Source organism: Salvia hispanica, chromosome 5 (assembly GCF_023119035.1).
Source record: "Salvia hispanica cultivar TCC Black 2014 chromosome 5, UniMelb_Shisp_WGS_1.0, whole genome shotgun sequence".
NCBI lineage: Eukaryota > Viridiplantae > Streptophyta > Magnoliopsida > Lamiales > Lamiaceae > Salvia > Salvia hispanica.
In genome coordinates, this window is record NC_062969.1 from 26,636,708 (window position 1) to 26,708,796 (window position 72,089).

The 72,089-nt window shown below is 34.5% G+C and overlaps 6 protein-coding genes and 1 long non-coding RNA gene across 10 annotated transcripts in view; 1 reads left to right on the forward strand and 6 right to left on the reverse strand.

Annotated features, from left to right (window-relative positions):
- Positions 1-6,568: 6,568 nt before the first annotated feature.
- On the reverse strand, positions 6,569-7,573 carry LOC125187607 (transcription factor TCP24-like). Its single transcript, XM_048084231.1, has 2 exons — positions 6,728-7,573; positions 6,569-6,620 (listed from the first exon to the last, which is right to left on the reverse strand). Exon 1 carries the CDS (start codon positions 7,399-7,401, stop codon positions 6,751-6,753), a length of 651 nt encoding a protein of 216 aa, XP_047940188.1. The 5' UTR covers positions 7,402-7,573; the 3' UTR covers positions 6,569-6,620; positions 6,728-6,750.
- Positions 7,574-17,494: 9,921 nt separating this feature from the next.
- LOC125186775 lies at positions 17,495-19,973 on the reverse strand. Its single transcript, XR_007170500.1, has 5 exons — positions 19,930-19,973; positions 19,173-19,283; positions 18,913-19,027; positions 18,587-18,674; positions 17,495-17,719 (listed from the first exon to the last, which is right to left on the reverse strand). It is a non-coding gene; the product is annotated as an uncharacterized LOC125186775 (long non-coding RNA).
- Positions 19,974-20,484: 511 nt separating this feature from the next.
- LOC125188621 (UDP-glucose 6-dehydrogenase 1) lies at positions 20,485-23,328 on the reverse strand. Its single transcript, XM_048085573.1, has 2 exons — positions 23,221-23,328; positions 20,485-22,232 (listed from the first exon to the last, which is right to left on the reverse strand). The coding sequence occupies exon 2, from the start codon at positions 22,209-22,211 to the stop codon at positions 20,769-20,771; it is 1,443 nt and encodes a 480-aa protein (XP_047941530.1). The 5' UTR covers positions 22,212-22,232; positions 23,221-23,328; the 3' UTR covers positions 20,485-20,768.
- A 10,256-nt stretch (positions 23,329-33,584) lies between these two features.
- LOC125188667 lies at positions 33,585-39,971 on the reverse strand. 3 transcript variants are annotated; one of them, XM_048085661.1, is made up of 11 exons: positions 39,797-39,971; positions 37,475-38,882; positions 37,209-37,291; positions 36,819-36,949; positions 36,622-36,676; positions 35,694-36,495; positions 35,237-35,630; positions 35,020-35,068; positions 34,700-34,929; positions 34,485-34,598; positions 33,585-34,160 (listed from the first exon to the last, which is right to left on the reverse strand). In XM_048085661.1, the coding sequence occupies exons 2-11, from the start codon at positions 38,820-38,822 to the stop codon at positions 33,929-33,931; spliced, it is 3,438 nt and encodes a 1,145-aa protein (XP_047941618.1). In that variant the 5' UTR covers positions 38,823-38,882; positions 39,797-39,971; the 3' UTR covers positions 33,585-33,928. The 3 variants fall into 3 exon arrangements, with proteins under 3 accessions (XP_047941618.1, XP_047941617.1, XP_047941616.1); XM_048085660.1 differs by having other exon boundaries at positions 35,237-36,483; positions 39,797-39,970; XM_048085659.1 differs by having other exon boundaries at positions 35,237-36,495; positions 39,797-39,970.
- A 15,524-nt stretch (positions 39,972-55,495) lies between these two features.
- On the forward strand, positions 55,496-59,213 carry LOC125188761 (LRR receptor-like serine/threonine-protein kinase RPK2). The gene has a single exon (XM_048085809.1). It carries the CDS (start codon positions 55,625-55,627, stop codon positions 59,036-59,038), a length of 3,414 nt encoding a protein of 1,137 aa, XP_047941766.1. The 5' UTR covers positions 55,496-55,624; the 3' UTR covers positions 59,039-59,213.
- Positions 59,214-62,143: 2,930 nt separating this feature from the next.
- On the reverse strand, positions 62,144-67,820 carry LOC125186131 (ninja-family protein MODD-like). 2 transcript variants are annotated; one of them, XM_048082464.1, is made up of 3 exons: positions 67,495-67,816; positions 67,180-67,362; positions 62,144-62,665 (listed from the first exon to the last, which is right to left on the reverse strand). In XM_048082464.1, exons 1-3 carry the CDS (start codon positions 67,589-67,591, stop codon positions 62,352-62,354), a joined length of 594 nt encoding a protein of 197 aa, XP_047938421.1. In that variant the 5' UTR covers positions 67,592-67,816; the 3' UTR covers positions 62,144-62,351. The 2 variants fall into 2 exon arrangements, with proteins under 2 accessions (XP_047938421.1, XP_047938420.1); XM_048082463.1 differs by having other exon boundaries at positions 67,180-67,820.
- Positions 67,821-71,958: 4,138 nt separating this feature from the next.
- LOC125190498 (nuclear transport factor 2-like) overlaps positions 71,959-72,089 on the reverse strand; it is a 2,813-nt gene continuing 2,682 nt past the window's right edge. The window contains exon 6 of the mRNA XM_048087820.1: positions 71,959-72,089. This exon is cut by the window's right edge and continues 293 nt beyond it. The gene's annotated coding sequence lies outside the window, so the exon portion shown is untranslated.

The following is a 72,089-nucleotide window of genomic DNA, read 5'->3' on the forward strand; positions in this document are numbered from 1 at the left end:
GGCTCCCGATCTCCGAGTGTAAACTAGCCTGATAGGGTTTGCAGCCCTACTCAGACCCGAATTCGTTTATATGCCCTATTGCCTAATGGAGCGCACTCGCAAGCTAGGCATCAGACACACACAATATCCAAAATAATCATAGGCATGGCATAACAGTTTAATCCACCCTTATCGCTCAACTTTCATATATTTGCAACATAAGAGAGAGTTTAAGAATAAAGCCCACCTCGATTTCCTTCGATTTCAAGTTCGTACTTCTTCTTGTTATCACACCGAGAACGCGAGCTAGTTCATATATTTCAAATAAGTCTCAATCATGGATCAAAATAATGCATGTTCTCACGTTTCCCTTTTTCCCATCGATTATTTTCAATATTTCATTCAAAATCAAAGTACGATTATCATATCGTTTTTATTCACACAACAACTCTAGATTTATCATCAAATCGTGTCACGCATGAGTGTTTCTCACACACAACACACGCGCACACACAACACATGTGTGCATGCATACCGAGGCGTGCACACACACACACGGTCACACACACACATACACGGTCACACACCCACATGCATCCAAAATCATCAATTAATTTCCCCTTCACTCATTCTAAATGCATGTGGACTCAAGAACACCGATTGATCGGTAGAAGAAGAGAAGATCAAAATAAAAATACCTTTTCAATAGAACAATCGGTAGGAAACAAGTAGGATCTTGATTCTTCAACAAATTCTCGAATTGGAGCTTCAATTCTTCTCCAAAAGATGAAGAATTAATGGAGAAAGTAGAAGAAAAATTTGAGAGAGTGGAAGAGAGGAGAGAACGACGTGAGAGAGTTGGGGGGGAGGCGATTTCTGATGTGCTAGGGTTTATGTCTTCTCTCTTATTTATAGAGTGCAAGATATAATATCTTTAATTAAATAAATTAAAGATTTGGAAGAGATATGGAAGTGCTTGGCGTTATTTCTAGTGAGAAATAAGGGGGAATTCGAAATTTAGGCTATATTAATTAGCCTATGATTTAATTTGAATATTTCACGGAGTAGAATAAAATATCACGGAGCAAGAATAAAAATAATAATTCTCCCCAATTAAAAAAAAGAACTAGGCGTGTATTTTCATTCCTCCACAAAGAATTTAACTAAAATCCTAATTTAAATAGGATATGGCAAAATCTTCTTAGATTTGGCAAGATATGCTAGGATATTTGAATTTATTTATGAAAGAGAATAAACAAGGGATCAAATAATATAATAAAAATAATCCCTTCTCCCATATTTAGGAGATTTTCGAAAATCTCCTTACAGAAATCATAGGGGCCGAAAATTCATGGAACAATTTAGGAGTATACGGCCTTTGGATTTAATTCGGATAATTATCCCAAGCAATACTTAAATCCAAGAAAAATAGGATTTCTTCTCCAATAACTAGGAGGGGTCGAAAATTCCACTTAAATAAATAATGCTGCTATTAAATTCTCACTCATCCCTTAGGAAGTATTTCTCCACAATATTATTGCACCCCACATCAAAATATTCACAAATTCAAATTTCACATCCACTTCACATTTTCCAACGACTTTGACCATTCCACGGCCACGTCATATTTTCCACAATATTAACTATTCAATAGCCACGTCATATATTCAACAAATTTGACTATTCAACTCAAACTCAACTCAATATCGCAATTAGGTCACAAAGAATATTGCAATAAATCACTCATCATTTAATTCTACATGTATCATAGCATTAAAAGCATTTAATGCAAAAATTTTCACGTCATGAAAATTAGGGTTCGAAAAAGTGGGGTGTTACACTCATAGTATTTTTTATAAATATCTTTACTATATATTTTTTGATAAATTTTCTAAGTATAATTTGACCTTCAATAGTGACATGCAAGAAAAGATCCTTATTCAATTTTTTATTATTAAAGAAAAGTTCTTTGTTCAATTTTAAAATTCTTTAATATAAAAAATTAAAAAAGCAATTTTACTTGCATGTCACAAAATTAAGTGATAATATTGAAGGTCAAATTATATTTAGAAAATTAATCAAAAATATATTGTAAAGATATTTATAAAAAATATGAGTATATGATAAGTTTATTAAAAATATATACCCTTTAAGGCATTGAGGGTATTTTCATCCAGAAAAATTTGGAAATAGTAAAAAAGTATTTCAAATGATATTAATTCATAGTTGATGGACCTCAAATGATATTTTCAAAGTTCACGGACCTAAAATGATACTTTGACAAAGTTCATGGACCAAAAAAGATGTTCCCTCTATTGATATTATTTTATTTTGATTTTTAGAATATTTTTATTTTTTTGGCATTTCGGATTAAAAGTTCAATTATAAAAATTTGGAATAATTCAGTTCATATTTTAAAATAATTTTAACAAAAATAATAAATCGATTCGATTTAATTATAGCACAAATTCAACGATAATGTATATGAATGCACACACCTATTTAATTAATAAGAACAAGGTGCTATAAACATGTTGTCGCAATTAGGGCTGACAATTTTTGACACGACACGATAACACGATATGAACCGGCACGAAATTAATGGGTTTGGGTCAGAGCTTATTGGGTTCGTGTCATATTCGTGTCGGGTTCGTGTTATCCGTTAACAATGTGTGTTCGTCGTGTTCGTGTCGTGTTCGTGTTATCCGTTAACAATTAATATTTTAATATTATTAATTCTTATTATTTTCATTTTTCAATACTTATTAAATGACTCTTACAATCTCATTTTTCAATACGTGTTGTTATCGTGTCGTGTTGACCCGAAGTGGTTCGTGTCGTTAATGGGTTCGTGTCGTGTTCATGTCTGAGGGTAGCGGATCGTGTTCGTGTTCGTGTTTGAGGTTTTCTTAACGGGTCGTGTTCGTGTTTGTTGTTATCGTGTTCGTGTTTGTTGTTATCGTGTTCGTGTCGTTATCGTGTCGACACGATAACGACCCGACACACACGATTTTCCAGCCCTAGTCGCAACTGAATAAATAACAAAGTAACTGAATCATAACATAAATTTGAAATCGAATGTAAAATAAATAAAAAAATTTAGTAGCAGAATGTATCCACTGCTATTAACTACTATTGAGTTTATGCTACTAATCCACTACTATTTCATTGATAAACTTGATCAGTTTTTCTATTGTATTCTGATGTCAATTTTTATAATAGCGGAATTAGTCTGTTGGCAATCCATTGCTAAGCTTTGGTAGCGGATTGTGTCCATTACAAATATTTTGGCAGCAAGTAAAAAATAACAACGTCAATCCGTTATTAATCCAGTAGTAATTAGTTTTAGCAATAGAATTAAGGCATTTACTATAGGAAATGTAAGTTAATAATTGACGAGATTTCTGTAGTGATATGTGAATGCACGCCCCTATTTAATTAATAAGAATAAGGGTGTTATAGCTCTTTTATAATATAATTAAATTTTAAATAAAATGAAATTATTCAAGTTTATAAACGGCTAAAAATCAACTGAATAAAGAAAAAAGGACCAATGGGTCGTAGCGCAGTTGGCAACGCGGAGCTGTGGTGATCTTGAGGTCACAGGTTCAAACCCCGCCACCCACTACTTTCGGCCTACTAACCCTTAAGATACTTCTTAGTACTCCCTCCATCAAAAAAAGTTAGACATTTTTGTAAATTACACGAGTTTTAATATGAAATTGGTAAAGTAAGAGAGAGATGAGAAAAAATAAAAGAGAGAGGGGGGAAAGATAGGGGAAGGACTAAAGGAGTGTTAGTAGATTATGGGATCCTCGTTATAAATAATGTATTGAATTATTATTTGTTAATAACTTTTTTATTTAGACTTGGTTCAGACCTATGGAGCATACTACTCTGAAACCTTCTCTCCAGTTGCCAAATGAACATTATTCAAGTATTGTTGTCAATTTCTTCAAATAATGGAGGGCCTCTAGCATGGAGGTATAAAAACATGGAGGCACCCCTTGGGTTCTCTAGCATGAGTTCGGATATGATAGAAGTGTGCTTCCTAAAAAAATACTTTGTATGGTCTAAAGCAGTCTTCCAAGGCTTGGTTCGGGAGATTTACAGATGTGATGATAAAATATGGATTCAAATTTCAAACATAGTAACTTTGATCATACCCTGTTTCTGAATAGTAAAGGAGATAAGGTACTCCATTCGTCCCACCATAAGTGAGACTTATTCCTTTTTGGGTCGTCCCTCTATAAGTGAGACATTTCTTTTTATGATAAAAAAAACATTCTATCTCTCTCTTACTTTATCCTCTCTTCTACTTTTTTTCCTACTTTTTTCTCACTCCTACTTTATTCTCTCTTCATTTAACCACTAAGAGCATCACAATGGTTTCTAGATCGAGCACCCGATCGCACAAGATCGGGCTCGAGCGAGATCAGGCGTCCATTGCAGGCGCCCGATGCATCGGGCTCCCATTGCAACGCGAAGCCCGAGCCTAATCTCGCGGATTTTGTAATTTTTTTTTCTTTATTAAACCAATATAAATACCCTAAACCCTCATTCACTTTTCACACACTTACACACAATACTCTCTACTCTCTTCTCTCTTCTCTTTTCTCACTTTCACACTTTCAAGAATGGATCTGAGAGGATGATCAAGAATATGAGGCAGAAGTTAAATTTAGATGACAATTTATATTTTTATAAATTTAGTAATTTAGTTTAGTAATGTATTTTTTTTAGCTAAGTATGATGTGGTTTTTTTTAATTAAGTAATGTAGTTATTTTTTAAATTTTATGGTGTTTAATATAATATATTTTGGTATATTAGTCTCTAGGGCGAACACTAGGGTGAAACCTTTGCAGAAAGAAGGGGCAGACTAAAAATTGCTGATGTGGCAACCACTAGGGTGCCGACTAGGACATCTATTGTGGATGCTCCAACATCACTACCTATAAACCTGTTCTCAAAAGAAATGTGTTACACATAATGGGACGGAGACATTTATATAGATGACACGATCATTATAGGTGGTGACGTCAGAAATATTGAAGGATTAAAGATTCCTCTCACAGGAATTCAACATGAAGGATCTAGGAGACAAATATTTCCTTGGAATATAGGTCTTGAGATCACTAGTGGTATTTTTATGAGAAAGAAAAAACATATTCTCAATCTCCTTGCTTAAATAGGATTATTAGATTGTCAGTCCACATAAACTCTACGATTGGCAAATAAGAGAGGTATGAACGACTTGTAGAGAAATTAATTTATCTTTGTCATACGAAACCTGATATTGCTTATGACGTTGGAGTCGTGAGCCAATCTATGTGTTGACCTCAAAACGACCACTTGGAAGTTGTGATGAGAATTGTGAGACACTTAAAATGTAATGTCAGACATGGGATTTTGCTAAAGAAAAGATGAGCATTTGGAGATACATGGATACACAAACACTAATGCATAGTGGCTGGTTTAACCCAATTGATAGAACATCACCAACGTGCTAGTCACTTTTCTTGAAGCTAGTCACGAGGAGAAGTAAAAAAGCAAAAAGTGGTTTCTCTTTCTAGTGTAGAGGTTGAGTTCTAGAGAGCCAATAGTGGCTTAACATAGATTTTGTGGCCGAGGAAGCTGATGAGTGAGACAGATCATCTACTGCATAATAAAGAAAATCCTGTACAAACACGGCAATACTAAACATGTAGAGGTAGACTCGATATTCATCAAAAACAAGATTTAGTGTGGTATAGTAGAGTGACCCTACATGATCAATTGTTAGAGTTTTCAACAAAGGTTATGACACTAAAAAGCTTTTATTGAAGTACACTGCTTAGCATTTAGCAAGTTGAACTTCGGAGATCCCACCACAGTTTAATTTTACGGGAAGTGAGAAAAGGATAGTGATATTAGAGGATACAGGTCATGGAAAAGCAATTTGGATCCGTTAACTAATGCACATTAAATCCATAAGTCCTTCCTTACATTGATTTAGGTTCAATGAAGTAAATATAAAGAGGAACATATGGAACTACTAGAAGAGAAAAACAAAAAACAAAAGAAGTTAAAATAGCTCAATGAATGTGTTGATGATAAATACTACCCTCACCCAATGGGGAGCCAAACTTGAGTAATGTGGTCCTTGCATATGATTAATAGAATAATACCCACACACACAAACATTGAAATACTCCCTCCATCCCAAGATAAGTGACTCATATTCTTTTTTGGGACGTCCCAAGATAAGTGACTCATTTCTTTTTTTGGTATTCTCTCTCCTTTTTCTCTCTACTTTATTAACTTTCTTACTTTATCCACTTTACTAACAAAACCCCATTTCCTTAAATCCCGTGCCGAAAAGTTTGTGGTCTCTTATTTTGGACGGAGGGAGTAATAAACATACAACCCTAATTTACTAACTCTTACCCTATCTCTGTGTATCTTTTTTTCTGAATTTGGACCACACACACAATAGGCACAGATCCTTTTCATCTCTCTGTGATTCCGAGCTGCCATATCTGTTCCTGTCTTATTCATCTCCTAATAAACCCTTTTAATTATTCTTTTGCAGCTTACTTTTTACAGCAATAAAGAAAATTAATTGAAATTCAACCGGGACCATTCTAGGGTTTTGTCATCCCTGCCAATGGCAATGCAACAAGTGAGAGGCGATTCAGGCCTAGTTTATCTATATAGGTTTGCATACATATAAATCAAAATTCTCGAGAAAAACATATAGAGTGTGACCTTATTAACTCCAGCCACAAAAATCACACTAAGCGCTTGTTTTGAGAAGGCAGAAGATCCACATTCATGTTGAAATCAGATGGCCTAACATGCGAAGAACTCGACAACTCCAGGCTATGGAAGCTCGGGTGTTTCATGTCGATCTGAGGCACGAAATAGGGGCCCGTTTGATACACGAAATCTTGGTGTTGAGGAGCAGATAAGCCGAGGCTAATTGGGGTTTGGGAAAGGCTCAAATTGGAAGTCATTAAAGTTGCAAATGAGGGATTTTGGAGGTTGAATTCATGGCCTTGTTCACTTGCCTCGTTGTGTTTTTCACCGAAGCAGACGCCTTGAGGGATCTGGAGCGGAGGCAAGCCATCGATCTCGTTTTTGGCGACATTGAGGAGCCAATCGACGACTTTGCTGGGCTGGTTGAGGCCTAGTCTCTCTTGGAGATCGTAGAGCTGGATGGCGGTAGGGACCGAGAGCCTCACGCGCCGGTCCCTCAAGCCCCGGGCCGTGCACACCTTGCTGTGCCTGTCCTTGCCTCCCGTGGCTCTCGACACTCGGACTATCCGAGGATCCTTCAGCCTCGACCATGTTGATGTCGAGGTGAAGTCGCTCCCGGCCTTGCTGCTGCTCTCTTGCACCTTTGGAATCTTGCTGCTACTCTCTTGCACCTTTGGAATCATATTTGTGTGTGTATGAATATCATCCAATCATTGATTTTCTTGAAGATTTGATCAGCTAAGAATAAGACAACACTTTGAATTATGATTTTTGTATTGCTAATTTCTTGAGAAGGATGAGTGAGACAAGCAGAGGATATCTTAGAGTTGAATTGAGCTTGTTTGAATTGTGGTGATGATAGTATTAAACACAGAGAGAGAAGATATAGTTGTAGACCAAAGAAAGAAAAGAAAGGCACACAAGCATCCACGTGTGCTCAAAAAATCTTTTCAAACTGTATGTATATATACTAGGGTTTTGGTTATAGTGTTTATCTTGATATGCTTACCATTTCTACATGCTTTTTTTACGAGGATCGGTCACATTTAGTTCACCTTGGTCTTCGATATTTTTACTCTAGTATTTAACAAATCATTGTCAAGACTTCAAAATTTTAAATTATATTCCCTCCCAGTTCCACAATAAGAGTCATATTTTATTATTTTGGTCCATCCCACAATAAGAATCATATTTCACTTTTACTATAAATGGTAAGTAGGTCCTACATTCCACCAACTTATTCCACTCACATTTTATTATAAAGCTAATATATATAGGAGTATATAAGTGAAATTCATACTCCATTAGTTTATTCAACCTAATTTTTTTTACATTTCTTAAAATCTGTGTCATAACCAAATAAGACTTCTATTATACTATGGAGAGAGTAAACTATAAGATGGATCATTCATCTATTTAAACCGAAGAAAAATAAATACATCGAAAATTGGACTAAATATCACTGGTGCAAGAAACAAATTATGACCCCACCGCCAAGAATGAAAGCTGACTTTTCAAAATTTAAGCTTAATAAGTTTCTAAACATATAGCTCTTGTCTCCGATTTATTGTGCATCATGCCCCTATAAAAGAAGTATTATTGCGTGTGTAACAAAACATTAATAAATGTATAAAAGAAGATAAAAATTTATATTGTAACATCTCAATCCATAGTCCATATATACAATAAATGGTCAAGGTTCAATATTTGAAAAGTGCTGATCGATTAGGTTTGAAACTTGAAAGACAGCCTCATGTGAACAATATATAGCCTATAAGGTTGATTAATTAAAGACAAAATTAAACAACTTCTAATAACATTTCTTTAACTAATAGCATTTCTTTATGGTTCAATCGATTCTGCGCAAGCGCTTTTGTACCCTATCGCCAGTAGCCATTATGGGAGCAGTCTCCAATAATTAAATATGTTAAAAATAATTGACTCTATATCATGCTATACCAATATTGATTTAAGGCTTAGACAGCATATGAATCTCACGGAAGAGAATAGAAATAGTTTATTTATTTTACTTCTTTAACAAAATGATTTTAGGCTGGAACTCGTCAGTATTTTTCCAACATTAACAACTGACAAGTTGAGCTGAAATGATATAATATTAGAAATAATTCTTGCAACTGAATGAGGGTTCAAAGAACAATATTAATTTCAATTGGTTTTTTATTTAGAAAGGTATTAATGTAATTTTTTCTTTTCCGTGACTTAATGAATCTTCAAAGAACAATATACTATAGTTTATCAGAATATTTATTAGGCCTAGTTAAAGGTAACATATGAGTTGTCACTATATGTAATTAATGAGGCTACTACTACGAAATATTTCTCCAACTAATATTACCCAACATTTACTTATTATCGACAACACTGACCACTTTTTACATTTTTATTTCATCATTTCTATATCTTCATGTTTTTTGAATATGGTTGATTAATGAGATTTGTATGTATACGGAGTATGTGGTACGTCCACCCTCATGGAGTATAATTGAGTGGAACTGAATACAATGGTTGTGCATATGGTCATTATATTACTATATGTCTATGTCGGAAAACAAGATTTAAGACATGCTATAAAATGAAGGGGCTAGTTTTTTTTATGGTATGTAAAATGGATTTATAAAGGAATTGGCTAGTTAACTACGACATATATACACGCCGCAGAGAAGCATTTTTCAATTGAGATTTTATGGAGTATAACATAAACTTGTTAAAAGAGCGAAATAAAAAGGATGAGTGAAAACAAAGTGATAATCACAAGAGGAATGATACCTTATTTCCGTTAAAGCAAGCCATTTAAATTATAATATTTTGAGATGAGAATAATATTTGTAGGCTCTAAATCTCTCAGTAAATAATACTCTTTCATTCCTATTTAAGATGTCCACTTCTTCTTTTTAATTTATTCTACTAAAGATGTCCGCTTTATATATTTAGAAATAAATATTTCTCCTCTCCTCATTACAACATTCAACATTCAGTCACATTTTTCATTCTAATTTATCACACTCATGACTAAACTATTCCACATAATTTCTTGTGTCATTCAAAAATATGGCTTGAATGTGACGGATGAAATAATAGTTATATTGAACTAATAGTAAGCTTGATAAACTAAAAACAATAATAGTTATATTGAACTAATAGTAAGCTTCATAAACTAAAAACATAGAATGTAGGGGTGGCAAAATGGGTAGCAGGTAATGGGTAATTCCCATCTCGACCCGCTACCCGTCGGGTATTGGGTACGCTACTCGACGATAACGGGAAACGGGGCGGGATCGGGTAGTGTGTTTTAGAGTTTTGCGGGTAGCGGGTATACCCACTACCCGCGCGGGTATACCCGTTAGTCCCGATAATACCCGTTATTATTAGTATTAGCCATATTCTATCTTTTAATACTCCTTCCGTTCCATATTAATAAAGATGTTTAAATAGTTAAAATGGAGAAAAAAAGTAAATAGTTAAATAATACTTACTTAATAGCCATATACGCACTCATTTTGAAAAACTAAAAATAAATAGTTAGAACGGAGAAAAAAATAAAGTTAGAGAGATAATAATGTAGAGAAGAGTATTTCTATTATTATATTTCCAAAATGAGTGAAGAAATTGAAATGTCTCTATTAAGGAGAATAATGGAAGTACTTTATATAATCTAAGAGTTCTTTTTAAACATTTTTATATTCCAACGAACATACAATTGAAAACTCACCGGAATTAGTTATAAAGTGTTCCCTTAGTTTTATTCTCAATCTATTCAACATTACCATCGATATTAATAAAGTAAATGGGGGAATGTTGACGGTTATTATGGTTTTCAAATATTTTATTAGGATTTTGGTCGGGTACGGGATACCCGACACGGGTATCAGGTAATCCCGGTATGCCGCGGGGCGGGTATTGGGACAACAAATTTGGCTAAAATGGTTACGGGTACCCGACTTGTCGGGTGCGGATATCCGTGGGTAACCCGTTTCGCCATCCCTAATAGAATGTCTTAAACTAGATAAATTAAATTCTAAAGAGGCCAAATTCGATAATTAATCTGAATTTGGACATTTTGATTATAGTGATATAGACTTCTATTATTTAAATTAGACTCAAATATAATTAAACCAGAATTCTATTAGAAAAATGATTCTTCAAACGGATCACTAGCTAGCTAAATCCATTAATACTTTAAAAATAGGGAATGGGGATTAGAAATTCCAGATAGTCCATCTACTGCGATTTTTGCTCTCTATAGCAGAGAATTTCGATTATCTCTCTTTATTCATCAGCGGTATTATTTTCTCTTTCTTAGATATAAACACTGCAAAAAAGGACAACTTTTTATGCATTTAAAGAAATTGATTTTTGTTTCTAAATATACTACCATCACTTCAAAAAATATCATTATTCTTAATATCCCAACTAAAATTAGAGAACACAAATGGAAACGTCCTAGCTAAGTAAAAAATCAAGATAATTTTTCCTCAACTTAGAGACGTTTTCTTTTGCGTACTAAATTGTACTCCCTCCGTCCCACAAAAGATGTCACACTTGTGGGACGGCACAGGATTTTATGAGGTTTTGTTTTGTGTGTTAAATGTAGAGAGAAAATATAATTTTTATATTCATGTGAGAGAAAACTTTTTCCAAAAAGGAAAATGTGATATCTTTTATAGAATAAACTAAAAAGGAAAGTGTGAGATCTTTTATAGGACGGAGGGAGTAATTGTTTTATATAAATTTTCTATCCCAAGTAATTGTATCTCTATTTTCGTGTCCTTAAAAGATATTTCAGATTTTTTCAGTGGGGGTTTTGATAGTTTATTGATTATTCTATTTTAAACTTTGAATAAGGATGATTGCGTAGCAGATTTGATGTTCAAATCCAATGAGTGAATGATGAGAGTTGCAAACTCTAGTATACAATAAGAAAAAAAATGTATATCTAACCTTAGGAGCATGCTTTAGAATCTACTCCATTTAATTTAGATCTTTTTTTTTTTCACATTCTAGTGTAGGACCGGGGAACTATACCGAAGTACCAGAATACCGGACTTACCGTACCGAAAAAATACCGAAAATACCATTTTTTTGATATACCGTAGTTTTCGGTACGGTATGATACCGTACCGATAGAGATCGGTACGGTACCGGTATTAGATTTCCCATACCGCGGTATACCGAAGATTCGGTATATACCGATGCTTCGGTATACCGTGGTATACCGGTATACCGATTGATATTATATATAATATATAAATATATATTTATATATGTTATATTTAAACTAAATTTTAAAAAATAAGAACTTTTATTATACAAAAATAAAAGAATCAAAATTGGGAACCCTATTTTTGAAGTAGTCTAAAACTAAATTTTTTTTTAATATTTTGGATATAATAGATTTTTTCACGGTATAATGGTATAACGGTATAATGATATATCGGAATGTCCAGGTGGGCGTATCCAGCTTGGTGCAAGGGGGTGCAACTGTACCCCCAAATTAGCATACTAATACCATGTATTAAGCCATTTTTCCAAGAAAGCGTTTTGGTCTAGTGGTTCTGCTCTGAATTTTTAACACACAGACTCAGAGTTCAATTCCTCTTGCTGCAGATAATTTCAAATTTTTACTTTTTGTTTTGATTTCTTTACCCTCTTTTCCTGCTTTACTCTATTGTAATTAATTGAAAGTTTTACTCCATTATGTTACTTATTTCAATTCTTTTTCTCTTTTGTTTTGTTAAAACAATTTATTTACTTTTCTATTTATGTATTGTTTTATTCAAACAATTAAAAGTTGTATAGCCTTTTAATACTTCTTTTTCAGATCTTGTTTTATTAAAACTATGTTTATCTTTAGTTTTACCCAAACAATTGAAAAAATAAATGTATTACTATCTTCATGTTTGTTAGAGCAATTGAAAGATTAAATTTGTGAGCAATTATATGTTTTCTTCTTTAGTCATTATATTCGCATTTATACAGGATATTTATATTCAAGAGAATGAAAAGGATTGTCTGGATTTGAAAACTCCCATATTATTTATCGTACCCCCAAATCGAAAATCCTTGATACGCCACTGGGAATGTCATATCGCAGTTCGGTATACCGCAAAAGTACGGTATACCGAAATGCGGTACGGTATACCGATAACACGGTATGGTAACGATATGAAAAACTGCCATACCGAATTTCCGGTATACCGAAACTTACGGTACGGTATCGGTATGGTTTTTGTCATACCGTAACTTTCGGTACGGTATACGGTATGGCACTCCCGGTACGGTATACCGTACCGAACCACCCCTATTCTAGTGCAGGTCAACTTCAAGAATCAACATGTGATGAATTTTCAGAAGTCATCCTACGAAATTCTTGAAAATTGAGGATCATCATTCTTCTGTACATGCCCAACATCAGATCATAATACTGGTTTAAATTTTGATAGTATTCTCAATGTCAGATTCATTTTCTTTCTCCACCCAATTTGTATAGATTTAATAGAGTAGAGTCCACACTAGTTTGATAAGAAAGATGTGATATAAGAAGTGCAAAGTAAGATAAGAAAGATGTGGATTTTTCGTTGTTGTTTGGTAAACAAGAAATGAGGCAAAAATGCTATCCGACCAAATTTGTGAGATACATATCCTTGTATTTTGAGGAAAAAAAATTGCGGACTTGGATGGGTCATAGAGGATAACACAGGCTTATATGAGGGTGTGATCAATTGCTAACTTTCTTAAGTTGCTAATTCATCAACGCAGTGTATTAAAAATGTCAACATGATGACATTAATACATCAACACATAATTTTGTTGACATTTTAATATATATTGTGTTGAAATTATAATGTCATCGTATTGACATTTTTAATACATTGCGTTGTTGAGTTAGCAGAGTTAACAACTTAAAAAGTTAATAATATAACGCAACCGACTTACGTGATAAGTTAACTATAATACCAAGCATTTGAAAATAATTTTATAAGTACCGAATTATATTTAGGCATCATCAACTTATCAAATCAGAGCAATACTAGAATATCTAAGCTAGAATACGTTGTGAGAGTAGCAAGCCATCGATCACCACCGTCCACCAGGCAAGAGATCCCTAATGAAAGGTATATTTGATTCCCTAGTAATTATGCTATTATTAAATGAATTCAATGCAAGGCAAGCATGTGCTCTAGTTAGTCTCATCAATTTTTCAACCGGCTCCAAAGTTCCATCATAAATTATAATTAACCCTTATTTATATAAGCACTGGCCGACACTGAAAATATACAAAATATAACAACCTTTAACTTAAAAAAATCATTGAAATAATTTCACAATGCGTGAGTCAAGAATGTGGAATTTTTATTCTGTTCGTTTCAGTTTTATATTTTAGATCACAAAATTGAAGGGAACTGAATTCTAAATTCCAAAATCACAAAAAATTGGACTAGATTTAAAATAATCCCTAAACTGCTAAGCCCTAACAACAATTTGCATAACAAACATAATAACAATATAAGTAATGGTTAATTGAATGTCGTTACTAGCATTTTAGTCTATAATTGTGATTGTATATTGTTGGGATTTAAAGATTTCAGTTAAATTAGTCAATTTAATGATCCAATAATTCTTCTTAATTACTCCCTCCGTCCACGAATATGAGACCTATTTCTATCTGGCACGAGTTTTAAACAATGTTAAGAAAAGTGGGTGGAAAAAAGTTAGTGAAATATGAGTTATATGTGAGTGGAATGAGTTGAATTTAGGATCTCTTTACCATTTATGGTAACCGGGGCTCCTATTCATGGACGGACTAAAATGGAAAAATGAGACTCTTATTCGTGGACGGAGGGAGTAGATGAGAAGCATACTTTTCATATTTGTCCATAAAGTATCATAAAATAGGGTTGGGGGCCACAATGAAAAAAATTGAATCTTGGGTCAACATTCGACAATCTCTGCACACAGTTACCATTTATCAAGTTAGTAGTTCTATCATTTCTTGGGATTCATCCCTGTTGCATGGCAATCAATTAATTACAAACGCATGTTACCCTCGATATATACTTTCCTGATCAACAAGAAAGAAACAAGATATGACAATTATCTTAATATTTCATAGGGTTGGGAAAAAATATAGAAAGATTATTCAAAGAATATAAATGACCACATTATTGATAGTACTATGCTCCCTTTGAGTTTTACTTTGTTGGCAAGGGAGACATGAGATGTAAGCTGATTTGTACTTAAAGCTAACATGTGAAAGTTTAAAGATATGTCGGAGAGTAATTAAAAAATGATGGGTACGTAAAACTTTTTAGGTGAAAGATAGAAGTTTTTCAGTACAATCACATGTTGTTTCGCTTGGACAATCTAGCAATACATGACAATGTTGTCGCACGTTTGTTATTTCTATTTGATGCCATTTTGTTTGGTGTTATAGTAGTAAGTACTCAAGGTTGGTTTATGATTGCTCCTCATTCAATGTTGTTGGTTGGCTACTGTGACTTGATTAGTACATACTCCACTAATCAACACTATCATAAATCACATCTTTGTGCCACCGTCAGTTGTTGGAATCACGTGCCCGATCAAAGGGTTTTGACCAAGAATAAATTTAACAAGACATTTAATTTTGTGAAATTAAATGATACAGCGTCGCTCTATGTTTAGAGTAGATGATCGTGGTGTATTCATTTTCTCAAATCCGATTCCCGGTTCTTGAGAAATAACGGATTAAAGTTGGGCAAATTGCGAGCTAATTAAATGAGCTATGAGAGAAGCTATGAGATTAATTAAGAGAGATAATTATCCCACATTGGAAGTGGTAACCTTATTAAACTATTAATAAGAAGAGTTATTACATGTAATAATTATAGTGGACTAAGATGGGTTATAGAGCCCACACGCGCGCGCGTGCAAGCCGCCGTAGCCTCAAGCCACGAGCCCTTGTCCTTGCATCTTGGCAATTGGTCTTTGGACTGTTCTTTGAGCCTGGTCGTTGGGCTCGGTGCTTGGGCTTGGCCCCAAGCTATTCTAATTCGTTTTGGACCACCAACAGCTTGTAACGCCTGGCAGTTAAAACCTCGCAATGATGACAACCATCAAGGCTGTGTTGACCCTTCCATGCATCTTCTGACTACATTCAACGCATTCTCCGCATTCATAAGCTCTCTCTCTCTTTCTCTTTTATGCATTGTTCTTTTGTCGAAGCTCTGCCCTCGCCTCCATCTAGTTCGTCGGAACTCTGCTGATAGCGGTGCTGCTTCATCAGAGACGAAAGCCGATTTATCTTTGGGGAATACACGTCAATTCGAGAACACAAACAGGGCATATCTCGTCTTGCAGACAGAGACCTCCTCGACTTGGCTCATACTGTTTTAAGGTTTATCGTTTTGAATTCATCATTGTAATTTCGTTTCAGTTTCTTTTTCCTGTATTCCTTCTTTTGGGTTGTATTACGTCCGGGTTATCTCCAGTGGCGGAGCCAGAAATTTTGCGGTGGGGGTCCAAAAAGAAAAAAAAATTTAGCTATGCCACTGTTCATAGTTGTAGGTATCTCTCGATGACTTTTTCATCAAAATTAGTCGTATGAAGACCCTTTTATGTTTTGCCTTTTTTCATCATTTACATTTTAGAAATGAATGCATATCAAGCAAATTTTTTATCTAATGGAGAATAATTGGTGTAAGAACTTTTTTGATGCCCTTAAAAAGAATTTTACCTATAACCATTAAAAGTCATGAATTAGAAATATAGCATTGGGTAAATTTTTTTAAAAAATTATTGGATAAACATAGCACATATATAATGTAGTAGAATGATTTGACATGAAATGAACATTGGGCAAATATTTTAAAAAGAAGGCGTGGGAGAGAAACGAACCACACACTTCGCACAATTATATGATCTTATTGCTGTGATAGGTTGTCATTAAGCTACAACATTTTATAATTATAAATCTGAATATATTTATTATACTATAAAGTCAAATGGCTGGGGGCCCTTGCCCCACCGTAGCTCCGCCAGGGGTTATCTCTTGTATCTAGAAACCAACATCACCTTCAATTTTATGTATTGTTTGGAAACCTTCTCCCGAAAAAATGTGATTCTATGGTTGTTGTTCAGGATCAGATCTTCCTAACAAAGTACTTTTTCCGTCCGCTATTAGCAGTCCTATTTGAGTTCGACACGAATTTTAAGAAATGCAAAGAAAAGTGAATGGAAAAAGATAGTGGAATGTGAGACCTGCTTTTATTTATTAGTCTTATAATGAAATGTGAGGAGAATTAGATAGTGAAAAGTGAGGTCAACTTACCATTTATAGTAAAAGTGAACTGGAACTCCTAATGGCGGACGGAGAGAGTACTTCTTTGCGCTCCGTTCAGTTGAAGGCACCGTCCTCCCCTTTTCTTTAGTCATAGGCTTTGATGGTCATATGTCGGAGACGTTGTAGTATTTGACGTTGACAGTGAACACATGATACAGGCTCTCGTCTAACCATGTCAACAAATTAAGACGTTTATTCGGCTCGATATCCAACTCGTTGGAGTAGCCGGATCCCAATCCATTTCCCGAACATTATTGCCGACATCTTGTTGCGTGGTGGGATCGAAATTGATATCACAATTGTAGGGATCCATTTAAGATAATAACTTGAAAAATTATGAGGTTAAGAATATGCTTTGGAATGAAATGGTAAATGAATTGTGTATGTATATGTATTTATAGATAAAATTTTAGAATTAAAATAAACTAACCCCCTCAACCCATCCCCATCCCACCTTGCGGCTTGCGGTGCGGTCGGGTGTGCCGCAACATGCGGTATGACCGCACTAGACCCCTTCCTGGACGGAGTTCAGGACCCGCCACACTACGAGGCGCTGCATGGGCCATTGGGCCTTTGTCCCATTCAGCGCAACACGTGGGGCCAGACCAAACCCCAACTTTTGCGGTTGGGTCCCATTTCCCCGTCACCAGTGGCTTGATACCCTAAGACAATATTCATGTAAAAATAAAAAATCTCACCAAAACTTAATTTTGATTCCATGAACCAAAGTGAATGAGGGCGTTAATGGGGTCAAATCAAACACATCAATTCTTACCGCAACATATGCATCTACATATCTTTTTTAAGCAATAAAGTAAAATTGATTGCTCGTGCCTACATCAAAGGACTAAACATATGAAGAGGCCGAATTGATGGTGATAGACTGATAGTAAGAAATCGGAATTCTAGAAGTTATGTTTCTTATTTGAGGTTGAACATCTTGGTTTGAATTAACTCCACTGTAACACGACTTTAAAATTTCTTAATTATCTGGGTTTACAGAACATTCGTAGGCTAAAATAAAATAAAATTTAGTGTAAAAAAATGAGGAAGAGTAAATATAGCATGACAGCCAGCTCATATTAGGTACATATATGATGACACAATGGAAATGCCAAGACTACATTAATGTTCCATTATTCACGGACTATAATAGCATCATGCATGTATACCTCCAAAACTTCATTGCTCTCTCTCTCTCTCTCTGTGTGTGTCTTGTTATAAGCATCACATATTATTATGATTAGGCTATGCAGGAAGCCAAAAACACAAGTACTATATATCATGTGCTTACTATATTCACATGACTCTTGCTAACCTATATAATTACTGCATTCATTTATCGATCTTGGAAATATGATTTCGAGGGTTAAATTTTCAAAAGTTCACCACCAAACAACTAAAAGTTAATTTTTGTGATAATCGGTAGCAGGAGTATTAATTTACATAAAATCGAGTTTGAGTGAGTGAGAAATATTTGTATGAAATGATTTAATAAATGTGATATTGATTAATATGATTGTACTTACTCCATATAATATGAGGGGGGTGGGGGAATCAAACTCCACCTGATGCCAAGGCCTTGTCCATATACTTCCAAATAGCAAGAAGATGCCCCTGTTCAAGAACGTGCAAGTTCAAAATAAACTTAACAAATTTATTAGTTCGAGTATAAGAAGCCAATTAAGTTCCATTTATGGGGCTGGTTATTGGCAGATAATATAATTCATAGTACTACCATTTAGCTCAGGCAAATTTCATTAGCTGGAAAAGAAGCAGTATGCAATTTGTATATGTAGACCATTCTAAAGCATTTTCACAAATAAATATAGATATTGACACCACAATTAATTACCTCTGGTTCAGCCTCGAGACGGTGAATCATCTCTGTTATTGGACTTGGGGACTGCACTGGCTCCAAAATGTTTATTCATTACGTACTTCTTATCTCTCTTTCAGACCCTCTCAATCTGTTCAGCCAAAAGAGTTTCAAAATAGGAATAACTTCAGAGACATCCTATCTTGCTAGAATTCAAAAAAAAGAAAATGATGCAAAAATAAGGGTGTGCAACAATTATATATATAAGCAATACATAATGAATGCATGTAACTTACATTTACACTACATTTATTAGCATGTCTTAAAAGAAACATGCATATGCATCCGCATCCACATCCACATCCGTAGGCATGAAGCAAGATTCCGAGAATGCAATGTATCCAACACTGCAGAAAAATACATATTTGAGCCAGAGCCAGAGCCAGAGCCAATGTTTTAGATATTAATGGGGAGACAGCAAATCTAGTAAAATATTTGAGATATGTGTTGATGTAAGCTATATGTAATTCGTTGTTGAATAACAAGTATGATATAATCTCCATTCCATGATATTATCAACCTACAATAAAATAAAGAGTGACAGTAAGGTTGGTGAAATTATGAAGAGATGTACTAACTATTTAAGGAGAGGCAGAATAGAGTCGTTATGGAACACTTATTAAAGCAAACTCATCTACACACTATTCGGTATTATGTCAGATTATCATGGATTTTGTAAGATTTCAGCTGATTAGGCATTTAAACAAAGTTCTTAATGAGCCCCAGTCATAGTAGAAACAATAAAAGATGTTTCAACTTTCCAAGATAGATTAAATCAGTCAATAGCAACACTAGTAGTATATGATCAAGTTTAGAGAAGTGAAGAGTAAACCAGACGTAGAATAGAATCATAAACAAGCTTTGGCCCCGATCGTCTCCCTAATAATCAATTTAAAACCCAGAATAGTAAAATAAAGGGAATAATAAGTATCCACATTCCATATATACAAGGAAGGAACTATAAAGATTGAGATATAGATGGGAAAGAAAGACCTCAAAAAACCACAGGCGGGTACCGCTGATGCAATCCATCCACTTCTATGAATCAACATCCGACAAATAGCTCAAGTGATAATCTAGCATGCTTAGTACATAAGGCATTACAAACACTAATATTACCAAAGACATTACCAACACTAACATTAAGAAACTTAGTACTCTCGGCACCCAAAGATTTGCAGAGATTATTTTCATGGCGAACCAGCAAAACCCTTAGGCCTGGTGGGTTCAAGCCGATCTGATTCACTAGTTAGAGTCCGTAAGCTACAAATTAGATTTTTCTATGAGATTTGCCTTGTTAAAATACAATAATAAGTAAGAATAAGTAATAAAACTAACCTCAATTCTTTGGGTACATTGCAATCCTCCTCTTTCCACCCTTCACTTACCTCTAACAACATTATCTCACTTCTCATCCCTTCATCCCTCTATTTGAAAATACTTCCAATGTTATTTACCCAACACAACAGAACACAACACTTCTCCAAGTCTCTAATACCAAATCAATAGTTAAAATTTATTTAAAACTACTATGGAAGCACCATAAGATACAGAATCCGAATTTCGGCGTTACATAAAAACTTGGAAGCACAGTACGTTACATAAGATAAAAGTGCAACCTAACATCACAAGTGATAGGCCTATCAGGAGAAGATCGGTAGAATACAAAAGTAATACCATCAATGATACAATGTGAGAACCTTCTTACTACAGAGTGCTAGACACAAAAACCAAGACAGATTCAATATATAAACGACAACATAAGAAGCAAAGAATAAATTGTACTTCTCCAGCTCCAACACAAAGCATCTCGTCCAACGCTCTGATGACATTTAGGCAACAGCAGGCATGTCCTTCAGCCATGCATCCAGTGGCTTGCCGATTGAGTAAACAATGAAACCAATCTCCCTGAGCTTTTCGACATCGACAACGTTCCTTCCGTCGAAAACAAATGCGGGTTTCTGCATGTTGTCGTATATCCTCTTGAAGTCAAGCTTCTTGAACTCATCCCATTCAGTCAGGATGCAGACGGCATGTGCATCCTTGGTAGCCTCATAGGCATCCCAGACGGTGTGAACTTTCTTCACTGTGGTCGGGCTCATTGGCTGAAGGTGAAGGGGGTGGTCCCAGTCGAACTTGTTCATTGAGAGGTCCCTCTGGATCTGCTCATCGGTGACCTGAGGATCATAGATGCTGAGTTGGGCCTTGTCCCCCAGGAGTCCTTTGCAGACGTCAATAGCAGGAGTCTCTCTAGTATCACCAGTGTCCTTCTTGAAAGCGAAACCCAAGATGGCAATTTTCTTGTTGGCAACTGTGTTGAACATGGATGAGACAAGTCGGTTGACAAATCGGTTCTTCTGGTAATCGTTGATCTTGATTACTTGCTTCCAGTATTCTGCAACCTCAGGGAGACCATTGCACTCACAAATATAAACCAAGTTCAGAATGTCCTTCTGGAAGCAGGAACCACCAAAACCAACACTGGCATTGAGGAACTTCGGGCCAATTCTGGAGTCTGTTCCAACAGCATATGCCACTTGTGAAACATCTGCTCCGGTGGCTTCACATAGAGCTGACATTGCATTCACTGATGAAATACGTTGGGCCAAGAATGCATTTGCGGCAAGCTTTGACAGTTCTGCTGACCATAAGTTAGTGGTGAGGATGCGATCTTCAGGAACCCAATGTGCATAAACATCCTTAAGTGCTTGAACTGCCTTGTTCCCTTCTGGTGTTTCCCTGCCTCCAATGAGAACCCTGTCTGGGTTGAAAAGATCTTTAATTGCAGTCCCCTCAGCAAGGAATTCTGGGTTAGAAAGGATCTGATAATTAATTCCCTTGCTGTTATGTGTCAAGATTTTTTCGATGGCCTCAGCAGTTTTGACCGGAACCGTAGACTTCTCAACCACGATTTTGTCAGATTTAGATACATCAGCAATCATACGTGCTGCACTTTCCCAATATGTCAAATCTGCAGCCTTGCCAGCTCCAAGACCCCGAGTCTTAGTGGGAGTGTTGACTGACACAAATACTATGTCAGCCTCAAACACATGTTTCTCCACATCTGTGCTGAAGAATAGGTTCTTGCCCCGGCACTGCTTCACTACCTCATCAAGTCCTGGCTCATATATAGGAAGTGTTTCGCTATTCCAGGCAGTGATGCGAGGGACAGAAATATCAACAACAGCCACCTCAATATCAGGGCACTTGAGTGCTATCACGGCCATTGTAGGGCCTCCCACATATCCAGCTCCAATACAGCAGATCTTCACCATTCTTTCCCTTGTTATGGTTCCCTGAAAAAATTGCATGCAGACATTATGCCACCTGATCTATGTAAATGCAAAGAATCACCATAACTGAAGGCTATATTTCAGGCAGAGGCTGTTCATAAGGGAAATTTGAACTAGTTTTTAGAGAACCCTCGTGAAATGGAATATGACCTATCAGATCAACAGAAAATTCCTGACCATTGAAAGTCATAATTATAACAGCACCAAGAAGAAAGTGGAATGCATTAACCTGACAAAATTTAGCTCTAGTACCAAGAGCAACTGAGAATAGTATTGAAAATAAATGACAATGTAGGCAAAGACTTCCCAGATTCTGATTCTAGTAGTTTGAAAAAAGTTATGACCATAAAGCTTATTCTTTTGGTTCATAATCCATGAGAACGAATACAGCATAACATCAAAGTACTTGGCTAATCTGATCTGATTTGGATAACTCAGATCAAGAAGTACCAGTACCACTGACACCTAAAGATCACAATGTTGTCATGAAACAGAGATCTTACAAATGCTCAGTAATTCTACAAGTTAAACTACAACAATTTTGGATAGATCTACGGTCTACCAGACCAACAAAGTGTACTACACGGAATAAGCTATGCAAACCAATACTTTGAATTCACGTTAAACCATAACACAAGGAAAATTAAAACTATATTTCCTACTTGAAGAAAATCACGAGATCTAACAAAATTCAGTGAGTATAGAAGTAAAGACCGAAATAAACAAGAGATCAATTGAGTTAAACCTCAAATCACTATAATCAAGCAAACCGCTAGACATTACCGGATCAGATCAGATACAACCGACATAAATTAAACCATAAAAAAGAATCGATAAAGTTGATCGACACTCATTCATCAACGAATTAAACTTAGACGGAGAGACAAAACCTCCACCGACACAATTGTGGGTGGTGATGTTCACACATAATGAGAGAGATTTACAATCTAAGAAAAAAATGAAGTTGTGAATTCGAAATGATGAGGTTTACCTGTAGATCGCGCGTTGAGATTTCCGAGAGACGAGGGAGTGAGATCTGTGGAATGTGAAATGAATTTTGCTGAATGCAAAGAGAGCGGGTAGCTCCCTAAATAGTCGTTGATCTACCTCTGTGGACTCCCTGAAAAGACGAATACACCCCTGTGCGGAATCAGGTACCTACCCGTGCCAAATATCTGAATATCTTAGATTTTGAGTAAATATCGTATTTCTTTATTAACAATTATTTGATCACTTGAGCATTTCCGGAAATTTAAACAAACTATCACTTGATAACGTAATTTAAAATTTAACTCAAACTCCAATTTATCATCCAGATATCATATATTTCATAGTTTCTCAAGAAAGTAATTTAATGGCCTCGAGGATTTTCCTTATAAAAGGGACCTATTCTTATCATTACTTAAGATAAAAGCCAAATCCTTTGGTACGGTTATGTACCACTTTTTCCAGGCAAATGTATATTTTCTGGAAATGCATTTTGCATATAACTTCTTATTCATTGGAAACTCTATACTCCATATTATATTTAAGTATTCCTCTGTCTTATCTAAATGGAGCATTTTATGTCCCATGTGAAATTTTATATAGTTTTATTTTGTGAGTTAGTGGAGAGAGAATAAAGTATGAGAGCAAATTATGATCTATTTTAAAAAAATGTGTAAATTAGAATGAGATATTAAAAAAAAACAAAATGTGTCACTGAAGGAGCATATTTTTTTTATTGTTGTGTTGGGTTAATGTTTGTGAATGGCTCCTCTATATAGTTACTTAGCCACTTTAAGTGGTTATTAATTAATATTCTCTTTCTCCCACTTATTAATTAAGTGGTTAGCCATTTTGAGTGTGTCAATTTTCTTTTTGAGACGATCTACTCTAATTGATATAAGTATTTTCTTAAATTTAAAATATCATTATCACTACATTATTTTTTTCTCTATTTAACTCATAAAATAAAACTGTATAAAATATCATGTCGAATAGAACATTGGCCAGTGTATATTATATATGTAAATCAGCGACTTCTTAGAACAATGGCTAGTGAGTACTCTCTCCGTTTCATAGTAGTGGAGTCATTTTGTCATTTTGGTACATTCCATATATTAGTAGAGTCATTTTATTTTTTAGTAAAAGTCAACGAATTTCTTCTCACTTACTTTATTATTTCTTCATCTCCCAACCTTTTTCTTTCCTACTTTATTCTTTCTTTACTTAACTCACTTAACATAATTTTTTTTAATCTCTGTGCCGAAAAGAAATGTCTCCACTATTATGCAACATAGGGAGTATTATATATGTTGTCAGATGAAAAGCTGAATTCCTCTTCAGTATATTAATCAGATCACCTTAGATAGAGACTTAGAGTATCCACTATAGTTGGCCGGGCCAAGCCACAAAACGTGGCCAAGCCATAAAATCGTGACCGGGCCACCAACGCCCATGTTTTACACTATAGTGGACATGCCCAAGCCACCAAATAATTTATTTTTTTCATTTTGTGTATATTTTAATTAAAAACGGGTATATTTATAGAATTTGTGCAGGAACGAGGTAAAAAAATGTGTATACTTATAGAATTAAACAAAAAAAAAATCAAAAAATATGGAGAGCCGCGGCTCAGCCACGGCTCGTGGCCAATACAATAGGAGGGCCACGGCTCCCGCCCAAGAGCCGCGGCCGGGCCACGATCGTGGCGCTCCCGTGTCCACCCCCCCTGCCGCGGCTGCCCACCCCAGTCACTATAGGAAGCCGCGGCTCGCGGCTCTCCCGTGGCCCGGCCACGGCTCCCCTATAGTGGACACTCTTATAAACTCATTAATGGGGGCAGACACACTAGGACAGAGGGTAGGGCTTAAGCCCTTACCCAATTTTTTTTTTTTTATATTTCCTTCTTTCAAATTTTTCAAAATTGTAGAGATTCATGTTAAGCCCTTATCAAATAATACTACTAAAGAAGAAATTATCTTGAAATGAGTAACTCTAAGGGACTAAAATTAAAGAAGGAAAAAGTAAAAAAATTACAGAGAAGTATAACCAGTGTTTTAAAAATCGGACCGGACCGGCCGGTTCGACCGGTTCGGCCGCGAACCGGTTGGTGATCCGGTCCGGTTCTCTCTATAAAACCGCCTGCATGTTGAGCCGCCGCGAACCGCCGAAATCGGCCGATCGAACCGGTCTAGCCGGGAACCGAAAACCGGTTTAATTCATTGTTTAAAATTTTTGTAAAATAAGTGCTTTTGGTGGGGGTCAAACTCATGACCTCTTGGTCAAGAGACCAAGTCCATTACCACTCCACCACAAGCATTTCTTGTTAATAACATGAACATTAGTTATTATTATATTAAAATAATTTTTTATATTTACTCAAACTAATCATTTAAGTTTAAATTTATATTATAGTGAGTAGGTATTAATATGATAATATATTTATCATCTAAAATTTACTCTTTTTTACTAAAATTAACTATTATTTGTATAATATAGATACGTATGTAAATATAAGTAGTTATACCTAAGGTTTATAATAAATTATTTACTATATAGTATATATTCGTCAAAACTAATTAATCAATAATATTTATTTATATATTTTATCATATAATTTTTTTGAATTATTATGAATTATCTTTTTTTATATCTAAAATATTAAAAATTTTATCCATACTAACTTGTAATTTGTACATTTAATTATATTTATTGATAAAAAATTTATAAATTATATCATTCATTGAAATTGAATATATTTTATATATTATATATAATTTGTAACAGTAGAACGGTTCGATCAGTGATTGAACCGGTTGAACCGATTGAATCGTGAACCAGTAGCCTCACCGGTTCACTGTCCGGTCCGATTTTTAAAACATTGAGTATAACAATGGCGCAAGATGTGAGGATCCTTCTTTGGCAGAAGATGAGTAATTATAAAAACAGAAAAAGTCAAACTAATACCTATTAATTGATTTGACACGTTTTTACTTTTGAAAGTGGAGTAATAAAAGCGCTCTCAATTTTATAAGCGGGCAACGTTTTTTTTCAAATAATTAAATTATTTTTTAAAATTTTAAGAGAATAGTTGCAAGTTTGTAAAAATGTTATAACAATAGTTATTTTGAAGTTGAATTTTATTTTTTTAATCCTATGGTTTGAATTTTGAAATTTTTGTCAAATCTTGATATATTAGTAGCTAATTTTTATTAAATTCTCCATATGTGATTGTCTATACTGACTTGCAAATTCGATTGAACAGACGAGTGGATGAATGACAGTTTAATTGTGAATATTGACAAGGGCCTGTTTTTAACGATTGATAACGAATAAATCATGCAAAATTTTCAATCGATAAGAACAAGTAGAATTCAGTTGCCACCGCTTCAAATGTCAAACACAGCTACGACATGTTCTTTTTGACTTTTTTACTCCCTCCGTCCCACGTTACTTGAGGCGTTTCTTTTCGGCACGAGATTTAAGAAAGTTGAATTTAGTGAATTAAATAAAGTAGAAGAGAGAATAAAGTATGATAGATGAAAGAGGGTAAAGTAAAAGAAAGAATAAAGTAGGTGTGATTAGATGCTTTGTTTTTAGTCAAAAAGAGAAAATAACTAAAATAACTTGGGACAACCCAAAATGGAATACGACTCAAGTAACTGAGGATGGAGGGAGTATTAGATATATTTTGGACTAGTTCATACTAAATATATATATGCATTTTTTACGGTTGTTGTGATTGCGGTTTTTGCATTATATAATATTTTATATATATGTATATGGAGTATTATATTTGATTATGAAAAATATACTCATTCCTTCCCGTAAAAATAAATTTTTTTAAAACGATACGAGTTTTAATGCGAAATTGGTAAAGTAAGATAGAGATAGAAAGAAAAGTGTGTTAATGGAAAGTGAGTCTCATCTTATTGTAGAAAAGACATTTCCTGAAATAGAAAGTTTCTATTTTTAGAATGGACCAAAAAGTAAAGAGTTTCTACTTTTAGAAGACGAAGAGAATATAGCGGAGTCCAGCCCTTACAGTCATTTTTTCCTGCATCCGCCCATGCTCATTAAGGTTTAGTTTAACTGGAAACTAACAATTTCTTTGTCTACCTAATTTAATTTAATAAGTTTTTAATGTCAAGTTGTCAACTCTTACCTATCACTTGTGATTCCCACATCGTGATTCGTGAAACTCAACATAATATCGTGAATAGGTGGCAGGAATTTTTAGTACTTACACATGTATACTACTCCTAAATTCCTAATTCAAACAGGAATGTCTATATTCACAAAAGAAATTATTATGGTGTATATATATAGTAGAATTTGATTTATTGCTACATTCATGTCAGATTTTAAATTTAGACATAAAGTATTTGCATGGTCTTTTTAAACTCACAACCATCCAATTAGTTTTACCTCTTAAAAACAGGGCAAATTGCATTTTGATTCTTATACTTGCACCGTTGGTAAGGGTACTATATAGGTACTAGCATATAGTATAATATATAAGCAGGATTGTAGGCGTTGATTAAAATTTAGCTTTTGCAAATTCAATTAACATTAATTAGAGGCACATTGTATGACTTTAGAATGAAGAAACCCTCCTTTGCGGAATGTTTAAGCCAAAATAATTTGATGCATCAACAGCCGACTCCATGTGTCGGTTTAAATCCTCTATTGTGCTACTTATATTTTATTATGTTAATCCAATTCCAATTATGTGGATTCCTAACAAAAATGACGTCTCCAATAAAAGGTATAGTTTGTGTCTTTGTGGCAGTAACTATGAGTCATTGTAGATCTCAATCCTATTGAACGAGAGATAGGCAGAGAGTTTTTGTTAGTGTTAAACAATCAAGTGTTTAGTAGTACTGTAGTAGCATGTCCATATGATGAGAGTGAAAATTGTATGAATCCATTTCCATAAAGAAAAATGTCTTGGGGACATAATGACATTGCCATAATAGGGTTAAAAGGGTAATTTAAGATTATATTAGATTTATAATTAAATTTATTTTATACATAAATACTATTTTACCCTTATAATAATGAACGCTCCTCTTGCTTTTAAGTAAGGAATGTATTGTGAGTGTATTAATAACTTTGTTAAATTAAGTGCCTAACATTTAATTACATTTTAATATTTCCTTAGTTGTCTAGCTCTCTCTCTTCTTTTCTATTTATATGTTTATAAAAAATTCTTATTTTCCTTTTCTCCAATTATAATTTTCTATAAACAAATTATCATTTTCTTCCTCTCCCATTATAATTCTCCATAAACAAATTATTTCTTCACCAATTTGCTTAATTCTTTATGTAAATTAAAAAAGCCTATTTGATCCATTCGGATCCCTTTGCAGCTTCTAGAGCAAATTTCACAATGTATTTTTTTGCAAAATTTAAAATTTATTGATTCTTAATTTTTAGAATGTTATAATTGAACCTCAATAAATTTAAAAATGTTATAATTGAACCTCAATAAATAAAATTGCATGTTCTTAACTCATCTATTTAATATTTTATGTTATATAGTTCATAATTTCTCATATTCTTTATAAAATATTAAAGTTCGATCCACTATATTATAAAACAAACTAGAATTTAATATGTGATGTGTTAATACTAGTTGAGTTGAGAGTTTTGATTTAAGAATTTTATAATTATGATTTAATTATTTAAATTTCATAATTTCATTTCCTATCATTTTTAACTTTTGAAATGTTGCAGTCGAACCAAGATAAAAAAAAAAAAAAAAAAAAAACTCACGTGCTCGTAACTCATCTATTTAATATTTTAAAGATACTCCATATAATTAATATTTTTTAATTTTTCTAATAGAATAGTAGACTTTTTAGTTAAATCAGAAAATAATAGTACATGATCTTGACTCGTTTATTTAATATCTTAAAGATATTTAGTTAAAAAATTTCTTTTATTTATAAAATGGAGTTATTGGTTCAATGCGCTATAACATACATCAAATCAAAAACTGATATATGATTTATTAGGGGAGTGATTAATTGCTAACTCATCACTTAATTGCTAACTACAACTAATTTAAGGCCATAGGATTTTAGAAAACGTGTGGTCTACAATTTACCACGTGTAATTTTCGTTTTTATTAATACAATAAAAAAAGATTAAAAAAACGCCAAATTAGGGTTTTAGATGAAAATGTCAATATAGTGTTTCGGAAATATCAACACAATGCTTTGAGAATGTCAACACAATGCTTTAAGAATGTTAACCCATTGCCTATATTGACATTCTACATGTATTATATTGACATACTTATATATAGTATGTTGACATTTCTGCTTTACGAAAAAATTGAAAAAAAATTGTTTTTTTTTTCAAATTTTGACGTCGGAACATATGCATGTATGATATCGTTGGAATCCTTATAAAATTATCTTTAATTTGATATATGTTATATGAATTTAACGTTTTGGGATTTCTTTTAAAAGTTAGTTATAACTAAACATGTAGTTAATTGACATTAATACCCCTATTGATATTTTATGGAATTAATCTTATGGCTTTATTGACGTTTTTTATTGATCGTATTGACATTTCGTGGTTGATGATCTAAACCCTTAATTTGAATATTTAATGGCTATTATTTAATTGTAGTTAGCAATTAGGTATTGAGTTAGCAATATAACATTCCCCTAATTTATTAATACTGACTTTTAAATTAATATCAACTTTTTTATTTTTCAATATTAAATTCTTAATTTTGTAACGTTACGGCGAACCTCTGCCAAAAAAATTACCACATATATTTTTAACTCATTTATTAAATGTTTTAAAGCTTCATAGAATTTACCATGCAATAATTAAAATTTGATTTATAATATTATATTAATAATAATTGAGTTCACATTTTTAATTGTAAACATTTCATAACTTTGATTTAATTTTTTAATTATGAATTTTTTAAATCAAAACATTTTAAAGGAGAAAAATCGTACAACTTGTAGATATACCAAAAATGAAAAAATATATAGTTACATTAATTAAGCGTTATTTTAATTTACCATATTAATTAAAACTTTCTTTACATTAAAATACTCTAAATTAGAACTATCCATAATTGAATTGTTAAGGATATATTAGTCAAGATATAAATTATACTTATGGCAAAAAAACATAAAGATATTATGGCTTGGAGACATTATGTCTCAAATCACTACCCTTCTATAAATTAAAATTGTGAAGAGATCGGATAGGAATTAAGGCCATGTTTGGTTGACGAGAAAGTAAAGTTGGCAAGAAAAATTATTCCTGGGAAAATGAATCCCGAGAATATGATTCCTAGTAACTTTACTTTCCTGTGTTTGGAAAATATCAAGATTTTAAATTTATATTTAATTAAACATCAAACTAAAAATACTTATTATTTTTTATTTATAAAAAAGAATAATAATATAAAATTCTTAATAAACTATTAATTACAAATAATAATAATTATATTATTATATTTATTATTACATAGTTTAAATATGGATTATCTATCATAATATAAAATAATACATATAATTATAGTTTGAAATATTATACTCATTTATAATAATAATAATAATAATAGTTAGTATTATAATTATAATATTTAAGGATGTTATAAGTGAATAAATTTAATAAATGAAAATTACACTATAACTTTATTGATTAATTATTAATTTATAAAAATAATAATTATTATTTATCATACGATTTATATTATATAATTATATTTTAATTATTTTATAAATTATTAATTATTATTATGAATTATTATAAAATAAGTTATAATTATGATAATTTTAATCATAGTTATTTATTTTCTAAAATTAAGTAGTATGATTTATATTTTAAATTATTTTTAAATCATTCTAAATAATAATAATAATAATAATAATAACTATACTATATTGCATTATATATGTAAGAATCTTAAAACTGGGAAAAAGAATAACTAAGAAAAGCTAGGATTCAGAATCCTGGAAAATTGTACTGACTTTCCTTGTTCTCGGATTCTGATTATTTTCACAGTTTGATTAAAAACTGAAACAAACACAGGAATTTAAAATTTAAGAAATCAAATTATTTTTCCTGACAGAATCCCAACAATCAAACATGGCCTAAGAGCTTGGTTGACTGCGCAGTTGGAGTCATGATTTATTAAAAACATTAGTTGACAAACACTAGAAAAAAAGCCTGTTTCTTCTAGTTTTTATTTGGGCTTTGGCCACCACGGGCTTATATTTTATTGGGCCATTTTGTTTGCATTAGATTTTTTGACGTTTTTTTTTTAATTTCTGTTACCTATTTTCACATTTTCCTATATGAAAGTTTTATTAGCAAAGTGAAACATGTTTTCTTCGGAAAATTGTGAAGATGTGACGAACCATTCAAAAAATGTCGCAAACGTTGATGAGGATTAAAAGCAGTAGAGGTGGATGGAACAACTAAAGGGATATATCATCATTGACCTTCTTGTATAAGGATATTGATAGAAATCACGAGTTCCATCCTAAAATCAATCGGTGATAGGAGGAGGGCCCATGAGACTTACATAGTGATTTCAGTTCTCTGTTGGATAACTAGCCCAATTTTTTTTTTATTGGTTGGACCATTGGCTCAAATTTTAAGTCTAAATATACTGCTGGATCAATCATTTTTTTTTTCAATTCAGTCCAAATATACTGTTAGGTTAGTTAAATTTGACTCACAGTCGGCGATCCGCTTGATACCAATACCATGATATAAATCCATGAGTTCCATCCTAAAATCAATTGGTAATAGAAGGAGGGGCCCATGAGACTTATATAATAATTTCAGTTCTCTTTATACACCAACGTGGGATAGTTGTAGTATATTTTCTAGTTTCAATTGCCAACGGATATTGTGTCTTTGTACATCAAAGATGATATTGTCCCATATGGAATGTTTATAAGGTTTTATAGTATAAAATGTAGCCGGTTGGAATTTATTCTATTACAATAAATAATTGTCTTTCAGAATTCTAACACTCTTTCGATAATTAATTATATTAATCTGATTAGCAAACTTAATTAATTAATGATCATCAAATATAACACGAAAAATAAATTAATTAGAAAGAAGTCCAAATCATAGTAATCTAGACCCCTATAGAGAGATTTCGATTATCTTCCCATCTCTCAAGTTGTGATATTTTCTCATTCTTATGTTTCGAGTTTAATGTTTTATTGCTCACACATTAATCAAACTTTTGATTTGAGTAAGAGTAATTGGCAAGAAGGTTTGGGATTCTAAACCATAGGTGGACTAACGATAGTAGCAGACTCTCGTTTACAGAAAAGAATATTTGCAATATTTGTGTATGTGAGTTAATCAAGCGGTAGAGAGACAAGTTGCATTCTAGAATGAGCTTGATAATATTTTTGACCAAAAGATGTTCCAAACAGTGAAAAAATTGTTCAAACGATATTAAATCGAATTTAAAGGACCTCATATGATATTTTTAAACGTTGAGACCTAATATGATTGCAATCCACGGTCTAGAGACTAAAAATGATGTTCCCTCTGTAATATAATATAAAATAGTATTAGAAGTATGCATCAGTACTAAACTTTGTCAAGAGTTTGTTAGGCTCAATACTTTTTAAATGTTCAAATCTAGTTAAAACAACAAGCCTAAGACAATCAGGTGCTTCAAAACATATATGGTTACGGGCTATGTTCAATGAACCATATTTTCACAATTACAGCAATTAAGTGGTAGGAAAACAAAAGCACATAAGAGGACAAATTAATGAAAGACAAAGATTGAATGTTGACGTTAAACTGTCTACTGTAAGACGCCAAAAGCAAAGAAAAGACAGGATTACTTTAGAAGCCTGTGCCCAATCACAAAACATTATTTTCATGCACAAAATTGACCACAATTTGTTTTCTTGCTTTATTCCGCAGCTTCCAATGCTACTATATGGCACGAGGTGCCAAAAGCTCTGTGGCTTTCTTTCTCTCACATTAATTTCTTTCACATACCACTCAATCTGATACTACTCCTGTGATGCTGACAATAGTCAATAGTGACGAGAATCTTTGTGTCATTCAGTTATTATCATCAGATGGATCTTTGGGCTTGCTGATGTGGTGCCAACCTTGTGTATCTTTAGATAGAGAATCGGAATCTAGTACAGAGAAATCCTACTAAAGAGGAATTCTTTTTTTTTGTGATCTCAGCCATCTTTATGCTGACAATAACATTTGAATTGAGGTTCTGGGCCCACAAAATCTATGTCGGAATTAAACAAACATCATGAATTCAATTTCCATCTGTCAAAAACATACATATATACTAAATGCAAATGGAAAGAGTGACGTGCGAAATGGAGAAAGAGCTTATTATAGATAGGTCTAAAACTTGCACAGTATATCAAAAGTGAATTAATAAAAATTCACTACTAAATCCGTACATTTACCTGCTCCTACATCCACCTAACTTTTTCATGCGGATATACAAACATCAATATATTATACTATAGATATACCCTTTCTCAAAAATTGAGAACGGATCCACCTTAGATTAGAGAAGGTCACCTGGTCTAAACTTGCATTCACCTTCGCGGCATTTTGTCACCTCTTTTCGACTTTTATATGTCAGAAAACTGCAGATCTTAATATAAGGAGACGGGGAATCATGGCCGTAGCATAAGTTTCTATTTCGTTCCATATTACAAACAAAGACAATCAACACTTTCTGGTAATTTATTAGGCATTGGATGCCCTGCTACGTATCTTTGAGGGTGAGCTTTGTGCAAAGTTGATGTGCTGGAGGAGGTTTCCGAACCTACTGAACTCGGCTGTGCCCTGATGTGGAACTTCGCAAAGCGGTTGATGGTAGAGAATTTCTCCAATTCCTGGGCTTCCACTTTGATGTCTACAATTGATAGGCTTTTTTCCAGTCTGCATCATCGAATTCACATTTTCAATGCTTGTACCAATGTGAAAATATGCATTGAATCGAGGGGGGATGTTATGCGAAAGCAAAGTCAGCCAAACCTATAGAATTAAGCTCTTCACATACACAGCTTATAATGATCCCAAGGAAAATGTAAGGCAGATGTAATCACATTTACTACATGAGGGCAGTCACTAGGGTTACAGATCAACAAATACCAATTTCATTTGTCATCATCAGGCATTTTCAGTATTAGGTCAGTTAAAATATTACTCACATGATCTACATTCATGTAACATCGTGCAAAGAACAGTAGATTAGGTCCCTACCTCATTAAATCACCTTCAAGCTTCTTTATTCGACAAACAATATCTTCTACAACTTTTGAGAACTTGAAAGCACCGATTTTCCCTGAAGTTTGTGGTTTGTCATGTGAATCCGACCTGAATATTAGCCAATATGAGAACAAATTTGAGGTTAGAAAATGAAAGTAATTCTCAGCGAGAAAGAAAGGAGCAAGCATAAAAACAAATGCAGCTCTTACTCATCCATGGAGTCAGGAGGGAATTGGCCAGTCAAGCTACATGCATCTCCTAATGTTAATCTAGCCGCATAATATGCTAGATAATCACAATTTGAACTGGAATCCATACAAATAATAACTGATGGTGCAGGTCGAAAGACTTGTTGCATAAGTTGCGTACAACAAACCAACCGTCTTTTTGCTTGAATCATTGGGTGCGACTCTTCTACAATTTCAGCCTCAGAAATCACCTAAGATATTGGAGGGTAATGGAATTATTAACAGATGATGATCCATAGACATATCAAGTATTTTGGAATTTATGAGCAGGAGGACCTCACCTCTTCTTCTCTTCTGTTTGCAGCTTGTGCCCATGATAACTCAGCGGTGCTGCCATATAAAAGGAAAGTGCTGAGATTATATGTTGATAGTTATTCATAGAAATAAATCTACTTCAGACATTTATTGGAATGATAGTGGAAAAAGGAAAAGAAATCAAAGGTGGCAATTATAAAAAACTGATGCTTCAGTGATATAGCAGTTAGTAGGCCTAAATACCTGATATCTTGGGGCCACAACTGGTCATTATCTATTTCCTTGTGCCAGGGTACCATATTAAATGCAACAAGTTTCCGTTTCTTCTGCAATGTAACAGCTAAGTTTTGGTGACTGGCATCTGAAGGCAACATAGAAGGGGGGTTTAATTGTTTATGCAGTACAGGGTTCCTAGATGTAGGTGAAAGTAACCCATTTCCTTGACTAGCATTAGCCAAATTTAATTGCATATTCAAACTGTTATCCTGCAAGGTTCCATGAGTAATTTCAGAGGATAGTTGTGTGGCCTGAATTGCAGCTCGTGAATCATATATCGGCAACCTCTGTCCATTCTTCAAGGTCTCAGACTGTTTAAACCAGGATTGGACCATCGGCAAACTGATTCGTGATGGATGTACTGCATTAGAAGGTCTGTTACTGCCAACTGAATATGGCGGTATATCATTTTGAGAAAGCATACTCTGCTGGAAATTCGGTTGGTACGATGTCAACAAAGTTTTGTCAGACTTATAATCTTGGCCCCCTTGAGCAGGTTTCCACCCTTTACTATCCCCAGATGAATATGTGTCAAGGAATGATACTCCACTCAGGTCAGTTTTTGCTACACCTTTGTTTCCAGAATCCTGTCCACTCAAGAACAGCTCCTCGAGATTGGCATCTGGATGCTGAATATTCACACTGTCATGTTTAGGAGGAAAGCTCTTACCATCATCAGTCATCATAGAACCAGAGCCAATAGAACCTGCATCCAAGCCATGATCTCTAAGATTTTCTTGCTTTTGAATATTACTGCTGAGGGATGTAGAGCTATTTATATCAGTTGACCCTTCATGAATAGAACTTCCTTTCTCTAATCTCTGATCAAGCCCAGCTAAATTCCCTGAATATTGTTTTGCATTGTATATTTGTTGAGAATAATTCTGGTAGTGCTGCTCATTTGTAGCTGCTGAGCTAGTCCTTGTAGTGTTAGATGCTGAATCAGGGGAGCCAAACAAACTAGAGGAAACTATGTAAGATCCCAGGGAAGATGTATCTTGCTGCAAGGCCATACCCTGCCATTGAGTATGTTGCCCCATCTGAAACCCCACATGCTGCAGCCTATCTGATGTCAAAGAGGGTTGTGCAACAACCACGTTCCCAGAAAGTGGGACTTCAGCATTTATGCGACTAGGAACAGGTGAAGGTGGATGCTGGTTTTCAACATGATCATTCACAATATGACTTGATAGAGTCGTTGCACTAGAGGCTGCCTGCAAAGAGAGCTAAGAGTTTATATTTAGGGAATGTAGGAGTTAGTTTCATCTATCAGTGAGCAATCTGAAAAATGTCATCTCCATCCTGGAGGATGTGGAGTCAAGATTAACATGAGAAATATTTGCTTTACCAACCATGGATAAGGATGGGAGAACTGAGTGTGTCTGAGAAGTTTGAGGATCCGAAGGCCTGCATGATTTAGCAAAAGTTGCACCAGAAGTATCACTTAAACCAAATGTCACTCAAACAGAAAAACAAATGGAATAAACAAAAAATTATTGAGAATGTACTAGATTTTTCCACATAATGTAGTATTTTTTAGATTAATTACCTCAGAGCAGTCATGTTTTCACCAGGACGTTCTAAATGAACATTTAACACTGATGATGCGGCTTCCATATTAACTCCAGAGGTCATAATATCTGGATGAACTGAGTACCCATGAGTGTTTACCTGGTTCACCTGTAAGAACAACATAATCGCTGAACTTTCAGAGGAAAAGGAAACTGAGCTGATAAAGATCTTCGATGAACTTAATATTCCAGTGAATATGGTCAGGTAATCTAGGTCTATGCCATTAAGAACATCTTGACCTGATTAAGGCCATCCAGGCATTCTTTTGCTTTGCCAATCAAATACAAAGACATCAAAATACATTTGGTTGATAGAGTAGAGAAGAAATTCAATTAACAGGACACAGAAAAAGGAAAGTCAGGTTAACCTGATCGTGTTTCTTTTGGATGCCACCAGGCACATGATGCGATGTACTCCCTTGAAGCCAAAAAGCACCTTTGAAGTCTTGACCTGGACAGAGTCGAGTTTCAATGCAATTTTCCTGTGGGACCAACTTATGTGTCTTAACTTCAATAAGGAATTTAGATGTACGCCTCTCAATCACAATTACCAGTCAAGTTCTGTACATTCTAACTACTCATGAATTACAGTATGAAAACAGCAAATCCAAATGGGAGAGTAGCATATTATTACCTGAAAAATCATGTTGTGGCTGGTTGCCACTAGTGCATGACAATAGGCTAGCCTCGCGTGCATCATTGTTTGGGTTCTCCTTATGTTGACCAGGCCACATGTTTGGCAATGGCAAAGATGTTTGAATAACAGGGGTCCTTCCACTGGGAAGCTTCTGTTGAGAGTTATAGTCAGCTAACATGCTCGTACTTCTCGGAGAGTTCTGAGTAGTGGCATGAGAAGACTCAGAATAATATTCTCCTTTCTGTTTCTGATACTCGTAACCCAATTGCTGAAAATTAGCAAAGCTGGAGTTCATATTGAAATTCTGGGCCATTTGCTGTGGCTTTGACCTTGGAGAGACAGCATTTGGGGAGTTTCTGTTAACCCAATTATTTTGCAGCCTTTTGCTATCATTGGATTCAGGATTCTGGGAGCTCAATCCACTCCATTCTTCTTGTACCCGAGGATCATTTCCAGAAGCTTCTTCGAGAGCAGACTGCATTAGAGCGCTCCAGGTACCACTTTGTATAGAAGGCGATCCATCCAAGTCAGACATGTTTTCCATCGTACCTGCAAAGCCTCCTGTGCTCACTTTGCTGCTTCTTCTGAACGATCCCCAGCTGTCATCATCTGTGTTATACAAGATTTTCTGTTCCAATGGGTCTAGAGAATCATCCACCGCTGACATGCCAAAGTTTGATGTTGTTCCAGCAGGAAGCCCACCCCAACCTGGATCTTCATGCCTCCCATCAAATTCTAGAGCTGATGCATGTCCCTGCATTCTAGTTCCTTGCTCGGAGTAGCTTCCAGATAAACCTGCACTATGTAAACCTTCAGTGGGAGCTTGACCAAACAAGTCCTTCTCTTGATTAGAATGATGAACGGACACATCTGTCATGTTGATTTGATCAGCAGGCAAATTGAAATGTTGACTCATGAATGAGTTGCTGAAGCCTGAAGGCTGCATGGAGACCATTCCTAAAGGACTACTATTGGTCGAAAGATTAGACGGGCCCTGAAGGTGGGCATACTGATTCAAATTCTTTTCGGCGTTCGGAGTATGATTCCCATATAAAGATAGGTCCAACTGAGGCTGAGACAGGCCAGCAGGACTTTGTCCAAGTACTAATCCATTGGATCCACTGTGTTGCATCATGTTACCCGTCATAAACATTCCTGACGGATCCGGCATTGGTGTTTCATTGACAGTAGGAGAAAATTGACCACTTGATGACTGTTTCAGTGATGATAGTTGATTTACATAGTTCTGGTTTCTAGCATTGGTCAACTCCTGGAGTTGTTGTCTTCGCTGCATTTCCTGCAACTGCTTAAACATGATCTGACGCTGCAACATCCTTTCATTCATAAACTTAGGTATCCTCACTCAAGTCAAGCGAGCCAGGGGTAATGTATTTGGAATAGCCAACTGCATCCAAATACAATTATATTGAGACAAATGGCGACTACAAACTTGGCAAAGTGCCTAAGAAACATGGCTAGGAAGGGCACAACCAAGATACGACCAAAAAGTCATTCAGAGTTCAATAACAGCTAAAAAGGTGTTGATCAATTGGACCTATTAATAACAAAAAACTAAAGCGTGGTTACTCTAATCGACTGGATATGTCACTCTCGTGATTGTATTAGTTCCATAGGGCATGATTTGCTGTTATGATGAGCACCATTCTGACTTAATGAACTTCAAATGCCAACAGCATAACCCAAGACAAATGTAATAAGTTGAGAATCCATCAAAAGGGAATAGGATACGGATGTAAAAATAACAAATTTCTTGACAAGGCATTTCCAATAACAAAGGCAACAATAGCCATACTTCAATGCTGTTATACTTGTCTGAAACTAAAATCAGAAATATGCACTAATTTCTCTAATTAACAATAACTACCAAATAAAAAGAAAACAAAACAAAGGGAAAAGGAAAAAATAACGAAAACAGACACACTCATCAAATTGCCACAATAAAAAAAATGAAATTAATTCAGTTCTTTTAAAAGGAAGCAACTAACCCGACAGAATTAAACATGCATCAGCAACAACATTTTTCCTTGAGGTACCAAATTCCACTAGCGGAAGATAACATAAAGACTCCTTGCATGTAAGGAGACTCCCTAAACATTACACATACAAAACCCCAGCTAAAAATTTACCCCAAACCCATTGCAACAGATCGAAATTAGGAGCAACGCACAAACAATCTTAGCTCAAATTACACACATCACAGCAAGGACCACGAAAACCAGCATAAAAATGCAACTTCGGCCGTTTACAGAGTGATCTGAGCTAAAGTAATCGAGTGCGAATAATTCTCTTGCAACTTACTCCGAGTAATTCATGAAATGGAAGATCAAATACTGCAAATTTTGCTCAGCTTCAACTCTCATCAAATTTGCCGACGTCTCTCTCTCCCTACATATGCATAATTAATGTGTATGCATAAGTGCTCCACTATTCACTGCTTAATTTCTCTCTCTAAATAGTAAAAAGTGTTGTTTTTGGTTTATCAGAGAGGTCTCTCATATAATAATGCCGATAATAGTAATTACTAAACAAAAAGAAAAAACTCTTTTCAAGTAAATAAGCAACTTGCCCCGATCCCGATCCCGAGCCTCAGATTCTGAGCCAGGCTCGGTTCGGTAGAGGCGAGAAATTTCTCCGTGGTGCCGGGCCTACGGCTGAGGTAGAATGTCAGCCGTAGATATAGATATTTGAGATCATAGACGGTTGTGATTTAAAGAAAGGGTTGATTGCTGCAGTCGGTAGTCGGTAGGTATAGATATAGGTGAATAAGGAAAGCGGTAGTGGGAAACGCGCTCGACGTATGCGCGTGAACTATCATTTTTTTTTCTCTATTTGACAACTCCATAAAAGAATAACTTTGCTTTTAATGTTAAAAAATAGAAATAGGAAAATATATAAAGAGAGTTGTTTTTTATTCTTTAAATTCTGATTACAGTCTTTTGTAATATTATGTGTTTCCCGCCACCGTTTGAGCTTGTATGCTGTAACTTTTACCTAGTTCTTTTCTCTTTTTTTTAAAATTAATTTTGGTGCATTTTTCATGTCAGAATAGTAGTATTTTCTTACGTTCATGAAAAATATTTTTATTTTTCTATTTAAGATATTTATAAAAAATAGTCTCAATTCTAAAAATAAAAAATTTATCTTTCATACTCAATCTAATTTTTCCTATTTCTTTTACTTTGCCTACTTTTTCTCTATATATCTTACCTTACATACTTTTTATTCTTTTATCTTATTTCATCAATTTCTTATTAAAATCTGTGTCGTTCACAAATAAATTTTTTTTTTGAACGAATGGAGTAGTATTAGATTAGGTTAAGAGAGAATTATTAAAAATCATAAACTTTGCCCTAGTATTTCATTAATTTAGTGTACGTTTTTATTTCATAATGAAAGTATTAAATTGGTTATATAGTCATCTATTGCATTATAATAGGTCGGTGGAGAATAGTTTGCACCAATGTTTTAAAAATCGGATCGGTCGGTGAACCGGCGAAGCTACTGGTTCATGGTTCAACCGGTCCAACCGGTTTAATCACTGGTCGAACCGTTATATTATTATAAATATGTATATATATAATTAAATAATATACCAAATATTTTTAGTATATCCCAAAAACATTACACCTCCACCTATAAAAGTTTAGTGAATGATAGAATTTTATTAATTATTTTATTAATAAATATGATTAAATATATAAATTATACTACTAGTAAGTTATTGTAAATAAAAAATTTTAATAGTTTATGTATAAAAATAAATAAGTTCATAGTATTATTTCAAAAATTAATGCAGCAAAATAATATTATACATAAAGATATATTAATAAACATGAATTAAAAATATATATTGAGTAAATAGTATATAATCAAATAGTAGTACACTTTAAGTATAGTTAATCACATATTCATAATATATATATATATAATAATAATAATAATAATAATAATAATAATAATAATAATAAAAACAAGCAGTTAGTGATACATAAATAAAGTGGATGATAATTAAATATCACTACTAATTATTTTGCTATTTAACACGAATTATTAGTTTATATAGATAAAATATTTCGTGTTTAATATATAAAACTAACTTATGTTCATATTCTATCAAGAAGTCCTTGTGGTGTAGTGGTAGAATTGTTGTTAAGTTAACCATGAGGTCCATGGCGGTTGAACATGTCACTGGTTCTATAGGGCAAACCGGACCGGACCACCTACCGGTTCGCAGCTGAACCAGTCGAACCGGCCGGTCCGGTCCAATTTTTCAAACATTGGTTTGCACATTCGTATAAGGGAACTCGAATCGGTTTGAATTATATTGATGTACACAGGGAATGTTAAAATATGAGAGCACTCCTTTAATCAAGATAGTTACGTACTACAATAATTCTAAATTAGAACTATTTTACATTTATTAATGTACACAGGGAATGTTAAAATATGAGAGCACTCCTTTAATCAAGATAGTTACGTACTACAATAATTCTAAATTAGAACTATTTTACATTAATTGCACAATAATTTGATTATTATGTAAACGATAATTGTCATGGTTCAGGTAAAAAAAATGCTGAGTATCTAAAAGTTTGTGCTGAAGGTGGATTGTGTCACACCTTATTGGACAGTGACTTTACTATTGCAGGAAGAGTAAATATCTAAGGTAGGTGCTATGTTGTATAGGCACTTATTACATCTGCAACATAGTTTTGTTAAACATCTATCAACTTCTAATTTGTTTGATTTATTTTAGTGAATGATGGATTCTAAGTTAAAAATGTTTAGCTTGCATCAATTAGTGGATCTGCATTTTTTATATTCAACTGGTATGTTTCACTAACTTGTTATTCCAGAGAAGAGAATGATGGATTAAATAAAATTATAACGCAAGATCATTAATTTGAACCAGATAGTAGATCAAGAATATTTTATTCAGATAGTAGATCAAGTTAAGCTTTGTTTTTGTTGTTTCTAATTTCAGTTCGAAAATCTAATTATGAAAGAAGAAAGATGGAAGCAAAAGAAGACGGGAGCAAAGGAAGGTGAGATTCTTCTTTTAATGTTTGTTATACCAATGAGAAATAAACCATCTTTTCCTATTCTTAGCACTTCAATAAATATATACAAATAAGTGAAGGATTTAGCTAACTACACTTATTTCTTGCAATAGATTTTTCACAATACAACAATGAGTTCTTAAATTATTTGTTTTCTGAAATAGTTCTACTTGTTTACTTTAAGCTAGCTGGTTGAGTAGATTTTGGAGCAGAGTCATTTGAGTAGCTTTTGGAGAATACGCATACCGTTCCTGCAAAATACTTCTATCAGTTAAAGCATTTCCAAGGGGAGAGGTAAATGGACAGGGAAACTAATATACCTATCATATTTATCTTTTTATTTCATGAAAAATCATTTTTCAATGGGAGAGGTATTTAAGAAGGTATTATACCTTTTCTCATTTTGAAGAGATATCTTTACCTCCCCATCAATGGTGAGGTAAAATCCTATAACTACCATATTTGCCTTCTTTTCATGAAAAATCCCTTTCCAAGGAGAAAGATATTACACTTTATGTTTTTTAATGCATTTTGTACTATTATTTTATTTTTAAAAATTAATTTATCTTTCTATATACCTTTTCCCTTTGAAATGTGTTAGTACTTTTTAGAAGGGTATATTTCAATTTTTAAGAAGGTAAATACATAATATACCTTTTCTATATACCTTCTCTCTTTGGAGATGCTCTTAGTATTTCTTGATGGAACTGACAGCGGAAGCGGTGTTGCATGGATTAACATAATTTAACAATAATTAATCACACCAATAAATCACATAATAATCAGATCTATTTAGCAGATTATTTAGACAAAATCTATTTGCGTAATTCTTACATGTATCATGCTCATAACTTGAATTAATCATGCTTTAAGAATATTGAAACCTAAAACATGCTTTTCTACGGAGCAGAAAAATACCTTATTAATTCTCCAAAGAATTGAAGATGGCTAGCTGCTTCTCCACTTGACACTTTGAATACTAGACCACAAATCTTTTCTCTGGTTCCCGAACTGTACTCCGATATCAGTGTGGGCTGATCTCACCAGAATATTAGGACTTAAATAAAGAAGACAGAATAAATCCTTTTGGGAATAGGAGTAGAATTCGAAATCCTCTTCAGCTAGAGGGAGTCGAAATTTTCGAAAATTTTAAGTATAAAAATTGTGATCATTCTGTCTCTCTTTATTCTCCTATTTATATTAAGTTCCTTTTGGGCCCAGACAGGGATCTATGGAAGGTTTTGGATATGTGCTCATCCAATTTACTTTTTACTAATTAAATTGAACCCACAATTTAATATAAGTCATAATTGGAATATTACGAGCAGCCACTACAGAAGTAATATTGAACTCTCCCCATCCAAATCTGAAATTATAAGTAATCCGGGTTTCCGTTTAACTTTCATTTCCCGCGTTTAAGATAAAAATGTCCATTAATTAATTAATGTCTGCTATGGACTTAATTAATTAACTTCTTATTAATTCCAAGACGCTCATTTATTATTCATAGAGTAATCAAACTCCAACTAGCTAGGTTCCGAATAATAAAACCTTGTTTCGCGCTCCTCTTGAGGACATTATCAAACGAGACTCAGCTCGCGCACGATTCAATATAATAGCAATCCTAGCACCGCTAGATATTGATCACTACTACCCAATATATCAGGATCATTGGGTTACGAAAAACCCGCACTATTTGATAAGTCAAAGTAATGCATAATCAATACCGTATGCTCAATGCTAACCTACATTGATTAAGAAACAAATACTCCCTCCGTCCCATTAAAAATGAAACGATTTCCTTTTTTATTTGTCCCATTAAAAATGAAACATTTCTTAAAATAGAAATAACTCTATCTCTACTTTTACTTTACTCTATCTCTACTTTCATCTCTTTTACTTTACTTTCTCTTATTTAACTCACAAAACAACACTGCATAAAATCCCGTGCCAATTTCCAAATGTTTCATTTTAAGTGGGACGGAGGGAGTATTTATCAAGACCTCGCCTTTCAGTAGATAGCCTAAAGGTAAGTCTTGCTGTTAGATCCGTTCAGTGCTATACCACACCAATGTCATCTTATTTCGGTAAGGCTTAGAAATATGCGGACTGACATTGCAACCTTTCTTGATGGATAGTCAAATTCCAACTAGGTTGTGAAATTCATCTTTTTCTTTGTTTAGAACTGACCGTGTTACCTTAAAGTGAACGCCGCCCACAACCGGTCTACTAAAACAAAGACTTAGACTTTGTTAAGTTAACTTATACATTTAAACATGCATTAACATCCATTAAATGTAAAACATAACAACATTATGACAAAAATAATCTGTTTTATTCATTAGAAAATAAAATAAGAGTTTTACAGTATTCAATCACTCAAAACGTGATTTTTAATATACAAACTCTAACATTTCTTCACCTTCTATCTTTTTTCAATCCAACTTATGCCTTGAGAGTAATAAAGAATGGAATATTAAATTTGTTTCCCATGGCAATCAATTACTGCAATTAAGATGGTCCATTTTACAGACTGAAAATAGACATTAATGTTTGTAATACAATGAAAAATTAACCATCTTTTCCTAATCCTATCATTTCAATAAATAAGTATAAATAAGTGAAGGATTTAGCAAACTCTCCTTATTTCTTGGCAAGCTGCTGCTCCTTCTCCTTTTTCTCCTTCATTTATACAAATGCTATGAAGTGTGAAGATGTTGCATAGATTTTTCCCAAGAATGCGTTCTTGATACTTCTACTTGTTTACTTTAGGCTAGCTGGTTGAGTAGCTGTTGGAGCAGAGCCATTTGAGTATCTGCTGGAGAAGAGTCATGTAGGTATTCAAAAGGTTCCCTGAAAAATACTTATTAGTTAGTATTTCTTCATCTTCTATCTTTTTGCAAGCCAACAAGTGCCTTCATAGCAATTAAGAATGAAATATTGCGTGTTTTTTGGCAAAATAAAGCAATTTCTGATGTCATGTTATATCAATAAATAATTCTCATCTTTTATATTTTGTGCAGACTAACAGATGCATCCAAGTTCATGAAGAATGAAGCCATTGAATGAAGACAAAAAAACATCTCAAATATCTGCATATTTTTATCTTCTGCAAACATATAACAAAAGAAATGAAAAATAGCAAAACACACATTAACATAGGAGAAAGTAAAATCAAGCAGAAGAGAAAAAAAAATTTAGGAATGAAATCGTTGGTGAAGACAGGGAAAAATGAACATGCCAACTAAGAAATGATGGTTGGTATTTATAGAAAAACTTATTGGAGTTGTCTCTGTGTTTTTTTTAAACTTATCACAATTTTCGAAAATGGTAGCTTGTGTGGTACACTTTGAATTATCACAGCATCCAACATCCGGAATATAAAGCTTTCATAGCATCCAACATCTGTGATATAAAGTTTTCACAGGGTCCAATGATATGTCATAATTGTCTTCCATGTTGGTAATAACAATGCAGTTCTATGGTACATTGATCAACAACTTTCCCACTAAAAATGGCAGTTCTGTAATTTTTTATAAAACTGTTCCTCTATATATTGATAGATTCCAACGACCACTACATCACTCCAATTATTACACATTCTAACAATTTCTTAAAACTCATATCATAACTAAATCTTACTCTTAAATTGGGACGGAAGGAATAATACATTTGATAAAAAATAGTATTCCTCCGGTAAATTTTATTAGTGCATACATATTACTTTCTCTGCCCACGAAAAATAGCTAAGAGTGTGAATGACACATGTTTTAATGTATAATTAGTCAAGTAAGAGAGAGATAAGAAAAGTAAAAGAGACGGGAAAAGATAGTAAAATGAGTGTTAGTGGATTGTGAGGTCCACATTTAGAATGATGTATAGGGTTAGTATCGTTGAAAACTTTCCTTTTTGAACTTAGTGACATACTTGGATTTTACATGGTTTTAGAGGGTCGTTTTGTATGAACTTGATCATATTTTGTCTATTAATGGATGTGTTTATATCTACTTATCTATTATGTTGGTATGTTGACCATTTTGTTAATAATGTGTAGAAAAAGGTACAAAATATGTGGATGTGCAACAACCTTGGTTTAAGAGAATTTTTAATGGAGCTTTTGAATTCCAATCAGCCCCTAATGCATATCAATATCTTCGTCTTTGAAAGAGCTTCGCGTGGGTATCTCGCATGCCTCAATCGGAGTTCGTTAGAAGAAGTTACGACCGTTACAAGAACACTGCGTTGTCCAGAAACTTTCACGCGGCCGGGTGCATTATGACACTGAAAATTCACCTGGCCGGGTACGATAATTCAGTGCTGAAAGAGTCAGAAAGGGGTCGAAAATCTTCACGCGACCGGGTGGACTTTTTTGGCGAATTATTTAGCAGAAAACACGATTTTTGAGAAAAGAAAAAGAAGAAAAAAGATAGTGTTAAGTATCATTCTACACTTATCGCCTCCAACACTCACACACACCTCCAAGAACACTTTGAGAGAGAGAATTGAAGATTGAAGACTCTAGATCGGAAGATTGAAGACTTCATTCCTAGATTTATTCCACATGAGTTCTTAGTATTCATCTCTTATGTCTTTCATTGAATTCTTTGTTTCAAACATGGTTTTTGTGAAGAACATGAGTAGCTAAATACCTTTTGTAGAATTCTTGGTGATGATGCATTGATTTCAAAGTTTTTATCCAATTAATTTTGCTCTTACCTTGCTCTTGTAGTTATTTAATTATTCTTGGGTTTATTTCTTTCAATTGCTAGATCACCATTTGATTGTGTAGGATTAATTAAATTAATCGGGAGATGAAATAATTAATCTGGAAATAAGAATAATTCACACTTTAATGCAATAAAACTCGGGAGAGTTGAGGTTTTGAGTGAGGTCTTTGACCTAATCGAGCTTTTGGGAGTTAGGGGTTTTAGGATTAGAAGGGGACTTCAATCCTAGCATCTAATCTGCAGGTTTCTCACATCGGGAGAGGGTTTAATCTATAATTGTGGTCGACTTAGTAATTCTAGAGACACCAAAAGGTAAGGCAATTTGATTGGATAAGAGCTTGGAATTGTGCATCGGATCCTTGAGTTCTACAATTTTCTCCATATTATCTTTTCACTCTGTGTTTACTTTCTTTTACTTGTTTATTTACTTATTATATGCTCTTAGTAGTGTTAGAAAAAAATTAAACCTTTCTCGATTCTCTATATAGTAGTCAACGTTTGTTCGTGGTAGTTAAGTTGATACAAATTTGTCTCTGTGGGATACGATACTCTTGCTTGCTAATTGCTACACTGTACCCGTACACTTGCAGGTACTACTTGTGTTAAAATAAGTCGAGTCACTTAGTCTATTTTTTTTGGACGGGCCAAAATAATAAAATTTGTCTATTTTTCGTGGACGGAGGGAACTTATTATTAAGAAATCTATTTTATAAAAAATTATTGTTTAGTTTACTGATTCTAAATTCTAGTCGTATCATTTTATTTTATTTTTTATGAAATAATATTTATTTTTACAATTGTAGTTTACCGATTCCAAAGATGAATATGTTTTAGGGATGTGACAATTCTTCTCAAAGAATTGCTAGAAATATTTAGATAAAATTCTCTAACCTTATACAAGCGATACTCTACTATAACAATTAAAGAAAAACAAAACAAAGGTAATTGGAATGGAAATTATGATGAAAATACAAATACCAAACTATAAAGTCGAGGAAATCTTCTTTCCACAAGATAAATTATGCCTTGCTATAAGCTAGTGCTATCGAACGGGCATATTGTCCCCAAAGATAAAACGAATTCCTCCTAGCATGAAAAAACACTTAAAACCCGCTTGGCACCGACAAAGTTGATAGAGCTCCGAGAATCAAGCAATACAATGCTCCTAAAAGCTAAAATACACAATAAATGTACAGAATTTGAGTGATGAGGAAAATGCTTTTATATGTGTGTAATCCATATACAATTGTAACAACTCCATGAAATTAGAACACCATAAACCATAAAATTAAGATAATGAAGGTTATAAGATCACCTTCCATTACTCATGCCATTTAGGTGCCGCTCCCGTGATAATTTCCATATCGAAAATCAATTACCAGCACTAACTAAAACTATTTAATTTTTTAAAAGTTTTATATAGCTAATAAAGTAGTTTTTTGAATTTAAATTAAATTTTTTTATTGTTTATTTTAACTTTTAGATATTGTGACTAAAAATAAGTCTGGCTGCATTGTGTTATGAGCTGAAGTGAAAACTATTGCAACTGCAAAATAGAGCATCTGTTGATTTATTTGTCTTGCATTGTAGGTGACTTATCAATTATTAATTTTGGACATAAGTAGCAACTAAAAATAAATTAAATAAATAGAATAATAAACTGAATTAAAAAAAAAACAAATTAAAATGAATGAATCATTTAAAGCTCCCACTTCAGTAAATGCAACTGTTTAATTACCTCTATATAATTTCCATGCAGCTGGCTATAAATGAAAGCTTCTCATAATGCCCGAAGATAACGCTTTGCCCTCCTTAATTGAAACAAATACTCCCATTTTTCTTCTTTCTCAGAATAAACCCTAAAATAAATTCTTGTGTTCATCGTTTACCCTAGATAATTTCATCACAGATCGTAAATCATAGCAGAAATTCATAGACATTTTCCTTGTGGCTTTTCTTCAAAAGATTTTTAGTGGTTTCTTGGTTTAGGTATGTTCCATAATTTAGGCGTTTTCATTGCTAGCTATTGCTTGACAATTTGGTGATGTCAAGTTTCTTAAATAATTAATTAGCTTCATAAATGCATACATGCACATGTTTCGTAAATAATTAGGCATTGATTGATTTGTGATTTTCTTTAGCACCTTGAGCAAGAAGATTAGATTTGATAGAAATGTTGGAAAAATGTGCAGGTAGATGAGAGAATGGAAGGTGCAGAGGTTGAGAAGAAAGGAAGCAATGAATGTATGGAAGGGTACGATCGAGACCGCATCCCTTCATCTGTATTCTCAAGGAAATCAGAAACGCAGTGGAGCGGCACCTCAGGCGACTCCTTGTTCAGCCTTCATATGGGGAGCAGCAGCTTCTCCAACGACTACGCCATCATCAACGACAATAAATCTGGCGACCTACCGCGCCTCGACGAATGGCCTGTCTCCCTTCCTCCTGTTATGGAGCAAGAAGAAGGCAGCCTCCACTCCCGAGAGTCCTCGTCTCAAACCCCCAACAAACACGCCATAAGCCAAACCCCCGTCACACCATCTATTAGCCCCACGCTTAATTCTAAGATTTCCGATGCCAGCAACACCTCCTTTGCATTTCCAGTGTAAGATAATTTTTTTGGATGGGTAAATAAATTCAAATTTAAAGGCCATCCATCCCGCCAAGGACTTGAGCATGGTGTTGTTTTAAATGACAGGTTGGTGAGCGCTAGTGGGAAGGGGGAGTCGGCTAGGATGATGGGTATGGGCGAAGCGAGAGAAGAGGCACAACCGAAGCCGCGAAAGCCGCCTAATAAGTGGTTATCTTGTTGCTCATGCGCTTGGCCGCGCAGCTGATCTTAAGCTTTACTCCTACTTTTAGTTATTCTGTGGAGTACTTTTGTAATCGAATTACCTTACAGAGAAGAGAGAGGCGGCTGAGTGCATGGGGGCGTGGTAGCTGATAGACAGAAAATTTACATGTTTGAAGGGGTTAGACTTGGTTGTTTTGAATGCAAATCATATGACTTACATGCACTTTGGTCTATATTCCCATCATTTAATATTTTGACGTGTTTATTGAGTTTTCATAGTAAAAAGGGTTAAAAGAGATTAAGTACTAAAAATACGAAGATCGGAGCCGAATCAAGGGTGGATGACTAGCTTGTCTTGCCTCTCCAAAGTCTCGGCGAACCTTAGAATCGCATCCATTGAAAATCAATCCATCTTTGAGCCTTGATTTGAACCTTTTGTCTCAAACTCAAATTCAGGCCATAGATGAAACGGTCTTGCGTAACATTCTCACTCTCCTCGAGACCCACCTTTCTCTTCAAAGCAATCAATTCATAGTAATGTTCCATGACACTCTTTGGTGTCTTGCCTCAAATCTTGCAATTCTTCCCGGAGCTTATGGAAGTGTAATTTTGTAACAGCCCGCCTCCCTAGGGTATAATAAATACGGCGACTGCTACCAAAACGGACTTAAAAGCAATAAAAACATAGGCTAGGGTTTTATTTAAGATATTTGACCAAGGTATTAAATGAATTATCAAGCAATAAGTAAAAGGTTTAACCTAGAAAATCAATGAAGAATAGATACCATAAACTATGATCAAAAGTCAAGGTTCGACATAAATTCAACAAAAACCACAACCAGTCTCAATCTTCTCAAACCAAAGGGAAACAAGTTCAAAATGACCAAAAGCTACTAAAGAGTTTCAAAAATTCAGCGGAAACGACCAAAAGAAAGTGAAGCCGTGTATGAAGACACAACTACACTCGAAGTTCAAGACATCCATCTTAATTAATTAATATGCTCAACACCCGCCACCGCTCGTCGTCGTTCAACCTGCACATAAGGAAAACACATGCAGGGCTGAGTATTTTGAAATACTCAGTGAACTCGTTGCCAAAACATTTTATAAGTTATGCCACCCTTACCATAGTGAACTCGAGGTTTTACAATTATCAAAATAAATATTCAACGAGTATCACAAAAATATTTCCATAGACTGGCCAGTCAAACAACTCCCCACTTTTCTCATCAATTTCCACAATCACAACATTTCCATGGTGCGACGAAAGTGTGGCCACACTTTTCGCCCACGAGACCGGCCGACTAGCAAGGACGGCTCCCGATCCCACCGTGTACACAGCCTGGTAGGGTTTGCGGCCCTACTCAGACCCGAATTCGTTTATACATATCCATAGCCCTATAGCCCAATGGAGCGAACTCTCAAACTGGGCATCAGGCGCACAATATCACAACAAAACAGACATAGGCATGACATAACAGTTAAACCACCCTTATCTCTCCACATTCATAAATTTGCACATAAAAGAGTTTAAGAATAAAGCCCACCTCGACTGCTTAGATTTCAAGTATGTTCTTTCCCTTTGTTATCCTGCTTCGCAACCGAGGTTTCACCTTTTAATCACATAGGCACATACCGCAAATCAGTTTCAAAATCAACTCCTAAAACATGCATGTCTCAACGCTTTCCCTTTTCCCATCGACTTATCTTAATATCACCAATCAAAATCATGATCATCATATAAATTTCATTCGCATCTTAACTCTAGATCTATCATCAACATATATCACACATGAGTGTTTTGCCGACACACACACGACGCACACACACACACACCCACGATTTCACACATACACACATGCATACGTTTTCTATGTCCCTCATACCCCACTCTCACTCAAACCAGATGTATGAGGGTTCAAGAATACCGATTAATCGGTTAGAAAGAAGAGGACTAATATGAGAATACCTTTTTGAGAAAAAACGAACGATAGAAATCAAAGTATTAGCCTTGGTTCTTCAAAATTCTTGGATTAAACTTCAATTCTTCTCCAAAAGATGACGAAATATTGGAGAATAGAAGAAGAAAAATTGAGAGAGTGAGAGAAGAGAGGGAGGCGTGAAGTAGGGGTGGGGGGGCGAAAATTTGGTGGCTAGGGTTTAGGGGTTTCTCTTATTTATAGAGTTAAACAAAATCTCTAGGTAAATAGAATAGAATATTTGGGAAGATTTGATTCTCCACAATTAAATAAAAATAAATATTGTGGAGTAGGGAAGAAGAAATAAAAAGTGAGCTAGGGTTCAAGGCATGGAGATTTCGAAAATTATGGCCCTTATTTAGCCAAGATTTCGTTTGGTATATTTTACGGAGTAGAATAAAATATCACGGAGCAAAATAAAAATAAAAACCCTCCTATTGAAGAAAGGAAAATAGGCGTGTTCTATGCCTTATAAATAAGGAATGGATTTCTAATATTAACTAAAATAAGATATGGCAAGATCTTTTGAGGTATGGAAAGATTTGGTAGAATATTTAAATTCTAGGTATGGAAGGAAATCAAATAAGGGATCAAATAAAAATAAAATAATTCTTCCTTCCCAAATAGAGGTGATTTTCGAAAATCACCTAGAACAAGTATAGGTGTCGATTTCTCTCATCAAGAAATAGAGAATATTTGGATTTTTGGATTTAATTTGGATAAATATCCCAAGAATTAAATTAAATCCGGAAAAATAGAATTCCTTCCTCCAAAAATCAAGGGGTTCGAAAATCTCATAATTATGTGGCTAGTATTTATGGAAATTTTCCCTAATATTCTCACTCACCCTTAAACAAATAATTCACCTCATAATTTAATTAATCACATGCCACATCATATAATCAACAAGTTTGACTTTTCAAACTTCCAACGCAACCCTAGACACAACTCGGTCATAAGAACTCATGCAATAAATTCATTCCTCAATTAATTCTCGCTTCCCACGTCATCAATAAAATTCTAGGGCTCTAAAATTAGGGTTCGAAAATTCGGGATGTTACAAATTTGGTTACAAAGGTAGCCCTCGCACTTCCCCACTTATAGGGGCTTGCCTTCTTCTCATGAGGTCGGACCACCATGTATTGGCATGTCCCCTAATTAAACTCGGAATTGCAAGCTTCACGAAAAAAGATTTCTCTATGACTCCCACTCTAAGTAAGTGACGGGCTCAAACTCATCGTTGAATTCCAGAATAGTAATTTAAAGTTTCTTGATGGATTAACCTAACGGACTTTCTCATCTCCTTCATGGTACCTATCTCGATCACGTGTCTCATAGCCTCCGTGGTCCCTATTGTAATTGACATGCCGATCAAACTGTGATTCTCCTCTACCATTGCCATAGTATGACTTCAATATAAGGCTCTAGACTAGGCTCAAATGTTGCCAACAAGACAATTTTTTATTTAGGCTTTTGAACTTGACAATTTTTACACGGTTCGTCAAAAAATCATAAAAAAAAAAAAACAAATAGAACAACAACTTCAAGCATATATGTAACCAAGCAAAAGAAGGAACTTTTGGATTACATTGTCCACAAACATAGTACTTAACACATCCATGATGTTGCGGTTAAAATTTCAGCTCAATCTAACAACGAATGGCATATCCAATATTACATAGAACATAAGAAATCATACATAAAATAAAAAAGAAAAAGTGTAGCCTAAATTTACATGAACAAATAACCATTGATACCAAAGGATACGAACTCTTGCACATAAACCAAACAAGTTTCTCCCCAGAACTTGCTATTTAGCAAATCTCAAATGACCAAAAGCTCAACCCATAAAAAATTTAGCTAAAGAGGATAGAAAAGATAAGAGATAAAGAAGTGTAAGGGATAGAGGACTTTATTGAGACCTTAGACCTTCTTCAAGACAATGAAGACAACTTAGGTTGTTCAATGCATTTACTCTACGATGTGAGTTACCTAGGTTTGCATCATTTCCTTTCACCTCACCCAGTTAGACAAAGCTTATTCCATCAGCAATGCTACCAGACGAAGTCGATTTTATCTTTGGATATGACACTCCTAATCCAATAGCACTAGCGAGACGTATCTCATCCCGGGAATGTAGACATTCATTGACTCGGCTATTAACATTACGGTTTTGAATTTCAATTTATATATTTCAGTTATTTACAATTTGTATTTCTGTGACATTTTCCATTTCTTCAATTTCTATTTTATTTTTCTTTGAGTTTTATTCGACGGGTTCTTTATATATTTATGCAAATATTCAAAACAATTAGTATAACATAAATTATACTACCCCCATCCCTGAAAATTTGTCCAATTTTTCCATTTCCATCAGTCCCCCAAAATTTGTTCCATTTCACTTTTACCATTTTTGGTAGTGGACCCCATATTCCACTAACCAATCCGTACTCACATTTTATTATAAAACTAATATATAAAAGTAGGACCCACAATCTACTAACTTTTTCAACTCAATTTCTATAACATTTCTTAAAACTCGTGCTGGGTCAAAATGGGACAAATTTTAGGAGACGGATGTAGTAAGATATTATTTTAATTAAATAAATATATGAAACTTTCATATTAATAATACTCCACATGGATACTTATATTATCATGGGTAAATTTTAAAATATCAATAACATTGAAAGATCAGTTAGCAAACGACTGTTAGTTTGCTCGCAAATTTAAGAGTCAAGCTTTTTATATTCCAACATAAACTTTTAAAACAGCACTCTCTCGTCCCACAAAAATATGCAATCTTTCCTTTTTAGTCCGTATTCACTAACAATACTTTAATTATTTTTTTTCTCTACCTCTCTTACTTTATTAATTTTACATTAAAACCCGTGCCGACCCCAAAGTGCATATTCTTTGGGGACAGAAGGAGTATGATTTTTAATGTAAAATTAATAAAATAAGAAAGAGATAAATGTGTATTAGTGAAAAATGGATCTCACCCCATTGAAAAATGAAATTTTATAAAAGTTTTTATTTTTAGGAAGCACAAAGTATTTTGGTTAGTCAAATTTCATTTTGGGTACATAATTGGGGGCAGTGTCCGAAAAGATAAACTAACGAATATAAAAAACACTGAATCTATCATGAAGCAACCAACTGCTAATTCCCACGAATGGATTTTCTAAAACATGAACTTCTCTAGCAAAACTGTGACAAAAAATCAGCTGAAGTTTTGTACACATGATGGACCACGACATACTCGAAATTCTGGAGTAGGTCCCATACCTCGTCTAATTTCTAATAGGATGCTTCCATACACTCATCAAAGTTTGAAAAACCTTGTAATCGGATGCTCAAATAGCGTGAAAATAGGTTTGTATAGGCTGTAATTTAGAATGCTAATACTCGTACAACATAAAACTAAATAAACACCAACGCGTTTTCTAAAACGAAAAAACATGGAAATTGAGGAACGCTCTCTCTTCTCTTTACCATCGTAGACGACTCCAATTTTAAAATAGCACCAAAGGAAGGATCCGGGCCGGGCTTTTCGGGCTTCAGTAATGGGTCGTTTTTCTCTCATCATGAAATGGCACCATCTCCACAATCGCAAGCCGTTGAAGCTCTTGATTTTGCTCTTCATTTTGTTTTCAGCTCAAAATGGAGTGGTTTGGGGCTCCGATTCCGATAAATCCGCGCTTCTCGAGCTCAAGGCCTCAATTTCAGACCCCTACAGTGTGCTGAGCAGCTGGGGTTCCAACAGTCCGAATCACTGCTCGTGGGCCGGGGTTTCGTGCGGGCCGGGTTCGCGGGTCGTTGCGCTGAATATAACCGGCGGAGGTAATTCTTTGTCTTGTGCTCGAATTGCTCAGTTTCCGCTCTATGGGTTTGGGATTAGGAGGAATTGTTTGGCTGGAAATCGTAAAATTTTGGGTAAATTGTCTGCTGCTGTTGCTAAGCTTAGTGAACTCAAGATTTTATCACTGCCTTTTAATGAATTGAGTGGTGAAATTCCTGCTGAAGTTTGGGGTATGGGAAAGCTTGAAGTGCTTGATCTTGAAGGGAATTTCATCTCAGGCGCTTTGCCCTCTCAATTTAGTGGGTTGAGGAAATTGAAACTTCTTAACTTGGGATTCAATAAAATCTTTGGAGGGATGCCAACTTCTTTGTCAAATTGTACGGGCCTTCGAGTTCTGAGTTTAGCTGGGAATCAGCTGAATGGGTCAATTCCGAGGTTTGTGGGCGGGTTTAGGGATTTAAGCGGGCTTCACTTGTCCTTTAATCTGCTTAGTGGATCTATTCCAGTTGAGATTGGTGATAATTGTGGGAAGATGCAGCATTTGGAGCTCTCCGGGAATTACTTGACTGGTGATATTCCAAGAGAAATTGCTAAATGCAGTGGGCTAAAGACCCTTCTCTTGTACTCGAATCTGTTGGAGGAGGTTCTTCCTAGTGAGCTTGGTCAGTTGAGTCAGCTTCAAGTGCTGGATGTTTCGAGGAACAATTTTGGGGGCCCGATTCCACCTCAGATTAGTAACTGTACAAGTCTTTCAGTCCTTGTATTGGCAAACTCATGGAATCCTCTTCCAAATGTTTCGAGTTTAGGTGGTAGTTATTCGATGGAGAAGCTGTCATTGCCTGTTGATGAATACAATTTCTATGAGGGTACACTCCCTGATGAAATTACTCGTCTCTCAAGCTTGAGGATGGTGTGGGTGCCTAGAGCAATGCTGAACGGGGACTTCCCTGATAGTTGGGGATCCTGCAGCAACTTGGAGATGCTGAATTTAGCTGAGAACTATTACTCGGGGGAAATACCTGTCAGCTTTAGCAACTGCAAGAAGCTGCGGTTTCTTGATTTGAGCTCGAACCGGCTAGGTGGGGAGATCAGTGACAAAATTCCCGTACCTTGTATGGATGTGTTTGATGTCAGTGGGAATCATTTTTCGGGCTCAATACCCAGATTCAGTTACGAATCTTGTGCTCCTGTAAAATCCTTGTATGGAGATTCTACAGATACTTCTGATCCTTCTTCTGCATACTTGGCATATTTCAGATATAGAGCTCAGCTCGAATCCTCGTTGCCACTTTCTGGAGATGGGGATAGTTTCTTGGTGTTGCATAACTTTGGTTCGAACAACCTCAGTGGCCCCCTGCCACCAATGCCTATTGCATCTGAAAGATTAGGAAGCCAAACTGTTTATGCATTTCTTGCAGGCAGAAACAAGCTTTCTGGGACTTTCCCGGGAGCTTTGTTGGAGAAGTGTGTTCAAGTTAAAGGTGTCATAGTTAACGTGAGTTATAATGAGTTATTCGGTCAACTCCCAACTGAGATGGCCACAGGTTGCAAGTCCCTCATACTGCTAGATGCTTCCAAGAATCGGTTTTCTGGAGCTCTACCTCCCAGCATTGGCAATTTGGGTTCACTTGTTCTTCTGAACTTAAGCTGGAATCCTTTGCAAGGTCCAATTCCAAGCAGCCTTGATCAGCTAAAGGATATCAAACGTCTCTCTTTGGCTGGGAATAATCTGAATGGTTCAATCCCAGCAAGTTTGGGGCAGCTTTACTCTCTTGAAGTTCTCGACTTGTCCTCAAATTCTCTATCCGGTGAAATTCCAAAAAATCTTGCGAATTTGAGAAACTTGACAGTTCTCCTCTTGAACAATAATAAACTATCGGGGCAGCTTCCCTCTGAACTGGGAAATGTATCCTCTATCTCAGTGTTTAATGTGTCGTTCAACAATCTGTCCGGGCCACTGCCTCTCAACAGCAATATGAATCAGTGCAATAGCTTTCTTGGGAACCCTTTTCTTCATTGCCCTGTGTCCTCTTTGTCCTCACCATCTGCAGAGCAACAGGGAATAGTGGGAAACTCGCCAGGCACTGCTTCTTCGCCACCATCAACTCCGAGGCAAGGAGGAGGCAACAAAAGCCTTAACTCGGTCGAGATTGCTTCCATAACATCAGCAGCAGCAGTGTTCTCGGTTTTCCTTGCCCTCGTCGTTCTCTTCTTTTACACCAGGAAGTGGAAACCGAGGTCCAGAGTCAGCGGAACTGCTAGAAAGGAAGTGATTGTGTTCAACGACATTGGCGTACCACTGACCTTTGAGAACGTGGTGCGTGCTACAGGCAGCTTCAACGCGAGCAATTGCATTGGCAATGGAGGTTTTGGGGCGACATACAAGGCAGAAATTGCACCCGGTCACTTGGTGGCCATCAAACGCCTTGCAGTTGGCCGTTTCCAAGGAGTTCAGCAATTTGATGCAGAGATCAAGACTCTGGGCAGGCTTCGCCATCCGAACCTCGTGACTCTGATTGGATACCACGCCAGCGAAACGGAGATGTTTCTGATATACAATTATTTACCGGGTGGCAATCTGGAGAAATTCATACAAGAGAGATCAAGCAGAGCTGTTGATTGGAGGATATTGCACAAGATTGCTCTCGACATTGCTCGCGCACTTGCCTACCTGCACGACCAGTGCGTGCCACGCGTCCTTCATCGTGATGTGAAGCCTAGCAACATACTATTGGACGACGAGTACAATGCTTATCTGTCGGATTTCGGGCTGGCCAGGCTTCTCGGGACTTCGGAGACTCACGCCACCACTGGCGTGGCCGGAACTTTTGGGTACGTGGCACCGGAATATGCCATGACCTGCCGCGTCTCAGACAAGGCAGACGTGTACAGCTACGGGGTCGTGCTGCTGGAGTTGATCTCGGACAAGAAAGCCCTAGATCCTTCTTTCTCTTCCTATGGGAACGGTTTCAACATCGTTGCTTGGGCGTGTATGCTACTGCGGCAGGGGCGTGCGAAAGAGTTCTTCACAGGCGGATTGTGGGACGTGGGCCCGCACGACGATCTGGTCGAAGTGCTGCACTTGGCAGTGGTGTGCACAGTGGACTCGCTGTCGACAAGGCCGACGATGAAGCAGGTTGTAAGGCGGCTGAAACAGCTACAGCCGGCGTCGTGTTAGGGTTTAGAGTTGTAATTGTAGGTACTTGTAAATGAGAAGTATAGCTTCCTTGTCCAATTTTTCCATGCCATGTCTAAGGTCCTAGATTAGATTAGAAGAATGCATATATTTGTTTCCTGTATTTTTTATTTAACATCTCTTTGTTCAAATAATAGCAAAGCACAAGCTTCTTGAATCCAAAGAGTTTAGGGAAATCAAATGCTCTAATGTTCATGTACTACTTTAATGTTAGTTCTTGGGTGTTTTATGAGGTTAAGATCTTGGCCTTCGATTAATAATGATATTTAAATGAACTTAATAATGGAATGATGATGAGAAGCGAATTATTAATTGAATGCTGATGACAAATGAATTCATATCACTGGTGTTCACAAAGGGTCTTTTTTTAATTTCCTTTTCATGGATGCCAATAATTGAGTAATGAAAAATGTATGTAGTACTAAACTACATTGACTGTTTTTCTTTTTTCTTCTTCAAAATAAGCAATTAATGTATAGTATATGAAACTTTATTAAAGCCAATTACAAAAACAAACTGAATAACCCAATTTATTCAAATCTAACTAAATTATCAAAAGTTAAACCAATGTAGTAGTCAATAAAGATTTTTCCCTTTTCTCTCATTTTCTGATTCTTCGGCATTTCTCCGCAACTTTCATCTCCTGTCGTGTCAATTCGCAATTTCTTTTTCCAATTTGCACAGAAAGTGATATCCAAATTACAAGGCTTGTAATTTGTTTTTAAATCACCTCCTATCACAGCTACTGATTCTAATTACTATATTAGTTGTTTTTTAAACCATTGTGTTGTAACTACCGAATAATTTTCACTATTTCACTTTTATTCACAGTAAAGCTGACTGCATAGTACTCCTAATTAATCTTTAACCTTCTCTATTTTGATTAGTTAACTCCTAATAATTTTTTTTTATGGAATTTAGGTCCATGTCTCTTAACGTCTCATCCCTTCACTATTCATTGGTCTACTATACTTTTCACCATATCTCTTAACTAAGAGACAACACCTGCATCCCTCCAGCTCTTAACTATCTCATCTCTTATCTATTTATTCAATTTCATATTTCATTTTTTATTTCTAATAAATTCAATTAATAAAAACACAATTTATTAAATAAAAGAAAATTACAATTTAAAATTATAAAAAAAATAGAAAAACACATAAATTACAATCTTGAAAAAAAATAAAACAGACATAATTTAAAATACTAGATATTAAAAATTGCACACTTAAATTTAAAATCTCAAAACTCAAATCATAAAAAAAATAGAGGCAAAGAAGCAGAAGAATAATGTTTTGAGATGAAGAATGTAGAGTGTTTGAGTGAGAATAGAGAGTTTTTTTATGGTGGATAATTTGTGGGAATGATTTGATATTTATAGAAGTGATTGGGGGCTTAAAAAAATAGAAAAAAAAAATTGAAAAAAACTGCTAGTATTTTTTGGGATTTTTTTTTATAATTTTCAATTTTTTCAGAATTTTTATAAAAAAACAAAAAAAAAATACATTTTCAACGGATATAAACGATGTCCACTCGGTCCGCGACGGGACGAGATGGGAGGCTCGCATCGCTGTCTCGATGTCGTCTCGTCTCTCCGAGACGAAATAGAGGCTGCATCGAGACAATAATGCGGATGCTCTTAATAGGGTAAATTCAGATATTTATTACGAACTTTAAATGTGGTGGAAAAATACATCAACTATTGGTCAATTCAAGTTTTAGCACGATCAAATTTTCCGGCTAAGTTAATCGTGTGTGGTATCCGGGATGTCTATGTCTTCTTACCGTCGGTTCCTAGTTTATAGACCGAACTTATAATATTGTAATAAAATACACAAACTTTGTAGAATATGGTAAAAAAAAATACACAAACTGTTAGATGGTTGTCTGTAGCACCTTAAAAATACAAATTTTGAATGAGATAATACAATAAACTAGAGATGTGGTAAAAAAAAACATAGCACACTAAGTTTTAGATTGATAGCTTCTTAGAAACAGTAAATAATTGAAAATTTCCTTCTTTTTTTTTTGTTTTTTGGACATCTACAATTTGTACTATAATCATATTTTCATGGCAAATACAATAATATTAAAATCCATGGCTAAATTTGATGGTTCATGTACAATAATCATATATTCATAACTACTAGTGTTTAGATTAGAAATTTGAAGACTGTAAAATAAAATACAAATTCAAAGCAACATCTAATAAAATTGAATCATTAACATAGTTCGAGCAATCAGTTTTTGTAGGAGTATATGACATTCCATGAAAAAACTTAATTTGATAGTAACTAAAAGCAAAAGTATATTAACTTCACAAAAACATTCAAGCAACAACTATCAAGGTAGACTCCCTTGATTATAGTAAATGTAAAAGGTAGATTGTAAATGTCCAAAAACCTAGAAGATGTTGTCAATCTTAAAGTTGCAATGTCCAAAAACCTAGAAGATGTTGTCAATCTTAAAGTTGGTGTATTTGTTTTGACTATATTTCTAGTTCGTGTATTTTTTTAAATCATATTCAAACTTTATGTTTTGATAAAATGTATGATCTGACTAAGCGTGCTTAATTAACAAAGAAAGACCTCAAAATATTTATTAACTTCTGTCTCGTCACACACAATTCATAAAGCAAGCATGATCAAGCAAAATTATATTTGAAATCGAAATTAAGGGTCACTAGGCAGTGCATATTTTGTTTCACACAAGCTTTGATCTGTCAGAATAAAAAATAAATAAAAGATAATTTTGTCAATAATTTAGTTTGAATGTAGTCATGATCATTAAAAAAAATTCTCTGAGTTTAAAAAAGTTATGTCCAATTGACAGATTAGACTCTTGGCAATGGGAAACAAAAAATCACAGTTTCCTTGAATAGAGAAAGCACATGATTCCAAGAAAAAACGTTTGTCAATATTGATAGTAAATTCTCAAAATTATAAATAAAAAATTTGATGATAGTAAAGATATCTCCCTAATACAATCAATTGTTGAATTATGCACCTGCAACCAAAGCCCCTCCTTTATAGTGGATGGGATTATATATAAGCAATGCTAATGAAACCTAAAAGAAACACAAAATAATGACTTAAACCAGCCTATCAATCCCCCATGAAATATATAAAACTAGTAGATGAACATTTAAGTTTAACTGGTCATTTGCAATGCCATCTAAGTTTCTTAACACTGAAAACAAAGGAAATTATAGTCATAGATAGTTTTACAGCTATGGTTTGTTGCAAACCATTCTGCTAAGGTTGGTGAGGACAGGCTTAACACACAACTATAGTTGTTAACACAGAGAGGAAGGGGTAACAACTATGTGTTTCAAAGGGAAAGCGACGTTACCCCCACCGCCATGCCTGACAAATTCTGCAGGTGTAAGAAACAGACCATGGCAAACGCACACAATCTTGACTTCCTCTCCCCTCTTGTATTTGTACAGGAATCCCTCCGTCTTCCTATGATTGGGCCCATATCCTTTCGTTGAGACATATGGCATGTCCACCATGCCACTCTTCATCAGTGCTTCGTCAATGCTAACAATCAAATCAGCTGGTTGTCCTCCAGCGGAACTACCCCCAGTCGTATTAGCTTGATTTGCTCCTGCCCAAGATCAGAACACGGATCAAGATAGTGTCGCAATCTCCTCTTAAGATAGTTATCAAGCCAGATTCTCAATATAGTACAAATATGCACGAGTTAGGTCAGTTTTAGTGTAGGAAACTCGATACTTGAATGAGCAAGAAAACACGATTCTCATATCTCATATCATATCCAAAACGTGAAGACTGAAGAGCATGTGAAATGACAAAGCAAACAGATTACCATGAAAAGGAAAACGACAATGGATGAGATATCAAACAATTTGTCTAGGTCTGATGATCATGCATCAAAAGATAACTTAATATTTGGAACCCAAAAAGACAAAACTATTTCATAACATCATCACTCGACACACCAACTATGATTGTCTGCATCACTGCTTGCATATTATCCAGCTCATGATTCATTTCAATCATGTAATGCAGTTCATGTTCAAACTCTTAAAGACTACTATACTTTAATAGTACTATGACCTTGAAAAACCTTGTGAGAGAAACAGAACTAATGCTGCGCCAACTATAATAGTCAGCATGCAGATTATTCAGCTCATGATTCATTGTGACCATGCTTTTATTACGCAATGTATACCCTTACCTGCTGCCTAGCCAACTCATCAGAAGGATACTTATATTCCAACAATATATTGAACTTACAAACTATCAACAACAATATTTGCATAGAAGAAAAATGGGCTACTACAACCTTGCGCATATAATTTATTCAATGTATTTACTCCCCAATCTGATACAAAATCCTAACTATAATTGAACAGGATAATGAACTTGCAGATTATCAACAACCCTATTTGCATAATTCTAGGGAAAATGTGTATCTAGACAGATGAACTATTTTGTAGGGTCAAAGTGGGCACTGAAAAGGGGACTTAAATCCCTATCTAGCCCTTAAAAGTTTTAATTCGTTCTTCTGGCTCCTTCAGGGAAGGTGGAGTTAACGACATAATTTTGAGTTTGTTAACATTTGCTATTTTGGTCCACAAATTTAGACTTGATCTACCCCTCCTCAAACCCTAAAATCTTCAACTTTCCAAAAGGAACACTCCATTCATATTCACAGATGGAACTATCTATACGATTTTGTCTGTGCTGAAAATATCCCCAGGTCTGCGGCATTTTTACATCATCTAATTCTCTCTTCACATAGTAAGTTAATTTATAGCATGAACCCTTCAATTCAAGAATGTATGGTGATGTTAACTTTGCCTTCCAAAAGAAAGAAAAAAATACCATTATGTATTGTTACTTTACATGCCACCTACCATTTGCACATACTCCCTCCGTCCACAAAAAATAGTCCCATTTGTGGATGGCAAAAATTGGTAAAAGTAAGAGAGAAGGAGAAAAAGTAGGTAAAGTAAGAGGGATATGGAGAAAAAGTAAGTAAAGTATGGGAGAGATGGAAAAAATGGATAACGTATGAGAGAGAAATTGTCCATTTTTAGAAATGAGACTATTTTTTGTAGACATTCCAAAATGGCAAAATGGGACTGTTTTTTGTGGACGGAGGGAGTATGATTTTCCTTTCAAATGATGGTAAAAAACTAGTGACGATCAGATGATGAGGCGTTAATTCATCAAATAGCTAAATAATTCATGCAATCAATTGTACGAAACAATTTACATATAGGGATCATCATGAAGATCTTGATAGGTATAAATGATTCCATGAATGGATTTTTATCCTTTTGTCTATTTGGTTATTAAAGATAACATGTTTGGAGTGTTTTTCTCAAGAATTTGAAGAAGATTTTAGATTTTGAGCGGGGGATAGAGATTCCAAAGATTTCGGGAAAGCACCAATTTAACAAGCTCATAAATAGGGTGGTGTTCACAAAAAAGGGGAAAAAATAAGCCAATTTAGAAGTTGCATGGGCAAGAAGGGATAAAGGTAATTTCGGTGCAAACTCAGACGTCACAAGATATTTTTGACATCAATATGCTCCCTTATCTTTATTATAACCACAAGCCCAAAACCGTCCTTCCCAATCAAACACTATATCCCAAATATCGTCGCAACTTCATGGCATGTCCAATAATTTGACACGGGGTGTATTAGAAAGGAAGAGTATATCTAAATCTGTTATTCAGCTCTAGGAATATTGATCACTCTCCTTTAAATATAAAATACTAAATCTCTTAAAAGGCGTTTATTATTTAGGATTACATGATTGATTATTTGATGGATTAGATAGATGATATCAAACAAGATTTTATCAATCTTCTGTCTATTGTGGTGGATTATTGGGAGAATAAAATTGTGACCTAAATAACCTAACATTTACTATGGTGGTTTATTCTTCTCTTTTTGGTTTCCAAAGTTTGAAATTAATGAATCTCTTTTTCCAAATTATTTCAGTTTTTAACTTTTGTCATACTATTATATAGATTTGAGGATAAGTAGATGTTTTCAATAAAAGTTTTATTCTCATTACTAAACTTTCTCCAATCCCCACCCTTTGCAGTTGGATATAGAATATAGATAATGCAAGATATCTTAAATTATACTTAGAATTTATCCAGGCCTTGAGGTATCTCAATGTTTCTATTCCATCTTAGTAAACAGTAGATTAACCAATATTATCTTTATCAATCTAGACTAGTCCAATATAGTAAATGCCCCTTAGGGGAGTTAACTTTGAATTATAGGGTTGGATTGATTGAATTGACAGAGGTTAAGTGTCTAATACATGTATCCATGTCCATGCAACATATGATATAATCTAATAAGGTGTGATTGCATTTGTAGATTGATAATTAAACTGAAAGTACATAATATCCTTTAACTCTACTAAAATATCAACCTAAACCTAGTCCAGGAAAAACTAAAGCCAAAGAGCTTGTCGCCGCCGCTCCACCAGACCAAAGGCATGATCAAGACGAGTACATCACATTGGGACTGTGCACTCCAACAAGTTGCGGAAGTGATGCCTAAAACAAGTGGTTGGGGATGTTCGGCACCGGAATGTGAGTGATAATGATTAAGTTGTCAAAATTGTTTTAGTATGAGGCAGAGCAGTTTATTGTAAGGCTGAGGGGCATGAGTTGGTAGTCGAACAGTAGAAATGGTCGTCAGAAAAAGGAAAACAGATTTAGGTTCTGTGAGTTAGGAATTTTGAGACGGAAGAAGCTAGGATGCATGATGCTGATGGTCGATGGACAGCGGCAATGAGACAGAGAGTGGGGGTTTCCGAGGAAGATCTTGGTGGGTGGAGATAGAAGAAATAAATGGTGGTGAATTTCCATAAGAGGGTGATTTTGCCTAGGGTGTTTCTAGTAGTTATTAAATTGTATTTTATTTTATATTGTTATAATTAGATTTTTTATCATTTTCAGAATCACATGGAGTAGACAAGAGTTTACTGAATTATCGCAATCCTATAAACATCCTACGGTTTTCAATCCAAGTTAGTAAGAACATAAATATACCTCCAATTTGGATTTTCATTAACCTTTACTTCTCTAGTCCCTTTTGGAACAAAGAAGACAAAAAGAGTGGGAGAATATGAATCTAATTTATAAACAAAGAAACTGGAAAGAACATAAATATACCTCCAATTTGGATTTTCATTCCTATCACCTTGAAAATGTTATTAGTTTTTCCAAACGACAATAATGAATGACATAAGTTCTAATGGGAGGACACACCGCAGATATGACAAGCAAAACAGATAAATGCCGCACCCTTTAAGATAACAACCAATGCCGGCAGGAGAATTAACTAATTACTACCAAGATAAGTGGTGCACTGTAAGACGACAAACAATGCAAGACGACAAAGAACGCAAAACAAAGGAATTAATTAATTGCTACCAAAGATAAGTGGTGCACTGTAAGACGACAAACAATGCAAGACGACAAACAACGCAAGACGACAAACAACGCAAGACGACAAAGAATGCAGACAAAGATTTAACTTATCGCTACCAAAGATAAGTGGTGCACTGCAAGACGACAAACAATGCCATAGAAAGAGCAGAACAGCAAGCTCACATCAGGAACATGCATTTAACTCAAAGAACAGAAACAAAGAAACAAATGATACGGATATTATTATATTAATCAATCAAGATACAGGTTCAATATCACGTATAATAAGACTTCAAACCAATGCATGCACATGCTATATACAGTCTATTCCGACCAGCGTATAACCCTGCAAGCTGCAACTCTATAGAGAGCAATACATAGCTGTCAAATTCAATCTGAAATGGTGCTAAAGGATTTTATCTGCTACTCTCATAAATCAAAAGAGCCAAGAAGATGGTGAGATTTACACTTACATATGAATGCTTTATTGCATAAGATGGACATGCAAGATCATATGCACCAATGCACAAAACACTCATCTCTCTCTCATTGTGTGTGCGTGTGCATCAATTCATTTCCAAACTACAACACCTCTTTGCAGCAGCAAGGCATAATTAAAACATTCATTTCACACAAACACAGTGATGTGCTTGAAACAAGATTTAAATGAAGAAAAAGGAGAGTTTATACCATTAACCAGATTTCCCTCGGATTGAAGCGACGGCTGAGGCAATTCCGTTGAACCAGCTCCGTTGTCTGTCAAAGCTCCATTAGCAGCAGCATGCACAGCAACACTCTTCCACTTGTCCATCCTCGGCGTCCCGAACTCCGGCGGCATGGAGCAGGTCCTCACAAGCTCCGGTCCACAATTACCTGCAGAATCAGCATTCAATGTTACGTTGGCGACGGAGGAAGAGCGCCTCATCCTCTGGCTGGCGAGGTCGACCCCAAACCTCCCGTTGGTGGAAAGCCCCAAACTCAGCTCCAATTCCACTCTTTCTCTACCTGCATTTCCAGTTGGCGCGCCGCTCCGCCTCACCACCTTGGGTACCAGACCTCTTGAACTTCCCGCGGTGTCTCTGTGCCCGTTGCCTCCCTCCATCGCTGTGAAATTGAAAAAATTGATAAAAAAAAAATGTGTATCTGTTCACAATTGTTTTCCCGGGAAATCGAATTTGAAGAAATTAATCAAAAAAACATGAGAGAAACTTCAATGCCGTGAAGAAATGAGAAATTTGGGGGTTTTGAGAGAGCCGGCATGGTTTTAAATGTAAAGTTTTGCAGTGGTGAAATGAGGGTATCATTAATGGTAGTGGTATAAGACCGCTATGATTCTACTTTATCCCAACAATCAATTCAATTTCACCTTAAATTCAACTTTTTTCAATATTTTTTATTTTCATGGATTAATTAAATGCTTTTTGTTTATGATGAACGAGCGCGTTTAATATAAATTTATTGAGTATATTCCTTCTGAACTGATAGCAATGTCAACATCCAAGTTGACTTGTTTGTGTAAGACAAGTTCTTGTTGGACTAAAATTATTGAATTAAATAACATAGCATCGGCGGCTTCTGTCAACCAAACATTCAATTTCGATTTTAGACTATTCGATTGTGTAAACCTACCTTGTTAAATTACTTTTGAACGATAATCCTACTAGATTTTTCACTAGTGTAAATGATTCAATCTATTATCACACGAAATATTGGTATTTACGGTTTTATTCAACAATTTTTAAGAATAATAATGCATCTTCGTCCTGCCATAAATGGGACGTTTCTTTCGGATAAGATTTTGAAAAAATTATGTTAGTATATTAAGTGAAGAGATAAAAAAAGCATAAGGGATCACCTCATGCATTGCATAATCTATAAATATATAAAAGGCGAGTTTTGGCTATTATTTTAAATATTTATAAATTTTGGACAAGACATTAAATATTCATTAGTTATGGACCTTTTGAATATTTGTTGAATATTTGGCAGTTATATAATCTGTGGCACTATAAATTAATGGTATTATATAATTAATGGCATTATATATTAATCTATCTATCTATACATATATAAAAGGTGAGTTTTGTGGTATTATATAATTAATGGCATTATGAATTAATCTATCTATCTATACATCTATATAAAAGGTGAGTTTTGACCTCAATATGATACTCACTCCGTCCCTGAAAATTTGTCTCTTATTTCCATTTGATTCCTTTTTTTTTTCTTAGAGCTTAATCAGACGATGTTTCAAATGTCTCCCATTCATGTATTGTTAATTAGAGGTCTCCAAATTTTTATAATTTATTACTCCCTCCGTCCCGCTTTAGCAGTCCCGTTGACTTTTCTGCACTCGTTTTGTAAAAATGATAATAAATAGTTAAAGTGAAAAAATAATAAAGTAAAAAAGAGAATAATATAGGGAAGAGTTTTATCTACATTATTCTCTTTTTTACTTTATTATTTCTCCACTTTAACTATTTATTATCATTTTTACAAAACGAGTGCAGAAAAGTCAATGGGACTGCTAAAGCGGGACGGAGGGAGTATTAACTATTCTAAATTTATTGTATATATGTTTAATTGTATAATTCATAGTTATTTTGTTAACAATTTTGATATAATAATATTATTTTTAAATCTATTAATTAATTTACGATCTAATATTAATATTTTAAAATATATTAATCTGTGCTATGATACTAGTATATTATATACTACTCTACTAGATATTTTACAAGTGTATCCTATTTTATGGTAAAAAAATTATTTCTAAACATTATTTTCTTAACTTTTTCACTACTATATCTAATCAAAACTATTTTAATTAGATATAGTAGTGAGAAAGTTAAGGAAATAATTTTTAGAAATAACTTTTTTACCATAAAATGGGATATACTTGTCAAATATTTAGTAGTGTATTATAAAATGTATTATGCAATGCATGAGGTGATCTCTTTCGAAAAAAAAGAGGCTAGAGGATAAAATAAGAAGTAGGAAAAGTAAGAGAAAGTAAATGTGTTTTTTTTCCCTAGAAAGTGAAATTAAATGACTCACATGGAATGGTTCGAAAATGAATACAACTTGCTTATAGTGGGACGATTATAAAAGGACTCATTTATAATTGGACGGCTGTAAAAATATTTTCACATTAAAATAATTAAAAATCATTATTAATCATTTGTTATATGCGATTGAAAATGTTTTAAACTTTAGTTTAATTGTAAATTTATTACTCCCTCCGTCCCGGAGTATTAGACTCACTTCTTTTGGGCACATGATTTAAGGAATTGATATTTAAATAGTTAAAGTGGAAAGAGTAAAGTATGAGAGAGGGAAAAAGTAGGGGAGAGAAGAGAGAAAAAAGTAGGTGGAGAATAAAATAAGATAGATGCTTTTTGCTAATAAAGGAAATGAGTCTAATATATTAGGACATCCCAAAAGGGAAAGTTGGTCTAATACCTTGGGACGGAGGGAGTATGATTCTACCTAATTTTAATCTAGCAAAAAGACAAATCATGTTCGAATATTTTACCTTTAATTTCACAACTAGTTATACATCTTTTGCAGGCTAGAATCAAAGTGAGAGTCGAATTTCACATTTTGTAAAGAGTTACTGGTTGGTTATATTAGATTACATCATTCACCAAGACATAATAATACTTATATCTAATGTAAAGAGAAATAATACACGATTTTGTGAAAATTGGGTTTTATAAAATACACATACTTGTACGATTTTATATGATTTCTTCGAAAATAATAAGCATATGTGTTGATTTGGTTGGAAAATAGAGTAATTTGGATACAAATGGAGTGTTTGAGATGTAAAATAAAGCATGCAAAATAAGAGTGCTTTGAATAATACATATAAGTACATTCCTCCACTGAGAAATGAATACAACATCTCTACACTTTTTAACGTATGGAAAGCAAAATGTATATAGTATTTCAATTTTGAGGAAACTCTAAAAATAGATGATAAAACTGAAAATGAGGGGAGAGAGTGACACGTAGTAAAATATGGGCACGTGGTGGAGGCATGCAGCAGCTCTACGTATGTTCAACAATAACAACCTCACTTACACCAATTCCTTGCATTAAAATTCATCAATAAGTGACTCTATATTCATATACTATATGTTTAAGAAAATGACTCAACATAAAGTAATACAAGATCTTCACGTAAATCCAACCGTCAATTGTCGTATTCAGTTGTAGTACCATAATTTGTGGCATGTGTGCTTGTTTGACGTAAGACATTGCCTAGTGTAGTTCTTGTTCAAATTTAGGCCTCTACACAAATAAAAGCAATGTTTTAAAAAATTATACTCCACTCTTTATTTATTTTTTAATGATTTTTACATTCATATTTCAAATGAAGTTCTATTTTAGCGATAGTAATCTACCGAGGGATAAGTTTATGATGAAAACCATAATCAAGCAAGAAATGGTCGATGGAAGTATCCTTTTTTGTGCATAAATATTTGGTCGGATTGGACCTGCTCAATGTTGTGTGTGTTTGAGTTTGTAAAAGAATTTATTTTATTTTATGTTTTTTTTTCGGTTGAACAAGTTTGTAGTTTACATGGTACTATGATAGAACACTGTTGCTAAAATAGAACTCCACCTGAAACATGAATGTAAAAATCGATCAAACAAAGAGTAGACTAATTTTTTATGAATGGAATTGATATTTAATAGAAGATCCGGTAGTATTTGGCCTTCTTCTCGAAATGACTGTTTGCATGCCAATGCCATAAATTATAAATTAAATCAATAATAAATGCCTCATAATTTTCTTAACCTTTCACATCATAGATAAAAAAAAAACTGCAAAATTTAAAAATTAATTTATCAAAAATTAACTAAAAGGACATTCATGTAAATTGTTTTCAAACGCAGCAATTGAGTTCATAGCTCACACATAATTGTCTTTTCGTAGAATCACATTCATTTTCTAACTGCAGTCAATATTTCTTATTAAGAATAACAATAGAAAGTTAACATGAGATAAGAAGAGTATTTTAGACTTTAGAATCAAGCTATATTACTATGATTAACGATTGTTGTACTCCATATATATACTCTGATTAGTCTTTGTTTTTTGTATACATTTGTAAATTTTAAATTTGACATAATGATATCATCATTTTATAAATATGAATTCATAATTTTGAATTAGTTCAAATAGAAAATTAATTGGGACATGCAATAAGTGTGATACTATAAAAAGGACTACTCGCTTTGCAAGATTATATCAAAGATGCATTATGTTTAGTTCATAAGATTATCCAACAATTTAATCTTAGATGGATAATCTTATAATAATAATTAGTCATGGTTACTCTCTCCAACTAAAATAAGCCCACGACTTAATCTTAAATGGATAATACATACAAGAATACGTCATTGACAACCGAACAACACCTAACTAATAAGTTGTAATGCAGGCAAAGTGCTCATAGATTCGCAGAAATACATCGTGAAATCAGAATTAAGAATTCGTTTCTACACAAAAACCAGTTAGAAAGAATTGACTGACTAATTACTATACTAGAAGTCAACCAAATCAAGGAAGAAAATTGCCTAATATTAAC

Excerpts from the sequence above, each read along its gene's own strand:
- LOC125187607 (XM_048084231.1), bottom strand. The coding sequence starts at position 7,401 with ATGATTCCAAAGGTGCAAGAGAGTAGCAGCAAGATTCCAAAGGTGCAA.
- LOC125188621 (XM_048085573.1), bottom strand. The coding sequence starts at position 22,211 with ATGGTGAAGATCTGCTGTATTGGAGCTGGATATGTGGGAGGCCCTACA.
- LOC125188667 (XM_048085659.1), bottom strand. The coding sequence starts at position 38,822 with ATGAATGAAAGGATGTTGCAGCGTCAGATCATGTTTAAGCAGTTGCAG. Across the intron at positions 36,950-37,208 it reads TCCAAAAGAAACACGATCAG|GTGAACCAGGTAAACACTCA; the intron begins GTTAACCTGACT and ends TTGTTCTTACAG. Across the intron at positions 34,599-34,699 it reads CCTCCTGACTCCATGGATGA|GTCGGATTCACATGACAAAC; the intron begins GTAAGAGCTGCA and ends GCTAATATTCAG.
- LOC125188761 (XM_048085809.1), top strand. The coding sequence starts at position 55,625 with ATGGGTCGTTTTTCTCTCATCATGAAATGGCACCATCTCCACAATCGC.
- LOC125186131 (XM_048082463.1), bottom strand. The coding sequence starts at position 67,591 with ATGGAGGGAGGCAACGGGCACAGAGACACCGCGGGAAGTTCAAGAGGT. Across the intron at positions 62,666-67,179 it reads CGAGGGAAATCTGGTTAATG|GAGCAAATCAAGCTAATACG; the intron begins GTATAAACTCTC and ends GATCTTGGGCAG.